Source organism: Silene latifolia, chromosome 11 (assembly GCF_048544455.1).
Source record: "Silene latifolia isolate original U9 population chromosome 11, ASM4854445v1, whole genome shotgun sequence".
In the NCBI taxonomy this organism is placed as follows: Eukaryota; Viridiplantae; Streptophyta; class Magnoliopsida; order Caryophyllales; family Caryophyllaceae; genus Silene; species Silene latifolia.
The window spans coordinates 209,531,626-209,603,714 of record NC_133536.1 but is presented as its reverse complement, the minus strand read 5'-3'; the positions used below and the strand labels follow the sequence as shown (position 1 = coordinate 209,603,714).

The window sequence follows — 72,089 nt, the reverse complement described above, 5'->3', positions numbered from 1 at the left end:
TAAGGAGATCGTTTCGGATCGTGACCCGAGGTTTTGTTCAAGATTTTGGAAAACTTTGCAAGATGCTATGGGTAGTAAGTTGTTGATGAGTACCGCTTTTCATGCCGCTACAGATGGACAATCCGAGAGGACAATTCAAACTCTAGAAGACTTGTTGCGTGCTTGTGCCCTTGATTTTCATTCTAGTTGGGAGAAGAGCTTACCTTTGGTGGAATTTTCTTACAACAATAGTTATCATGCTTCAATCAAGATGGCCCCTTATGAAGCCCTTTATGGAAGGAAATGCCGTAGTCCAATTTGTTGGGACCAAGCAAGTGATGTCCGTGATCTAGGACCCGACAAGTTAGCCGAGACGATTGATCAAGTGAAGCTCATCCGTGAAAGAATGAAAGCCGCCCAAGATCGCCAGAAATCCTATGCCGATGTTCGCCGTCGACCCTTGGAATTTGAAGTTGGAGATAAAGTGTTCTTGAAAGTGTCCCCGATGAAAGGAGTAAAGAGATTTGGAGTCAAAGGGAAGTTGAGTCCAAAGTACATTGGACCTTATGAAGTGATAAAGAGGATTGGTGCCGTGGCTTATAAGTTGGATTTGCCCCGAGTTTGGGTAAAGTTCATGATGTCTTTCATGTTTCTCAACTTAGGAAATACATTAGCGACCCTAGTCATGTGTTGCAAAATGAGATTCCCGAGCTTGAGCCTAGTCTTTCCTTCGAGGAGAGACCGATTAAGATTTTGGATAAGAAGGAGAAGAAGCTAAGGAGCAAAGTGGTGCCCTTGGTGAAGGTTTTGTGGAAGTGTGGTGATGTAGAAGAAGAGACTTGGGAGCCGGAGGCTTCCATGCGTGTCAAGTACCCTAGTTTGTTTTCTTAAGGTAATGCCTTTTCGTTTCAAGTTTCGAGGGCGAAACTTTTTAAAAAGGTGGGATGATTGTAACACCCCGCACTTTCCTTATATTTTAAATAAACTTTTAAGTAATTTTTATTAAATAATTATTATTTAAAGCTTATTTTCATAAAATATCGTAACGGTAATAATAGTGTAGATTTTTAATAATATTATTCTCCGTCTCGAGTTATAGTAGACTTGGGACGAAAATTCTAGTGGATACCGACTCATTTTGAGTTATTGGGCTTAACTTGACTCATGGGCCTTTTTCCCCCTCTTTTCTCTACACAAAACCTCAACTAAACCCTCACAACTTCATCTCCCTCACTTGTAATTTCTGAAATTTCCCAACAACCACCCCACCATTGTTGAACCTTCCCTTACTAACCCTAAAACCACCATATCTCACTCAATTCTTCACCAATCTCGTTCCTTTTCGCGCCATTCTCTTCCTTTTCTCATTTCCTTTCTTTCTAAGTAAGAAAGTTGTCATCTTTCTCTCTATTTCGAAATTATCATCTTTCAAGGATGTGAATTCTTGACTTAATATCTTTATTTTTGTGTTTAGGGGAGAACTTGGACAACCCGGAGGAGGATAGCTACATCATTGACGAGTCTTTAGAAGATTGAAGTGCAAAAAGGTAACGGTGATGGGTTACTCGACTTTTATGTTAGAATTGTGTGGTTTTATGTAGTTATAATCTCATATGAATGTTAAAAGTTGTATCCTTCATGATTGGTGCTAATTTGGATGTTGAATATCATGCTTGTTTGCAATTCTCACATGTTTGGATGAAAATCTCATGCTACATCTCTTGAATCCGAAATTACCCTTTCACATGCTCAAATATGTTGTTTTTCCGAGTTAGAATCATGCTAGGATACGTAAACAATTGATGGGAAACGATTTTTGTTGGTTTCAAATGGTTTGGAAGTGTTATGCATTGAACCCGTATGTTTGTAGTCCCAAGGGTGATCGGTTGGTCTCTTGACCGGGCTGGGAGTCTCCCTGTAAGTTTTGAGCATATTTTAGAAAGGTTGTAGTCCCAGTAGGGTGACGCGGCCGGTCTCTTGACCTAGTGGGAGTACACCGAGTATTTTAGGTGATTTAAGTTTTGGTCAGTATTCAGTAGGGTGGCCGGCGGTGGGTGACCGGTTTGGGAGTACATCAAGGCTTTTTTTGTGTTTTTGGAAAGTTGGTCTGTATTCCCACTGGGTGGACTGGCCGGGTGACCACTGGGAGTGCACTAAAGGTTTTTATGAGTTTTTGAAATTTGGTCAGTAGTCCCCGGTAGCCGGGTGACGGCGGCCGGTCATCTCTTGGCCATTTGGGAGTGCATCTGTAAGTTTTATTAAATTTCGATTTTGGCATGTTGTCCTGACCCGGTGGCCCGGCGGCCGGTACACACCACCCTATTGGGAGTCCCCTGTTTGTTCTATTTCACTTGCGACTTCTAATAATGATTGAGCTATGCATGCATCTTCTTTCCTATTGATAATTGGTTACTTTAAGACTCATTAATGTTATGATCATGCATAATGGTATTGGTTCTTGTTCGGACCCGAGTGTGACGTTTTACATTGTGAGACTACTCGACATTCCCTATTTATTTGCCCTCGGACATTGGGTCACGGTTAGGTGCCATTGTTTCCGAGTTGGACTATTTTTCCTTCCGCCTTTTTCGGACCGGGGGTCACGGTTAGGTGACAAGGTTCCGCTTGAGGTTACTCGAGTTCGGGCACGGTTAGGTGTACCATATTTCGAGTCTTGGATACGATTTGGTATCGTTTGTCGAATCGGGTGTCGTCCATCCCGAGAGTCTGGCCAGGTTTAGACTAGGACCGTATTATGATCGTCGTCCTACCAAGAGGTTGGAGTCTAGAGGGTTGTCTTGTTTGAGTCTATACTTTGTAAATTGTCTTACATGTGAGTCGGGTTGATGTGTGACAGTTTGATCTAATAATTCTTCTCTCATTTATGCGTAACTACTCTTATTGCATTTTGTATACTAATCATGATCCTCTCGTCACCGTAAGTATGTTACTCTCATGCTTGTTTATTTAATTAAATTCTTAATTATTTGTATTTTGACATATTGTGGCTGGGAGAACCCTGAGTTACTCCCCACCGATTTCGTGGCTTTCATATTTATTATGAATGACAAAGTTGGTGATGAAGCTTAAGTGGGCAAGACCGTGTGAGCTAGCGAGTTCTTACCTCGGACCTTATTAGTTATTACATAATAGACTCACCTACTCTTGAACTTATGTTAATTCGTGGGATATCTTTTCCCCAATAAATAGACTTGTGTTGTAAACTTAAACTTAACTAACTAAACTTATTTATCGTGTTGGTAATGCCCCGCGTTGGACTTCGTTAGAAGTCTTAAAAGTTTTAAAAATCTCGTGTTTCCGCCACGATTAACTAGTTACTTTTAGTTACCTCATCGAGGGGTGTCACAGAAAAACAGGGAGAAAAAGAAACAGAGTCCGGTACGACCTTCCGAACGGCTGAAATTGAAGTGTATAATACATGGTTTTTCGGGATACCGGGGTCCCGTAACAAAATTCTCCGGAATTCACATAGAAAGTTCCTTGGGTCAGTTAAAGCGGTCACGCAAAGTTTGAGCACCAACGGAAGATATTTGGGGTGCCGGTGTGCCACAAACCAGCATTCGCTGAAACTCGGATTATCGTGAAAAATGTGTTAAAGCTCGTTATTTGAGGCTGAAATCGAACAGATTGATTCCTGAAATGAGCTCGGACGCGTGATTGAAAAACAGGGAGAAAAAGAAACAGTCCGCACGACAATCCGAACTTTGAAATTGAAGTGTATAATACACGGTTTCGGGATTCCGGTCCCGAACAAAATTCTCGGAAATCACATAGAAAGTTCCTCGGGTCAGTTAAAGCGGCCACGCAAAGTTTGACCACCAACGGAAGACATTTGGGGGTGCCGGTGTGCCCAAACCAAAGATTCGCCGAAACTCGGATTATCGTGAAAATGTGTTAAAGCTCATTATTTGAGGCTGAAATCGAACAAAGTTGATTCTGAAATCGAACAGGTTGATTCTGAAATGAGCTCGGACGCGTGATTGAAAAACAGGGTGAAAAAGAAACAAGGTCCGATACGACCTTCCGAACGGCTGAAATTGAAGTGTATATACACGGTTTTTCGGGATTCCGGGGTCCCAAAACAAAATTCTCCGGAAATCACATAGAAAGTTTCTCGGGTCAGATAAAGCGGCCATGCAAAGTTTGAGCACCAATGAAAGACATTTGGGGGTGCCGGTATGCCACAAACCAGCATTCGCCGAAACTCGGATTATCGTGAAAAATGTGTTAAAGCTCGTTATTTGAGGCTGAAATCGAACAGATTGATTCCTGAAATGAGCTCGGACGCGTGATTGAAAAACAGGGAGAAAAAGAAACAGAGTCCGGTACGACCTTCCGAACGGCTGAAATTGAAGTGTATAATACACGGTTTTCGGGATTAGGGCCCGGAACAAAATTCTCCGAAATCACATAGAAAGTTCCTCGGGTCAATTAAAGCGGCCACGCAAAGTTTGAGCACCAACGGAAGATATTTGGGTGTGCCGGTGTGCCCAAACCAAAGATTCGCCGAAACTCGGATTATCGTGAAAAATGTCTTAAAGCTCATTATTTGAGGTGAAATCGAAAAAGTTAATTCCGAAATCGAACACCTAGATTCTTGAAATGAGCTCGGACGCGTGATTGAAAAACGAGGAGAAGAAGAAACATGGTCCGCACGACCTTCCGAACGGTGAAATTGAAGTGTATAATACACGGTTTTCGGGATTCCGGGGTCCGGAACAAAATTCTCCGAAAATCACATAGAAAGTTCCTCGGGTCAGATAAAGCGGCCACGCAAAGTTTGAGCACCAACGGAAGACATTTGGGGGTGCCGGTGTGCTACAAACCAGCATTCGCCGAAACTCGGATTATCGTGAAAAATGTGATAAAGCTCGTTATTTGAGGTTGAAATCGAACAGGTTGATTCCTGAAATCGAACAGGTTGATTCCTGAAATCGAACAGGTTGATTCCTGAAATGAGCTCGGACGCGTGATTGAAAAACGGGGAGAAAAAGAAACAGGTCCGATACGACCTTCCGAACTACGAAATTGAAGTGTATAATACACGGTTTTTCGGGATTCCGGGGACCCGGAACAAATTTCTCCAAAAATCACATAGAAAGTTCCTCGGGTCAGATAAAGCGGTCACGGGAAGTTTGGGCACCAACGGAAGACATTTGGGGGTGCCGGTTTGCCACAAACCAGCATTCGCTGAAATTCAGATTATCGTGAAAATGTGTTAAAGCTCGTTATTTGAGGCTGAAATCGAACAGGTTGATTCCGAAATCGAACAAAGGTTGATTCTGAAATGAACTCGACGCGTGATTGAAAAACAGGAGAAAAAGAAACAGGTTTGAGTACGACCTTCCGAACTATTTGAAATTGAAGTGTATAATACACTTTTTTTGGGATTAGGGGCCCGGAACAAAATTCTCGGAAATCACATAGAAAGTTCCTCGGGTCAGTTAAAGCGGCCACGCAAAGTTTGACCACCAACGGAAGACATTTGGGGTGCCGGTGTGCCCAAACCAAAGATTCGCCGAAACTCGGATTATCGTGAAAAATGTGTTAAAGCTCATTATATGAGGTGAAATTGAACAAAGTTGATTCTGAAATCGAACAGTTGATTCGAAATGAACTCAAACGCGTGATTGAAAAACAGGAGAAAAAGAAAAGGTTCCGCACGACCTTCCGAAAGGCCGAAATTGAAGTGTATAATTCACGGTTTTCGGGATTCGGGGTCCCGGAACAAAATTCTCCGGAAATCACATAGAAAGTTCCTCGGGTCGAATAAAGCGGCCACGCAAAGTTTGAGCACCAACGGAAGACATTTGGGGGTGCGGTGTGCCCAAACCAAAGATTCCGAAACTCGGATTATCATGAAAAATGTGTTAAACCTCATTATTTGAGGCTGAAATCGAACAGGTTGATTACTGAAATCGAACACCATGATTCTTGAAATGAGCTCGGACGCGTGATTGAAAAATGGGGAGAAAAAGAAACAGGGTCCGGTACGACCTTCCGAACGGCTGAAATTGAAGTGTATAATACACGGTTTTTCGGGATTCCGGGGTTCCGGAACAAAATTCTCCGGAAATCACATAGAAAGTTCCTCGGGTCAGATAAAGAGGCCACGCAAAGTTTGAGCACCAACGGAAGACATTTGGGGGTGCCGGTGTGCCACAAACCAGCATTCACCGAAACTCGGATTATCGTGACAAATGTGTTAAAGCTCATTATTTCAGGCTGAAATCGAACAGGTTGATTCCTGAAATGAGCTCGGACGCGTGATTGAAAAAAAGGGAGAAAAAGAAACAGAGTCCGGTACGACCTTCCGAACGGCTGAAATTGAAGTATATAATACACGGTTTTCGGGATTAGGGGTCCCGGAACAAAATTCTCTGAAATCACATAGAAAGTTCCTCGGGTCAATTAAAGCGGCCACGCAAAGTTTGAGCACCAACGGAAGACATTTGGGGTGCGGGTGTGCCCAAACCAAAGATTCGCGAAACTCGGATTATCGTGAAAAATGTGTTAAAGCTCATTATTTGAGGCTGAAATCGAACAGTTGATTCGAAATCGAACAAAGTTGATTCCGAAATGAGCTCGGACGCGTGATTGAAAAAAAGGTGAAAAAGAAACAGTGGTCCGATACGACCTTCCGAACTGAAAGTCAAGTGTATAATACACGGTTTTTCGGGATTAGGGGTCCCGAACAAAATTCTCTGGAAATCACATAGAAAGTTCCTCGGGTCAGATAAACGGCCACGCAAAGTTTGAGCACCAACGGAAGACATTTGGGGGTGCCGGTGTGCCCAAACCAAGATTCGAAACTCGGATTATCGTGAAAAATGTGATAAAGCTCGTTATTTGAGGTTGAAATCGAACAGGTTGATTCTTGAAATGAGCTCGGACGCGTGATTGAAAAACGGGTGAAAAAGAAACAGTGGTCCGATACGACTTTTCGAACTACTGAAATTGAAGTGTCTAATACACGGTTTTCGGGATTAGGGGACCCGGAACAAAATTCTCCGGAAATCACATAGAAAGTTCCTCGGGTCGATAAAGCGGTCACGCAAAGTTTGAGCACCAACGGAAGACATTTGGGGTGCCGGTGTGCCTGACAAACCAAAGATTCATGAAACTCGGATTATCGTGAAAAATGTGTTAAAGCTCGTTATTTGAGGTCAAATCGAGCAGATTGATTCCGAAATGAGCTCGGACACGTGATTGAAAAACAGGAGAAAAAGAAACGAGTCCTGCACGACATTCGAACGGTGAAATTGAAGTGTATAATACACGGTTTTTCGGGATTTAGGGGTCCCGGAACAAAATTCTCCGGAAATCACATAGAAAGTTCCTCGGGTCGAATAAAGCGGCCACGCAAAGTTTGAGCACCAACGGAAGACATTTGGGGGTGCGGTGTGCCACAAACCAAGATTCGCCGAAACTCGGATTATCGTGAAAAATGTGTTAAAGCTCGTTATTTGAGGTGAAATCGAACAGATTGATTCCTGAAATCGAACAGGTTGATTCTGAAATGAGCTCGGACGCGTGATTGAAAAACAGGGTGAAAAAGAAACAGGGTCCGATACGACCTTCCGAAAGGTCGAAATTCAAGTATATAATACACGGTTTTCGGGATTAGGGGTCCCGGAACAAAATTCTCCGGAAATCACATAGAAAGTTCCTCGTGTGAGATAAAGCGGCCACGCAAAGTTTGAGCACCAACGGAAGACATTTGGGGGTGCCGGTGTGCCACAAACCAGCATTCACCGAAACTCGGATTATCTTGAAAAATGTGTTAAAGCTCGTTATTTGAGGTGAAATCGAACAGGTTGATTCCTGAAATGAGCTCGGACGCGTGATTGAAAAACAGGAGAAAAAGAAAACAGTCCAGCACGACCTTCCGAACAGTGAAATTGAAGTATATAATACACGGTTTTTCGGGATTGGGGTCCCGGAACAAAATTCTCCGGAAATCACATAGAAAGTTCCTCGGGTCGAATAAAGCGGCCACGCAAAGTTTGAGCACCAACGGAAGACATTTGGGGGTGCGGTGTGCCCAAACCAAGTATTCACCGAAACTCGGATTATCGTGAAAAATGTGTTAAAGCTCATTATATGAGGCTGAAATCGAACAGGTTGATTCCTTAAATGAGCTCGGACGCGTGATTGAAAAACAGGGTGAAAAAGAAACAAGGTCCGATACGACCTTCCGAACGGCTGAAATTGAAGTGTATAATACACGGTTTTTCGGGATTCCGGGGTCCCAAAACAAAATTCTCCGGAAATCACATAGAAAGTTTCTCGGGTCAGATAAAGCGGCCACGCAAAGTTTGAGCACCAATGGAAGACATTTGGGGGTGCCGGTATGCCACAAACCAGAATTCGCCGAAACTCGGATTATCGTGAAAAATGTGTTAAAGCTCGTTATTTGAGGCTGAAATCGAACAGATTGATTCCTGAAATGAGCTCGGACGCGTGATTGAAAAACAGGGAGAAAAAGAAACAGAGTCCGGTACGACCTTCCGAACGGCTGAAATTGAAGTGTATAATACACGGTTTTTCGGGATATCGGGGTCCCGGAACAAAATACTCCGGAAATCACATAGAAAGTTCCTCGGGTCAGATAAAGAGGCCACGCAAAGTTTGAGCACCAACGGAAGATATTTGGGGGTGCCGGTGTGCCCAAACCAGCATTCGCCGAAACTCGGATTATCGTGAAAAATGTGTTCAAGCTCATTATTTGAGGCTGAAATCGAACAGGTTGATTCCTGAAATCGAACACCATGATTCTTGAATTGAGCTCGGACGCGTGATTGAAAAACAGGGAGTAAAAGAAACAGGGTCCGGTACGACCTTCCGAACGGCTGAAATTGAAGTGTATAATACACGGTTTTTCGGGATTCCGGGGTCCCGGAACAAAATACTCCGGAAATCACATAGAAAGTTCCTCGGGTCAGATAAAGAGGCCACGCAAAGTTTGAGCACCAACGGAAGACATTTGGGGGTGCCGGTGGGCCACAAACCAGCATTCACCGAAACTCGGATTATCGTGAAAAATGTGTTAAAGCTCGTTATTTGAGGCTGAAATAGAACAAAGTTGATTCCGAAATGAGCTCGGATGCGTGATTGAAAAACAGGAGAAAAAGAAACAGAGTCCCAGACGACCTTCCGAACTATTTGAAATTGAAGTATATAATACACGGTTTTTGGGATTAGGGGTCCGGAACAAAATTCTCCGGAAATCACCTAGAAAGTTCCTCGGGTCAGTTAAAGGGGCCACGCAAAGTTTGAGCACCAACGGAAGACATTTGGGGGTGCCGGTGTGCCCAAACCAGCATTCGCCGAAACTCGGATTATCGTGAAAAATGTGTTAAAGCTCATTATTTGAGGCTGAAATCAAACAGGTTGATTCCTGAAATCGAACAGGTTGAGTCCTGAAATGAGCTCGAACGCGTGATTGAAAAACAGGGTGAAAAAGAAACAGGGTCCGATACGACCTTCCGAACGGCTGAAATTCAAGTGTATAATACACGGTTTTTCGGGATTCCGGGGTCCTGGAACAAAATTCTCCGGAAATCACATAGAAAGTTCCTCGGGTCAGTTAAAGCGGTCACGCAAAGTTTTATCACCAACGAAAGATATTTGGGGGTGCCGGTGTGCCCAAACCAAAGATTCCGAAAACTCGGATTATCGTGAAAAATGTGTTAAAGCTCGTTATTTGAGGTCGAAATCGAACAAAGTTGATTCCGAAATCGAACAGTTGATTCTCGAAATGAGCTCGGAAGCGTGATTGAAATACAGGGTGAAAAAGAAACCGGGTCCGATACGACTTTCCGAACGGCTGAAATTGAAGTGTATAATACACGGTTTTTCGGGATTCCGGGGTCCCGGAACAAAATTCTCCGGAAATTATATAGAAATTTCCTTGGGTCAGATAGAGCGGCCACGCAAAGTTTGAGCACCAACGGAAGACATTTGGGGATGCCGGTGTGCCACAAACCAGCATTCGCCGAAACTCGGATTATCGTGAAAAATGTGTTAAAGCTCGTTATTTGAGGTTGAAATCGAACAGGTTGATTCCTGAAATGAGCTCGGACGCGTGATTAAAAAACAGGGTGAAAAAGAAACAGGGTCCGGTACGACCATCCGAACGGCTGAAATTGAAGTGTATAATACAAGGTTTTTCGGGAATCCGAGGTCCCGGAAAAAAATTCTCCGGAAATCACATAGAAAGTTCATCAGGACAAATAAAGTGGTCACGCAAAGTTTGAGCACCAACGAAAGACATTTGGGGGTGCCGGCGTGCCACAAACAAGCATTCGCCGAAACTCGGATTATCGTGAAAAATGTGTTAAAGCTCGTTATTTGAGGCTGAAATCGAACAGATTGATTCCTGAAATGAGCTCGGACGCGTGATTGAAAAACAGGGAGAAAAAGAAAATGAGTCCGGTACGACCTTCCGAACGGCTGAAATTGAAGTGTATAATACACGGTTTTTCGGGATTCCGGGGTCCCGGAACAAAATTCTCCGGAAATCACATAGAAAGTTCTTCGGGTCAGAAAAAGCGGCCACGCAAAGTTTGAGCACCAATGGAAGACATTTGAAGGTGCCGGTGTGCCACAAACCAGCATTCGCCGAAACTCGGATTATCGTGAAAAATGTGTTAAAACTCGTTATTTGAGGCTGAAATCGAACAGGTTGATTTCTGAAATCGAACAGGTTGATTCCTGAAATGAGTTCTGACACGTGATTGAAAAACAGGGAGAAAAAGAAACAGGGTCCGGTACGACCTTCCGAACGGCTGAAATTGAAGTGTAATACACGGTTTTTCGGGATTCCGGGGTCCCGGAACAAAATTCTTCGGAAATCAAATAGAAAGTTCTTCGCGTCAGATAAAGCAGCCATGCAAAGTTTGAGCACCAACGGAAGACATTTGGGGGTGCCGGTGTGCCACAAACCAGCATTCGCCGAAACTTAGATTATCGTAAAAAATGTTTTAAAGCTCGTTATTTGAGGCTGAAATCGAACATGTTGACTACTGAAATCGAACAGGTTGATTCCTGAAATGAGCTCGGACGCATGATTGAAAAAGAGGGAGAAAAAGAAACAGGTTCCGGTACGACCTTTCGAACGGCTGAAATTGAAGTGTATAATACACGGTTTTTCGGAATTCCGTGGTCCCGGAACAAAATTCTCCGGAAATTATATAGAAAGTTCCTCGGGTCAGATAGAGCGGCCACGCAAAGTTTGAGCACCAACGGAAGACATTTGGGGTGCCGGTGTGTACAAACCAAAGATTCACGAAACTCGGATTATCGTAAAAAATGTGTTAAAGCTCGTTATTTGAGGCTGAAATCGAACAAGTTGATTCTGAAATCGAACAAGGTTGATTCTGAAATGTGCTCGGATGCGTGATTGAAAACAGAGATAAAAAGCAACAGGTCCAAGACGACCTTCCGAACTACCGAACTTGAAGTGTATAATACACGGTTTTCGGGATTCCGAGGTCCCGGAACAAAATTCTCCGGAATTCACATAGAAAGTTCCTCGGGTCGATAAAGCGGCCACGCAAAGTTTGAGCACCAACGGAAGACATTTGGGGGTGCCGGTGTGCCATAAACCTGCATTCGCCGAAACTCGGATTATCGTGAAAAATGTGTTAAATTTCGTTATTTGATGCTGAAATCGAACAGGTTGATTCATAAAATGAGCTCAGACGCGTTAATGAAAAACACGAAGAAAAAGAAACAGGGTCTGGTACGACCTTCCGAACGGCTGACATTGAAGTGTATATAATACACGGTTTTTCGGGATTCCGGGGTCCCGGAACAAAATTATCCGGAAATCACATAGAAAGTTCCTCGGGTCAGTTAAAGCGGCCACGCAAAGTTTGAGCACCAACGGAAGACATTTGGGAGTGCCGGTGTGCCCAAACCAGCATTCGCCGAAACTCGGATTATCGTGAAAAATGTGTTAAAGCTCATTATTTGAGGCTGAAATCGAACAGGCTGATTCCTGAAATCGAACAGCTTGATTCTTGAAATTATCTCGGACGCGTGATTGAAATACAGGGAGAAAAGAAAGAGGGTCCGGTACGACTTTTCGAACGGCTGAAATTGAAGTGTATAATACACGGTTTTTGGGGATTCCGGGGTCCCGGAACAAAATACTCCGGAAATCACATAGAAAGTTCCTCGGGTCAGATAAAGCGGCCACGCAAAGTTTGAGCACCAACGGAAGAAATTTGGGGGTGCCGGTGTGCCACAAACCAGCATTTCCCGAAACTCGGATTATCGTGAAAAATGTGATAAAGCTCGTTATTTGAGGCTGAAATCGAACAGGTTGATTCCTGAAATCGAACAGGTTGATTTCTGAAATGATCTCGGACGCGTGATTGAAAAACAGGGTGAGAAAGAAACAGGGTCCGGTACGACCTTCCGAACGGCTGAAATTGAAGTGTATAATACACGGTTTTTCGGGATTCCGGGTCCCGGAACAAAATTCTCCGGAAATCACATAGAAAGTTCCTCGGGTCAGATAAAGCGGCCACGCAAAGTTTGAGCACCAACGGAAGACATTTGGGGGGTGCCGGTGTGCTACAAACCTGCATTCGCCGAAACTCGGATTATCGTGAAAAATGTGTTAAAGTTCGTTATTTAAGGCTAAATAGAACAGGTTGATTCCTGAAATGAGCTCGGATGCGTGATTGAAAAATAGGGAGAAAAAGAAACAGAGTCCGGTACGACCTTCCGAACGGCTGAAATTGAAGTGTATAATTCACGGTTTTTCGGGATTCCGGGGTCCCGGAACAAAATTCTTCGGAAATCACATAGAAAGTTCCTCGGGTCAGTTAAAGCGGCCACGCAAAGTTTGAGCACCAACGGAAGACATTTGGGGGTGCCGGTGTGCCACAAACCAGCATTATCCGAAACTCGGATTATCGTGAAAAATGTGTTAAAGCTCATTATTTGAGGCTGAAATCGAACAGGTTGATTCCTGAAATCGAACAGGTTGAGTCCTGAAATGAGCTCGGTCGCGTGATTGAAAAACAGGGTGAAAAAGAAACAGGGTCCGATACGACCTTCCGAACGGCTGAAATTCAAGTGTATAATACACGGTTTTTCGGGATTCCGGGGTCCCGGAACAAAATTCTCCGGAAATCACATAGAAAGTTCCTCGGGTCAGTTAAAGCGGCCACGCAAAGTTTTAGCACCAATGGAAGACATTTGGGGGTGCTGGTGTGCCCAAACCAGGATTCGCCGAAACTCGGATTATCGTGAAAAATGTGTTAATGCAAGTTATTTGAGGCTGAAATCGAACAGGTTGATTCCTGAAATGAGCTCGGACGCGTGATTGAAAAACAGGGAGAAAACTAAACAGGGTCCGGTACGACCTTCTGAGCGGCTGAAATTGAAATGTATATAATACACGATTTTTCGGGATTCCGGAATCCCGGAACAAAATTCTCCGGAAATCACATAGAAAGTTTCTAGGTTCAGATAAAGCGGCCACGTAAAGTTTGAGCACCAACGGAAGAAATTTGGGGGTGCCGGTGTGCCACAAACCAGCATTCGCCGAAACTCGGATTATCGTGAAAAATGTGTTAAAGCTTATAATTTGAGGCTGAAATCGAACAGGTTGATTCCTGAAATCGAACAGCTTTATTCCTGAAATGAGCTCGGACGCGTGATTGAAAAACAGGGAGAAAAAGAAACAGGGTCCGGTACGACCTTCCGAACATTTAAATCGAAGTGTATAATACACGGTTTTCAGATTAAGAGTCACGGAACAAAATCTACGGAAATCACATAGAAAGTTTCTCGTGTCAGATAAATTGGCCACACAAAGTTTGAACACTAACGGAAGACATTTGGGGATGACGGTATGCCACAAACCAGCATTAGCCGAAACTCGGATTATCGTGAAAAATGTTTTAAAGCTCGTTTTTTGAGGCTGAAATCAAACAGGTTGATTCCTGGAATCAAAACAGGTTGATTCCTAAATTAAGCCCGCACGCGCGATTGAAAAACAGGGAGAAAAAGAAACAGGGTCCGGTACGACCTTCCGAACGGTTGAAATTGAAGTGTTTATATATATAATACACGGTTTTTCGGGATTTCTGAGTCCCGGAACAAAATTCTCCGGAAAACACATAGATAGTTCCTCGGGTCAGATAAAGCGGCCACACAAAGTTTGAGCACCAACGGAAGACATTTCGGGGTGCCGGTGTGCCACAAACCAGCATTCGCCGAAACTCGGATTATCGTTAAAAATGTGTTAAAGCTCGTTATTTGAGGCTGAAATCGAACAGGTTGATTCCTGGAATCAAAAGAGGTTTATTCCTAAAATGAGCTCGGACGCGTGATTGAAAAACAGGGAGAAAAAGAAACAGGGTCCGGTACGACCTTCCCAACGGCTCAAATTGAAGTGTATAATACATGGTTTTTCGGGTTTCCGGGGTCCCGGAACAAAATTCTCCGGAAATCACATAGAAAGTTCCTCAGGTCAGATAAAGCGGTCACGCAAAGTTTGAGCACCAACGGCAGACATTTGGGGGTGCCGGCGTGCCACAAACCAGCATTCGCCGAAACTCGGATTATCGTGAAAAATGTGTTAAAGCTCGTTATTTGAGGCTGAAATCGAACAGGTTGATTCCTGAAATCGAACAGGTTGATTTCTGAAATGAGCTCGGACGCGTGATTGAAAAACAGGCTGAAAATTAAACAGGGTCCGAAACGACCTTCCGAACGGCTGAAATTGAAGTGTATAATACTTGGTTATTCGGGATTCCAGGGCCCTGGAACAAAATTCTCCGGAAATCACATAGAAAGTTCCTCGGGTCAGGTAAAGCGGCCACGCAAAGTTTGAGCACCAATGGAAGACATTTGGGGGTGCCGGTGTGCCACAAACCAGCATTCGCCGAAACTCGAATTATCGTGAAAAATGTGTTAAAGCTCGTTATTTGAGGCTGAAATCGAACAGATTGATTCCTGAAATGAGCTCGGACGCGTGATTGAAAAACAGGGAGAAAAAGAAACAGAGTCCGGTACGACCTTCCGAACGGCTGAAATTGAAGTGTATAATACACGGTTTTTCGGGGTCCCGGAACAAAATTCTACGGAAATCACATAGAAAGTTCTTCGGGTCAGATAAAGCGGCCATGCAAAGTTTGAGCACCAACGGAAGACATTTGGGGGTGCCGGTGTGCCACAAACCAGCATTCGCCGAAACTTGGATTATCGTGAAAAATGTGTTAAAGCTCGTTATTTGAGGCTGAAATCGAACAGATTGATTCCTGAAATGAGCTCGGACGCGTGATTGAAAAACGGGGAGAAAAAAAAGAGTCGAGTCACGACCTTCCTGGGACGATTTGAAATTGAAGTGTATAATACACGGTTTTTCGGGGTCTCGGAACAAAATTCTACGGAAATCACGTAGAAAGTTCCTCGGGTCAGGTAAAGCGGCCACGCAAAGTTTGAGCACCAATGGAAGACATTTGGGGGTGCCGGTGTGCCACAAACCAGCATTCGCCGAAACTCGGATTATCGTGAAAAATGTGTTAAAGCTCATTATATGAGGCTGAAATCGAACAGGTTGATTCCTGAAATCGAACAGCTTGATTCCTGAAATGAGCTCGGACGCGTGATTGAAAAACAGGGAGAAAAAGAAACAAGGTCCAGTACGACCTTCCGGACTGCTGAAATTGAAGTGTATAATACACGGTTTTTCGGGATTCCGGGGTCCCGGAACAAAATTCTACGGAAATCACATAGAAAGTTTCTCGGGTCAGATAAAGCGGCCACGCAAAGTTTGAGCACTAACGGAAGACATTTGGGAGTGCCGGTGTGCCACAAACCAGCATTCGCCGAAACTCGAATTATTGTGAAAAATATGTTAAAGCTCGTTATTTGAGGCTGAAATCGAACAGGTTGATTCCTGAAATCGAACAGGTTGATTGCTAAAATGAGCTCGGACGCGTGATTGAAAAACAGGGAGAAAAAGAAACAGGGTCCGGTCCGACCTTCCGAACGGTTGAAATTGAAGTGTATATATATAATACACGGTTTTTCGAGATTTCGGGGTCCCGGAACAAAATTCTCCGGAAATCACATAGAAAGTTCCACGGGTCAAATAAAACGGCCACGCAATGTTTGAGCACCAACGGAAGACATTTGGGGGTGCCGGTGTGCCACAAACCAACATTTGCCGAAACTCGGAATATCGTGAAAAATGTGTTAAAGCTCGTTATTTGAGGCTGAAATCAAACAAAGTGATTCCTGAAATCGAACAGGTTGATTCCTGAAATGAGCTCGGACGCGTGATTGAAAAACAGGGCGAAAAAGAAACAGGGTCCGGTACGACCTTTCGAACTGCTGAAATTGAAGTGTAATACACGGTTTTTCGGGATTCCGGGGTCCCAGAACAAAATTCTCCGGAAATCACATAGAAAGTTCCTCGGGTCAGATAAAGCGGCCATGCAAAGTTTGAGCACCAACGGAAGACATTTGGGGGTGCCGGTGTGCCACAAACCATCATTCGCCGAAACTCGGATTATCGTGAAAAATGTGTTAATGCAAGTTATTTGAGGCTGAAATCGAACAGGTAGATTCCTGAAATGAGCTCGGACGCGTGATTGAAAAACAGGGAGAAAAATAAACAGGGTCCGGTACGACCTTCCGAGCGGCTGAAATTGAAGTGTATAATACACGATTTTTCGGGATTCCGGAATCCCGGACAAAATTCTCCGAAAATCACATAGAAAGTTTCTCGGGTCAGATAAAGCGGCCACGCAAAGTTTGAGCACTAACGGAAGACATTTGGGAGTGCCGGTGTTCCACAAACCAGCATTCGCCGAAACTCGAATTAACGTGAAAAATATGTTAAAGCTCGTTATTTGAGGTTGAAATCGAAAAAGTTGATTCTGAAATCGAACAAAGGTTGATTCTTTGAAATGAGCTCGGACGCGTGATTGAAAAACAGGGAGAAAAAGAAACATGGTCCGGTACGACCTTCCGAACGGTTGAAATTGAAGTGTATATATATAATACACGGTTTTTCGGAATTCCGGGGTCACGGAACAAAATTTTCCGGAAATCACATAGAAAGTTCCTCGGGTCAGATAAAGCAGCCACGCAAATTTTGAGCACCAACGGAAGACATTTGGGGGTGCCGGTGTGTCACAAACCAGCATTCGCCGAAACTCAGATTATCGTGAAAAATGTGTTAAAACTCGTTATTTTAGGCTGAAATGGAACAGGTTGATTTCTGAAATCGAACAGGTTGATTTCTGAAATCGAACAGGTTGATTGCTGAAATGAGGTCGGACGCGTTATTGAAAAACAGGGAGAAAAAGAAACAAGGTCCGGTACGACCTTCCGAACGGTTGAAATTGAAGTGTATATATATAATACACGGTTTTTCGGGATTCCGGGGTCCCGGAACAAAATTCTCCGGAAATCACATAGAAAGTTCTTCGGGTCAGATAAAGCGGGCACGCAAAGTTTGAGCACCAACGGAAGACATTTGGGGGTGCCGGTGTGCCATAAACCAGCATTCGCCGAAACTCGGAATATCGTGAAAAATGTGTTAAAGCTCGTTATTTGAGGATGAAATCAAACAAGTTGATTCCTGAAATCGAACAGGTTGATTCCTGAAATGAGCTCGGACGCGTGATTTAAAAACAGGGAGAAAAAAAAACAGGGTCCGGTACGACCTTCCGAACGGCTGAAATTGAAGTGTAATACACGGTTTTTCGAGATTCCGAGGTCCCGAAACAAAATTCTCCGGAAATCACATAGAAAGTTACTCGGGTCAGATAAAGCGGTCACGCAAAGTTTGAGCACCAACGGAAGACATTTGGGGGTGCCGGCGTGCCACAAATCAGCATTCGCCGAAACTCGGACTATCGTGAAAAATGTGTTAAAACTCGTTATTTGAGGCTGAAATCGAACAGGTTGATTCCTGAAATCGAACAGCTTGATTCCTGAAATGAGTTCGGACGCGTGATTGAAAAACAGGGAGAAAAAGAAACAGGCTCCGGTACGACCTTCCGAACGGCTGAAATTGAAGTGTAATACACGGTTTTTCGGAATTCCGGGGTCCTGGAAAAAAATTCTCCGGAAATCACATAGAAAGTTCCTCGGGTCAGATAAAGCGGCCACGCAAAGTTTGAGCACCAACGGAAGACATTTGGGGGTGTCGGTGTGTCACAAACCAGCATTCGCCGAAACTTATATTATCGTGAAAAATGTGTTAAAGCTCGTTATTTGAGGCTGAAATCGAACAAGTTGATTCCTGAAATCGAACAGGTTGATTGCTGAAATGAGCTCGGACGTGTGATTGAAAAACAGGGAGAAAAAGAAACAGGGTCCGGTACGACCTTCCGAACGGTTGAAATTGAAGTGTATATATATAATACACGGTTTTTCGGGATTCCGGGGTCCCGTAACAAAATTCTCCGGAAATCACATAGAAAGTTCCTCGGGTCGATAAAGCGCCACGCAAAGTTTGAGCACCAACGGAAGACATTTGGGGGTGCCGATGTGCCACAAACCAGCATTCGCCGAAACTCGGAATATCGTGAAAAATGTGTTAAAACTCGTTATTTGAGACTGAAATCAAACAGGTTGATTCCTGAAATCGAACAGGTTGATTCCTGAAATGAGCTCGGACGCGTGATTGAAAAACAGGGAGAAAAAAAAACAGGGTCCGGTACGACCTTCCGAACGGCTGAAATTGAAGTATAATACACGGTTTTTCGGGATTCCGAGGTCCCGGAACAAAATTCTCCGGAAATCACATAGAAAGTTCCTCGGGTCTGATAAAGCGGCCACGCAAAGTTTGAGCACCAACGGAAGACATTTGGGGGGTGCCGGTGTGCCACAAACCTGCATTCGCCGAAACTTTGATTATCGTGAAAAATGTATTAAAGTTCGATATTTGAGGCTGAAATCGAAAAGGTTGATTCATAAAATGAGCTCAGACGCGTGATTGAAAAACAGGGAGAAAAAGAAACAGGGTCCGGTACGACCTTCCGAACGGCTGAATTTGAAGTGTATAATACACGGTTTTTCGGAATTTCGGGGTCCTGGAAAAAAATTCTCCGGAAATCACATAGAAAGTTCCTCGGGTCAGATAAAGCGGTCACGCAAAGTTTGAGCACCAACGGAAGACATTTGGGGGTGTCGGTGTGTCACAAACCAGCATTCGCCGAAACTTATATTATCGTGAAAAATGTGTTAAAGCTCGTTATTTGAGGCTGAAATCGAACAGGTTGATTCCTGAAATCGAACAGGTTGATTCCTGAAATGAGCTCGGACGCGTGATTGAAAAACAGGAAGAAAAAGAAACAGGCTCCGGTACGACCTTCCGAACGGCTGAAATTGAAGTGTATAATACACGGTTTTTCGGGATTCCGGAACAAAATTCTCCGGAAATCACATAGAAAGTTCCTCGGGTCAGATAAATAGGCCACGCAAAGTTTGAGCACCAACGAAGGACATTTGAGGATGTCGGTGTGCCACAAACCAGCATTCGCCGAAAATCGGATTATCGTGAAAAATGTGTTAAACCTCGTTATTTGAGGCTGAAATCGAACAGGTTGATTCCTGAAATCGAACAGGTTGATTGCTGAAATGAACTCGGACGCGTGATTGAAAAACAGGGATAAAAAGAAACAGGTCAGCACGACCTTCCGAACGGTTGAAATTGAAGTGTATATATATAATACACGGTTTTTCGGGATTCCGGGGTCCCGTAACAAAATTTTCCGGAAATCACATAGAAAGTTCCTCGGGTCAGATAAAGCGGCCACGCAAAGTTTGAGCACCAACGGAAGACATTTGGGGGTGCCGGTGTGCCACAAACGAGCATTCGCCGAAACTCGGATTATCGTGAAAAATGTGTTAAAGCTCGTTATTTGAGGCTGAAATCAAACAGGTTGATTCTTGAAATCGAACCAGTTGATTTCTGAAATGAGCTCGGACACGTGATTGAAAAACAGGAGAAAAAAAAGTGTCCGGCACGACCTTTCGAACGGTTTGAAATTGAAGTGTAATACACGGTTTTCGGGATTCGGGGTCTGGAACAAAATTCTCCGGAAATCAAATAGAAAGTTCCTCGGGTCAGATATAGCAGCCACGCAAAGTTTGAGAACCAACGGAAGACATTTGGGGGTGCGAAGTGTGCCACAAACCAAAGATTCGCCGAAACTCGGATTATCGTGAAAAATGTGTTAAACCTCGTTATTTGAGGTGAAATCGAACAAAGTTGATTCTTGAAATCGAACAGGTTGATTCTTTGAAATGAGCTCGGACGCGTGATTGAAAAACGGGGATAAAAAGAAACATGGTCCGGTACGACCTTCCGAACGGTTGAAATTGAAGTGTATATATATAATACACGGTTTTTCGGGATTCCGGGGTCCCGTAACAAAATTCTCCGGAAATCACATAGAAAGTTCCTCGGGTCAGATAAAGCGGCCACGCAAAGTTTGAGCACCAACGGAAGACATTTGGGGGTGCCGGTGTGCCACAAACCAGCATTCGCCGACTCGGAATATCGTGAAAAATGTGTTAAAGCTCGTTATTTGAGGCTGAAATCAAACAGGTTGATTCCTGAAATGAGTTCGGACGCGTAATTGAAAAACAGGAGAAAAAACAGGGTCCAGACGACCTTTCGAACGGCTGAAATTGAAGTGTAATACACGGTTTTTCGGGATTACGGGGTCCCGGAACAAAATTCTCGGAAATCAAATAGAAAGTTCCTCGGGTCGATATAGCGACCACGCAAAGTTTGAGCACCAACGGAAGACATTTGGGGGTACCGGTGTGCCACAAACCAGAATTCGCCGAAACTCGAATTATCGTGAAAAATGTGTTAAAGCTCGTTATTTGAGGCTGAAATCGAACATGATGATTCCTGAAATCGAACAGGTTGATTCCTGAAATGAGCTCGGACGACGCGTGATTTAAACTTAGGGAGAAAAAGAAACAGGGTCCGGTACGACCTTTCGAACGGCTGAAATTGAAGTGTATATAATACACGGTTTTCGGGATTCCGAGGTCCCGGAACAAAATTTCTCCGAAAATCACATAGAAAGTTCCTCGAGTCAGATAAAGCGGCCACGCAAAGTTTGAGCACCAACGGAAGACATTTGGGGGTGCCGGTGTGCCACAAACCAGCATTCGCCGAAACTCGGATTATCGTGAAAAATGTGTTAAAGCTCGTTATTTGAGGCTGAAATTGAACAGGTTGATTCCTGAAATCGAACAGGTTGATTCCTGAAATGAGCTCGGACGCGTGATTGAAAATCAGGGAGAAAAAGAAACAGGCTCCGGTACGACCTTCCGAGCGGCTGAAATTGAAATGTATAATACACGGTTTTCGGGATTCCGGAACAAAATTCTCCGGAAATCACATAGAAAGTTCCTCGGGTCAGATAAATCGGCCACGCAAAGTTTGAGCACCAACGAATGACATTTGGAGGTGTCGGTGTGCCACAAACCTGCATTCGCCGAAAATCGGATTATCGTGAAAAATGTGTTAAACCTCGTTATTTGAGGCTAAAATCGAACAGGTTGATTCCTGAAATGAGCTCGGACGCGTGATTTAAAAACAGGGAGAAAAAGATACGGGTTCAGACGACCTTCCGAACGGCTGAAATTGAAGTGTATATACACGGTTTTTCGGGATTCCGGGGTCCCGGAACAAAATTCTCCGGAAATCACATAGAAAGTTCCTCGGGTCAGATAAAGTGGCCACGCAAAGTTTGAGCACCAACGGAAGACATTTGGGGGTGCCAGTGTGCCACAAACCAGTATTCGCCGAAACTCGGATTATCGTGAAAAATGTGTTAATGCTCGGTATTTGAGGCTGAAATCGAACAGGTTGATTCCAGAAATGAGCTCGGACGCGTGATTGAAAAACAGGGAGAAAAATAAACAGGGTCCGGTACGACCTTCCGAGCGGCTGAAATTGAAGTGTATAATACACGATTTTTCGGGATTCCGGGGTCCCGGAACAAAATTTTCCGGAAATCACATAGAAAGTTCCTCGGGTCAGATAAAGCGGCCACGCAAAGTTTGAGCAGCAACGGAAGCATTAGGGGGTGCCGGTGTGCCACAAACCAGCATTCGCCGAAATTCGGATTATCGTGAAAAATGTGTTAAAGCTCGTTATTTGAGGCTGAAATCGAACAGGTTAATTCCTGGAAAGAGCTCGGACGCGTGATTGAAAAACAGGGAGAAAAAGTAACAGGGTCCGGTACGACCTTCCGAACTGAAGTGTATAATACACGGTTTTTCGGGATTTCGAGGTCCCGTAACAAAATTCTCCGGAAATCACATAGAAAGTTCCTCGGGTCAGATAAAGCGGCCATGCAAAGTTTGAGCACCAATGGAAGACATTTGGTGGTGCCGGTGTGCCACAAAACAGCATTCGCTGAAACTCAGATTATCGTGAAAAATGTGTTAAAGCTCGTTATTTGAGGCTGAAATCGAACGGGTTAATTCCTGAAATCGAACAGGTTGATTACTGAAATGAGCTCGGACGCGTGATTGAAAAACAGGGAGAAAAATAAACAGGGTCCGGTACGACCTTCCGAGCGGCTGAAATTGAAGTGTATAATACACGATTTTTCAGGATTCCGGGGTCCCGGAACAAAATTCTCCGGAAATCACATGGAAAGTTCCTCGGGTCAGATAAAGCGGCCACGCAAAGTTTGAGCACCAACGAAAGACATTTGGGGGTGCGGTGTGCTACAAACCAAAGATTCGCCGAAATTCGATTGTCGTGAAAAATGTGTTAAAGCTCGTTATTTGAGGTTGAAATCGAACAAAGTTGATTCCGAAATCGAAACAGGTTGATTATGAAATGAGCTCGGACGCGTGATTGAAAAACAGGGAGAAAAATAAACAGGTCCGATGCATCACGACCTTCCGAGCTATTTGAAATTGAAGTGTATAATACACGATTTTTCAGGATTCCGGGGTCCCGGAATAAAATTCTCCGGAAATCACATAGAAAGTTCCTCGGGTCAGATAAAGCAGCCACGCAAAGTTTGAGCACCAACGGAAGACATTTGGGGGTGCCGGTGTGTCACAAACCAGCATTCGCCGAAACTTAGATTATCGTGAAAAAATTTGTTAAAACTCGTTATTTGAGGCTGAAATCGAAAAGGTTGATTCCTGAAATCGAGCAGGTTGATTGCTGAAATGAGCTCGGACGCGTGATTGAAAAACAGGGAGAAAAAGAAACAGGGTCCGGTACGACCTTTCGAACGGCTGAAATTGAAGTGTAATACACGGTTTTCGGGATTCGGGGTCCGGAACAAAATTCTCGGAAATCACATAGAAAGTTCCTCGGGTCAGATAAAGCGGCCATGCAAAGTTTGAGCACCAACGGAAGACATTTGGGGGTGCCGGTGTGCCACAAACCAGCATTCGCCGAAACTCGGATTATCGTGAAAAATGTGTTAATGCAAGTTATTTGAGGCTGAAATCGAACAGGTTGATTCCTGAAATCGAACAGGTTGATTCCTAAAATGAGCTCGGACGCGTGATTGAAAAACAGGGAGAAAAATAAACAGGGTCCGGTACGACCTTCCGTGCGGCTGAAATTGAAGTGTATATAATACACGATTTTTCGGGATTCCGGAATCCCGGAACAAAATTATCCGGAAATCACATAGAAAGCTTCTAGGTTCAGATAAAGCGGCCACGCAAATTTTGAGCCCCAACGGAAGACATTTGGGGGTGCCGGTGTGCCACAAACCAGCATTCGCCGAAACTCGGATTATCGTGAAAAATGTGTTAAAGCTCATTATATGAGGCTGAAATCGAACAGGTTGATTCCTGAAATCGAACAGCTTGATTCCTGAAATGAGCTCGGATGCGTGATTGAAAAACAGGGAGAAAAAGAAACAAGGTCCGGTACGACCTTCCGGACTGCTGAAATTGAAGTGTATAATACACGGCTTTTCGAGATTCCGGGGTCCCGGAACAAAATTCTACGGAAATCACATAGAAATTTTCTCAGGTCAGATAAAGCGGTCACGCAAAGTTTGAGCACTAACGGAAGACATTTGGGACTGCCGGTGTGCCACAAACCAGCATTCGCCGAAACTCGAATTATCGTGAAAAATATGTTAAAGCTCGTTATTTGAGGTTGAAATCGAACAGGTTGATTCCTGAAATCGAACAGGTTGATTGCTGAAATGAGCTCGGACGCGTGATTGAAAAACAGGGAGAAAAAGAAACATGGTCCGGTACGACCTTCCGAACGGTTGAAACTGAAGTGTATATATATAATACACGGTTTTTCGGAATTCCGGGGTCACGGAACAAAATTTTCCGGAAATCACATAGAAAGTTCCTCGGGTCAGATAAAGAAGCCACGCAAATTTTGAGCACCAACGGAAGACATTTGGGGGTGCCGGTGTGTCACAAACCAGCATTCGCCGAAACTCAGATTATCGTGAAAAATGTGTTAAAACTCGTTATTTTAGGCTGAAATTGAACAGGTTGATTTCTGAAATCGAACAGGTTGATTGCTGAAATGAGGTCAGACGCGTTATTGAAAAACAGGGAGAAAAAGAAACAAGGTCCGGTACGACCTTCCGAACGGTTGAAATTGAAGTGTATATATATAATACACGGTTTTTCGGGATTCCGGGATCCCGGAACAAAATTCTCCGGAAATCACATAGAACGTTCTTCGGGTCAGATAAAGCGGGCACGCAAAGTTTGAGCACCAACGGAAGACATTTGGGGGTGCCGGTGTGCCACAAACCAGCATTCGCCGAAACTCGGAATATCGTGAAAAATGTGTTAAAGCTCGTTATTTGAGGATGAAATCAAACAAGTTGATTCCTGAAATCGAACAGGTTGATTCCTGAAATGAGCTCGGACGCGTGATTGAAAAACAGGGAGAAAAAAAAACAGGGTCCGGTACGACCTTCCGAACGGCTGAAATTGAAGTGTAATACACGGTTTTTCGAGATTCCGAGGTCCCGGAACAAAATTCTCCGGAAATCACATAGAAAGTTCCTCGGGTCAGATAAAGCGGTCACGCAAAGTTTGAGCACCAACGGAAGACATTTGGGGGTGCCGGCGTGCCACAAATCAGCATTCGCCGAAACTCGGACTATCGTGAAAAATGTGTTAAAACTCGTTATTTGAGGCTGAAATCGAACAGGTTGATTCCTGAAATCGAACAGGTTGATTCCTGAAATGAGTTCGGACGCGTGATTGAAAAACAGGGAGAAAAAGAAACAGGCTCCGGTACGACCTTCCGAACGGCTGAAATTGAAGTGTATAATACACGGTTTTTCGGAATTCCGGGGTCCTGGAAAAAAATTCTCCGGAAATCACATAGAAAGTTCCTCGGGTCAGATAAAGCGGCCACGCAAAGTTTGAGCACCAACGGAAAACATTTGGGGGTGTCGGTGTGTCACAAACCAGCATTCGCCGAAACTTATATTATCGTGAAAAATGTGTTAAAACTCGTTATTTGAGGCTGAAATCGAACAGGTTGATTCCTTAAATCGAACAGGTCGATTGCTGAAATGAGCTCGGACGTGTGATTGAAAAACAGGGAGAAAAAGAAACAGGATCCGGTACGACCTTTCGAACGGTTGAAATTGAAGTGTATATATATAATACACGGTTTTTCGGGATTTCGGGGTCCCGTAACAAAATTCTCCAGAAATCACATAGAAAGTTCCTCGGGTCTGATAAAGCGGCCACGCAAAGTTTGAGCACCAACGGAAGACATTTGGGGGTGCCGGTGTGCCACAAACCAGCATTCGCCGAAACTCGGAATATCGTGAAAAATGTGTTAAAGCTCGTTATTTGAGACTGAAATCAAACAGGTTGATTCCTGAAATCGAACAGGTTGATTCCTGAAATGAGCTCGGACGCGTGATTGAAAAACAGGGAGAAAAAAAACAGGGTCCGGTACGACCTTCCGAACGGCAGAAATTGAAGTGTAATACACGGTTTTTCGGGATTCCGAGGTCCCGGAACAAAATTCTCCGGAAATCACATAGAAAGTTCCTCGGGTCTAATAAAGCGGCCACGCAAAGTTTGAGCACCAACGGAAGACATTTGGGGGGTGCCGGTGTGCCACAAACCTGCATTCGCCGAAACTTTGATTATCGTGAAAAATGTGTTAAAGTTCGATATTTGAGGCTGAAATCGAAAAGGTTGATTCATAAAATGAGCTCAGACGCGTGATTGAAAAACAGGGAGAAAAAGAAACAGGGTCCGGTACGACCTTCCGAACGGCTGAATTTGAAGTGTATAATACACGGTTTTTCGGAATTTCGGGGTCCTGGAAAAAAATTCTCCGGAAATCACATAGAAAGTTCCTCGGGTCAGATAAAGCGGCCACGCAAAGTTTGAGCACCAACAGAAGACATTTGGGGGTGTCGGTGTGTCACAAACCAGCATTCGCCGAAACTTATATTATCGTGAAAAATGTGTTAAAGCTCGTTATTTGAGGCTGAAATCGAACAGGTTGATTCCTGAAATGAGCTCGGACGCGTGATTGAAAAACAGGAAGAAAAAGAAACAGGCTCCGGTACGACCTTCCGAAAGGCTGAAATTGAAGTGTATAATACACGGTTTTTCGGGATTCCGGAACAAAATTCTCCGGAAATCACATAGAAAGTTCCTCGGGTCAGATAAATAGGCCACGCAAAGTTTGAGCACCAACGAAGGACATTTGAGGATGTCGGTGTGCCACAAACCAGCATTCGCCGAAAATCGGATTATCGTGAAAAATGTGTTAAACCTCGTTATTTGAGGCTGAAATCGAACAGGTTGATTCCTGAAATCGAACAGGTTGATTGCTGAAATGAGCTCGGACGCGTGATTGAAAAACAGGGATAAAAAGAAACAGGGTCCGGTACGACCTTCCGAACGGTTGAAATTGAAGTGTATATATATAATACACGGTTTTTCGGGATTCCGGGGTCCCGTAACAAAATTCTCCGGAAATCATATAGAAAGTTCCTCGGGTCAGATAAAGCGGCCACGCAAAGTTTGAGCACCAACGGAAGACATTTGGGGGTGCCGGTGTGCCACAAACGAGCATTCGCCGAAACTCGGAATATCGTGAAAAATGTGTTAAAGCTCGTTATTTGAGGCTGAAATCAAACAGGTTGATTCTTGAAATCGAACAGATTGATTCCTGAAATGAGCTCGGACACGTGATTGAAAAACAGGGAGAAAAAAAAACAGTGTCCGGTACGACCTTTCGAACGGCTGAAATTGAAGTGTAATACACGGTTTTTCGGGATTCCGGGGTCCTGGAACAAAATTCTCCGGAAATCAAATAGAAAGTTCCTCGGGTCAGATATAGCAGCCACGCAAATTTTGAGAACCAACGGAAGACATTTGGGGGTGCCAGTGTGCCACAAACTAGCATTCGCCGAAACTCGGATTATCGTGAAAAATGTGTTAAAGCTCGTTATTTGAGGCTGAAATCGAACATGTTGATTCCTAAAATCGAACAGATTGATTCCTGAAATGAGCTCGGACGCGTGATTGAAAAATAGGGAGAAAAAGAAACAGGGTCCGGTACGACCTTTCGAACGGCTGAAATTGAAGTGTATAATACACGGTTTTTCGGGATTCCGAGGTCCCTGAACAAAATTGTCCGAAAATCACATAGAAAGTTCCTCGAGTCAGATAAAGCGGCCACGCAAAGTTTGAGCACCAACGGAAGAAATTTGGGTGTGCCGGTGTGCCACAAACCAGCATTCGCCGAAACTCGGATTATCGTGAAAAATGTGTTAAACCTCGTTATTTGAGGCTGAAATCGAACAGGTTGATTTCTGAAATCGAACAGGTTGATTGCTGAAATGAGCTCGGACGCGTGATTGAAAAACAGGGATAAAAAGAAACATGGTCCGGTACGACCTTCCGAACGGTTGAAATTGAAGTGTATATATATAATACACGGTTTTTCGGGATTCCGGGGTCCCGTAACAAAATTCTCCGGAAATCACATAGAAAGTTCCTCGGGTCAGATAAAGCGGCCACGCAAAGTTTGAGCAGCAACGGAAGACATTTGGGGGTGCCGGTGTGCCACAAACCAGCATTCGCCGACTCGGAATATCGTGAAAAATGTGTTAAAGCTCGTTATTTGAGGCTGAAATCAAACAGGTTGATTCCTGAAATGAGCTCGGACGCGTAATTGAAAAACAGGGAGAAAAAAAACAGGGTCCGGTACGACCTTTCGAACGGCTGAAATTGAAGTGTAATACACGGTTTTTCGGGATTCCGGGGTCCCGGAACAAAATTCTCCGGAAATCAAATAGAAAGTTCCTCGGGTCAGATATAGCAGCCACGCAAAGTTTGAGCACCAACGGAAGACATTTGGGGGTACCGGTGTGCCAGAAACAGAATTCGCCGAAACTCGGATTATCGTGAAAAATGTGTTAAAGCTCGTTATTTGAGGCTGAAATCGAACATGATGATTCCTGAAATCGAACAGGTTGATTCCTGAAATGAGCTCGGACGACGCGTGATTTAAACATAGGGAGAAAAAGAAACAGGGTCCGGTACGACCTTTCGAACGGCTGAAATTGAAGTGTATATAATACACGGTTTTCGGGATTCCGAGGTCCCGGAACAAAATTTCTCCGAAAATCACATAGAAAGTTCCTCGAGTCAGATAAAGCGGCCACGCAAAGTTTGAGCACCAACGGAAGACATTTGGGGGTGCCGATGTGCCACAAACCAGCATTCGCCGAAACTCGGATTATCGTGAAAAATGTGTTAAAGCTCGTTATTTGAGGCTGAAATTGAACAGGTTGATTCCTGAAATCGAACAGGTTGATTCCTGAAATGAGCTCGGACGCGTGATTGAAAAACAGGGAGAAAAAGAAACAGGCTCCGGTACGACCTTCCGAGCGGCTGAAATTGAAATGTATAATACACGGTTTTCGGGATTCCGGAACAAAATTCTCCGGAAATCACATAGAAAGTTCCTCGGGTCAGATAAATCGGCCACGCAAAGTTTGAGCACCAACGAATGACATTTGGGGGTGTCGGTGTGCCACAAACCTGCATTCGCCGAAAATCGGATTATCGTGAAAAATGTGTTAAACCTCGTTATTTGAGGCTAAAATCGAACAGGTTGATTCCTGAAATGAGCTCGGACGCGTGATTTAAAAACAGGGAGAAAAAGATACAGGTTCCGGTACGACCTTCCGAACGGCTGAAATTGAAGTGTATATACACGGTTTTTCGGGATTCCGGAGTCCCGGAACAAAATTCTCCGGAAATCACATAGAAAGTTCCTCGGGTCAGATAAAGCGGCCACGCAAAGTTTGAGCACCAACGGAAGACATTTGGGGGTGCCAGTGTGCCACAAACCAGTATTCGCCGAAACTCGGATTATCGTGAAAAATGTGTTAATGCTCGGTATTTGAGGCTGAAATCGAACAGGTTGATTCCAGAAATGAGCTCGGACGCGTGATTGAAAAACAGGGAGAAAAATAAACAGGGTCCGGTACGACCTTCCGAGCGGCTGAAATTGAAGTGTATAATACACGATTTTTCGGGATTCCGGGGTCCCGGAACAAAATTCTCCGGAAATCACATAGAAAGTTCCTCGGGTCGAATAAAGCGGCCACGCAAAGTTTGAGCAAAGAACGGAAGCATTAGGGGGTGCCGGTGTGCCACAAACCAGCATTCGCCGAAATTCGGATTATCGTGAAAAATGTGTTAAAGCTCGTTATTTGAGGCTGAAATCGAACAGGTTAATTCCTGGAATGAGCTCGGACGCGTGATTGAAAAACAGGGAGAAAAAGTAACAGGGTCCGGTACGACCTTCCGAACTGAAGTGTATATAATACACGGTTTTTCGGGATTTCGGGGTCCCGTAACAAAATTCTCCGGAAATCACATAGAAAGTTCCTCGGGTCAGATAAAGCGGCCATGCAAAGTTTGAGCACCAACGGAAGACATTTGGTGGTGCGGTGTGCCTACAAAAAAAGATTCATTTGAAACTCAGATTATCGTGAAAAATGTGTTAAAGCTCGTTATTTGAGGTGAAATCGAACGGGTTAATTCCTGAAATCGAACAGGTTGATTACTGAAATGAGCTCGGACGCGTGATTGAAAAACAGGGAGAAAAATAAACAGGGTCCGGTACGACCTTCCGAGCGGCTGAAATTGAAGTGTATAATACACGATTTTTCAGGATTCCGGGGTCCCGGAACAAAATTCTCCGGAAATCACATGGAAAGTTCATCGGGTCAGATAAAGCGGCCACGCAAAGTTTGAGCACCAACGAAAGACATTTGGTGGTGCCGGTGTGCCACAAACCAGCATTCGCCGAAATTCTGATTGTCGTGAAAAATGTGTTAAAGCTCGTTATTTGAGGCTGAAATCGAACAGGTTGATTCCTGAAATCGAACAGGTTGATTACTGAAATGAGCTCGGACGCGTGATTGAAAAACAGGGAGAAAAAGAAACAGGGTTCGGTACGACCTTCCGAACGGCTGAAATTGAAGTGTATAATACGCGGTTTTTCGGGATTCCGGATCAAAATTCTCCGGAAATCACATAGAAAGTTCCTCGAGTCAGATAAAGCGGCCACGCAAAGTTTGAGCATCAACGGAAGACATTTGGGGGTGCCGGTGTCCCACAAATTAGCATTCGCCGAAAATCGGATTATCGTGAAAAATGTGTTAAACCTCGTTATTTGAGGCTGAAATCGAACAGGTTGATTCCTTAAATCGAACAGGTTGATTCCTGAAATGAGCTCGGACGCGTGATTAAAAAACAGAGAGAAAAAGATACAGGTTCCGTTACGACCTTCCGAACGGCTGAAATTGAAGTGTTTAATACACGGTTTTTCGAGATTCCAGGGTCTCGAAACAAAATTCTCCGAAAATCACATAGAAAGTTCCTCGGGTCAGATAAAGCGGCCACGCAAAGTTTGAGCAGCAACGGAAGACATTTGGTGGAGCCGGTGTGCCACAAACCAACATTCGCCAAAACTCGGATTATCGTGAAAAATGTGTTAAAGCACGTTATTTGAGGCTGAAATCGAACAGGTTGATTTCTGAAATCGAACAGGTTGATTCCTGAAATGAGCTCGGACGCGTGATTAAAAAACAGGGAGAAAAACAAACAGGGTCCGGTACGACCTTCCGAACGGCTGAAATTGAAGTGCATAATACACGAATTTTCGGGATTCCAGGGTCCCGGAACAAAATTCAACAAAAATCACATAGATAGTTCCTCGGGTCAGATAAAGCGGCCACGCAAAGTTTGAGCACCAATGGAAGACATTTGGGGGTGCCGGTGTGCCACAAACCAGCATTCGCCGAAATTCGGATTATCGTGAAAAATGTGTTAAATCTCGTTATTTGAGGCTGAAATCGAACAGGTTAATTCCTGAAATGAGCTCGGACGCGTGATTGAAAAACAGGGAGAAAAAGAAACAGGGTCCGGTACGACCTTCCGAACTGAAGTGTATAATACACGGTTTTTCGGGATTTCGGGGTCCCGTAACAAAATTCTCCGGAAATCACATAGAAAGTTCCTCGGGTCAGATAAAGCGGCCATGCAAAGTTTGAGCACCAACGGAAGACATTTGGTGGTGCCGGTGTGCCACAAAACATCGTTCGCTGAAACTCAGATTATCGTGAAAAATGTGTTAAAGCTCGTTATTTGAGGCTGAAATCGAACGGGTTAATTCCTGAAATGAGCTTGGACGCGTGATTGAAAAACAGGGAGAAAAAGAAACAGGTCCGGTACGACCTTCCGAACGGCTGAAATTGAAGTGTATAATACACGGTTTTCGGGATTCCGGGATCCCCGAACAAAATTCTCCGGAAATCACATAGAAAGTTCTTCGGGTCAGATAAAGCGGCCACGCAAAGTTTGAGCACCAACGGAAGATATTTGGGGGTGCCGGTATGCCACAAACCTGCAGTCATCGAATCTGGGATAATCCTGAAAAATGTATTAATACTCGTTATCCGAGGCTGAAATCGAATTGGTTATTTCCTGAAATGACCTCGGACGTGTGATAGAAAAACCGGGAGAAAAAGAAAAAGGGTCCAGTACGACCCCCCGAACGGCCGAAATTGAAGTGTATAATAGACGGTTTTTCGGGATTCAAGGGCCCCGAAACAAAATTCTCCAGAAATCACACAGAAAATTCATCGGGTCAGATAAAGCGGCCACGAAAAATTTGAGTAGCAACGGAAGACATTTGGGGGTGCCGGTATGCCACAAACCATCAGTCGTCGAATCTCGGATAATCCTGAAAAATGTATTAATACTCGTTATCCGAGGCTGAAATCGAATAGGTTAACTCCTGAAATGAGCACGGCCGCGTGATAGAAAAACCGGGAGAAAAAGAAACAGGGTCCGGTACGACCTCACGAACGGCTGAAATTGAAGTATATAATACACGGTTTTTCGGGATTTCAGGGTCCCGAAACAAAATTATCCGGAAATCACACAGAAAGTTCCTCGGGTCAAATAAAGCGGCCACGCAAAATTTAAGTAGCAACGGAAGACATTTAGGGGTGTAGGTATATCATAAACCAGCATTCGTCGAACCTCGGTTAATCGTGAAAAATGTATTAATACTCGTTATCCGAGGCTGAAATCGAATAGGTTAACTCCTGAAATGACCTAGGACGCGTGATAGAAAAACCAGGAGAAAACGAAACAAGGTCCGGTACGACCTCCCGAGCGGCTGAAATTGAAGTGTATAAATACACGGTTTTTCGAAATTCCGGGGTCCCGGAACAAAATTTTCCGGAAATCACATAGAAAGTTCCTCGGGCCAGATAAAGCGGCGACGCAAAGTTTGAGCACCAACGGAAGACATTTGGGGGTGCCGGTGTGCCACAAACCAGCATTCGCCAAAATTCGAATTATCGTGAAAAATGTGTTAAAGCTCGTTATTTGAGGCTGAAATCGAACAGGTTGATTCCTGAAATAAGCTCGGACGCGTGATTGAAAAACAGGGAGAAAAAGAAACTGGGTCCGATACGACCTTCCGAACGGCTGAAATTGAAGTGATACACGGTTTTTCGGGATTCCGGGGTCCCGGAACAAAATTCTCCGGAAATCACATAGAAAGGTCCTCGGGTCAGATAAAGTGGCCACGCAACGTTTGAGCATCAACGAAAGACATTTGGGGGTGCCGGTGTGCCACAAACCAGCATTCGCCGAAACTCGGATTATCGTGAAAAATGTGTTAACGCTCGTTTTTTGAGGCTGAAATCGAACAGGTTGATTCCTGAAATGAGCTCGGACGCGTGATTATAAAATAGGGAGAAAAAGAAACAGGGTCCGGTACGACCTTCCGAACGGCTGAAATTGAAGTGTATATAAATACACGGTTTTTCGGGATTCCGGGGTCCCGAAAAAAAATTCTCCGGAAATCACATAGAAAGTTCCTCGGGTCAGATAAATCGGCCACGCAAAGTTTGAGCACCAACGGAAGACATTTGGGTGTGCCGGTGTGCCACAAACCAGCATTCGCCGAAACTCGGATTATCGTGAAAAATGTGTTAAAGCTCGTTATTTGAGGCTGAAATCGAACAGGTTGATTTATGAAATGAGCTCGGACGCGTGATTGAAAAACAGGGAGAAAAAAAAACAGGGTCCGATACGACCTTCCGTACGGCTGAAATTGAAGTGTATAATACACGGTTTTTCGGGATTCCGGGGTCCCGGAACAAAATTCTCCGGAAATCACATAGAAAGTTTCTCGGGTCAGATAAAGCGGCCATGCAAAGTTTGAGTACCAACGGAAGACATTTGGAGGTGCCGGTGTGCCAAAACCAGCATTCGCTGAAACTCGGATTATCGTGAAAATGTTTTAAAGCTCGTTAGTTGAGGCTGAAATCGAACAGGTTGAATCCTGAAATGAGCTCGGACGCGTGAATGAAAAACAAGGAGAAAAAGAAACAGGGTCCGGTACGACCTTCCGAACGGCTGAAATTGAAGTGTATAATATACGGTTTTTCGGGATTCCGGATCCGGTCAGACGGGTATTATTTCCGCGATTTGATTTAGAGATGATTAGAGTTATATAAGACACGTTAATCAGTTTCTAATCACTTTTACAAAATCTAAACATTTCAACGTAACTCTAATCCTCTCCAAATCTCTCTCAAGTGTGTAGATCGTTAGCGAGTCTTCTTCATCATTCATTGCATTGTTGGTGTCGGTAAGCTTTTGATTTCATTGATTCTAGTGTTTTACCTTTTAAGGTCTGGCCCTAATTTGTGATTTGGGGAAAAAGGATTGTTGCATATGGTAATTGGAATTATATGATTGTTGTTAGGTGAGGACTTCGTAGAGGAGCCGTACTAGATTGGTTTGCTTGTGTATCTCATTACAGTTGTGCTAAGGTAGGGTTTCCCTACTCGGTTTACTGTTTAATTGTTATAATATTATATGGTAATTGTTGTACGATTTGATATTGTGATTATCTGCTGATCGTTGTTTGGAGTTGGTGTTGGTGTTGTGATGGTTGATAATGATGTTCGCGAGGTGCGTCCTCAGCTGAGTGGAGTCACTTGCGGGAGTGGCTTCACGCCATAGTTTCACCCTCTGTGGAACCCGCCACAGAAGGGGGTGTACACAATAATGAACAAGGTTATCGCTTGTTGATGAGCGGGGGCTTAGGTGGGGATTGGTTGGGGTCCCCCCACTGGCGATGAGGATTATTTGTTGCGATGGGTAATCTGGCAGGGCTACACACTTTAGTGTGTAGTCAGTTATGATATGTGATTGGGAGTTGGAGGTGGATGATGATCAGCAGTTTGTCTTGTGTACTTGTCTTATTTTGATTATACTGTAACTGACCCCGTCGTTGTTTTACAAAATCTGTGGTGATCCATTCGGGGATGGTGAACAGATCACTTTTATAGGTGATGATGTTCATTAGCTATGGGGCTGTCATGGGGAGTCATTACTCGAGTTTAGCTTCCGCTGTCAAAAGTTTTATCATTCAGATTTAGTTATTGAACATTAGTAATATATACTTTGGTTTTGGATTTTGGAATAGGCAACCATTAAATTATTTATACTTTAATAATTATGTTTTGGATTGGTAACTTTGATATATTAACCTCAGGCAATTGAGATGGTGACGGTCTCTCATTCTAGGGTGATCTGATAAGGCACCTTGGTGGTATGTGGGAGTGTCACAAAGTGGTATCAGAGTTCGGGCCGGGTCGGGTCGGGTCAGATTTGCTGACTCTAGTCCTCTAGCTGTACATCCTCTACCGGTTTTATACGAGTAGTGTGCAACTTAAATAGAAGCGCGTTGGGTTGAAATTGGATGTGTTGGCAGCAAAATAATGTGAGCAAACAAAGAAAATCCAGCAACTCCATCTCCGAGTCAAACCTTGTTCTACAAAAGCTACAGGTAATCCTCCTTTTTGTTCTCCTTTTAATGGATTTTGTGGATTTCAGCTGATAAATGATTCTATTCTATATCCTATCTTCACAGTGCTTAATCATTGGATCTCTGTTTCTGTTTACCCAATTCACTAGTTTATAGGAACTGATGATTTAAAACATGTATGCTTAATTAATTTGGTTATATACATACTCCAGTTCAATTAAGATGCTCCCTTGGAAGACGGTGGAGGCATAATGCGTTCAACTGAATTGGCTGTCATATGTACTTCTGGTGGACTTGTTTTAGGCATTATTATTTCCTTAGCAGTCTCCTTGTGCTATAGATGCTGCTGCAAAAGACGCTCCATTTTCCGCCACCGTGCACCGGCTTTCCACATACACTCTACTGCCTCTTTTACAGACTCACTTCATATTACTGTCAACACCTCACATAATAATAATACTCATCCAACAACTACATTTTCTGGCATACCCAATTACTCTTACAAGTATGTATGTATGTTTTCTGCTCTCAAATTACTTAACTTTTACTTAATTCACAATATCCAATCCAAATAGAATAAGGGTTAGTATCAAATAGTTGTTATTTGTAGGTGATCTGCAACAACTGTATTAGCTTATTGATCACAATGAATAATGTGCTACGGCAGGGACATTCAGAAGGCTACTCAAAACTTCACAACCTTACTGGGGGAAGGGTCTTTTGGTCCAGTATACAAGGCTTCCATGCCAGTTGGTGGAGTGGTGGCGGTTAAAGTCTTAGCTTCCAGTTCTAGGCAGGGTGAGAAAGAGTTCCAAACTGAGGTTTGTTTTACTCTCTCAATCTCCTACTTATATATATATCTTTGCATAAACTACCTGTTTACTACTCATGTTCTTTAAATCCCTGCTGTCTTCATAGATACCTATGTGTTTTCTGCTCACTTCATATACGTCAAATGGTAATACAATGCTTATGCCATTATTTATTTATTTATTTATTTATTTATTTATTTATTATTTTGCAGGTATCGTTGCTAGGTAGACTGCACCACCGTAATCTAGTGAACTTGGTCGGATACTGTGTGGAAAAGGGGCAATATATGTTGATTTACGAGTACATGAGTAACGGCAGTTTGGATAGATTTATATACAGTTAGTACTTGACCTCCTCATCTCTCTCTTTAATACTCTATATGAAACAAAACTAACTCTTGAACCACCTTCACATGTCATATGAAGGTCAAAATTCCACCTTGGCTTATTAAGTTATCTATCAAGCTGTGAAATGATCCACAGGAAAATAAAAATATCCACGTCAAAATCAACAAAGTCGTTATCCTGAATGCTTTTGTTCCAGAATATTGTAAAACAGGCTCTTAATATCTCTGTTACTTTGAACTTTTGATTGCCATCTTGCCTCTTGAGCTCATGTTGTACACTTGTACTTGCCTGACTTCAAACAGATTTAGGCACCTGATTTGAACCTTAAACAGGAAGATACACCCATGTCATTTGTTGGCAGATGACACTCTTTAATTGTCTGTTTAGTTGATTTGTTTTGTATAGGGAAGACGGCAAATTCCCTTGTTTGGTTAGTAGTTTGAGTCTTAGGGATTTGGAGGGGAGGAAATATAGGGACTCATTTTCCCTTCCTCAAACTTGATTATAATCTCTTTAGCATAAGAAATATTAGATGGGAAAAGTCTTACTCTTCCCCCCTTCTTTTCCCTCCCTTGCCAGACCCTTCTATTATTGTATTCGAATATATTTTGGGGGAAATGTGTTTTTGTTTTCTTTTGTACGGAGTATTATCAATTGCAACAGAGTTATTTCCAATTCCAAATTGCATGGGCCGAGGTAGCGTAACACATTATTTAGATTAGTGGATTAGAGGGAAAGTGCTAAAAAAGATGGTGGATTTACTTTGATGAGGCTCGTTTGGAAGTAGCTACCCTCTTTGTTCCAAAGTTCGTTAGATATAGAGGGAATACACGATCTGTTTCTTAGCCATGCTTCTCTTCACATATTGGCACTCCACTAAAACTAAGCTGTCTTTATGCTTTTGCATGATTTAGGTGAAGAAGATAATTTAAATTGGGATGAGCGACTTCAAATAGCTCTTGACATATCACATGGGATTGAGTATCTTCACGAGGGGGTATGTTGTATGACATTCACATTTTATTGTGCAGTGTAGTACTCCGTAGTTTTTAGTTTCCCAATTATGATAATGGAACATGGAACAGGCAGTTCCACCAGTAGTACATCGAGACTTGAAAAGCGCTAACATATTACTGGACCAGACTATGAGAGCAAAGGTAGGCCTACGAAAACACTCCACTGTGTCAGTTCATGTGATACCCCTTTTTTCTACTATCTACTTGTATGAAGCATCTTTCTTAGCAAGTTGGTTTATACTTGAATGTGAGTAGGTAGCTGATTTTGGCCTTTCAAAGGAAGATGTATTCGATGGGCGTAAGTCAAGCCTGAAAGGTACATATGGGTACATGGATCCCGCATATATAACTACAAGTAAGTCCAGTTTAAAAAGTGACGTCTACAGCTTAGGCGTCATCTTTTTTGAGCTCATCACAGCCATTCATCCCCAACAAAACTTAATGGATTATGTTAACCTTGCTGCTATGGACCCCGATGGAGGAGTTGATGAGATTCTTGATAAACGACTTTCCGGAAAATGTGACCCCGAGGAAGTCAAGAGCTTAGCCAAGATTGCTTTTAGATGCTTACACAAGACACCTAGGAAACGCCCTGCTAGTGGAGAAATCTCTCAAGCTATTCTCAAGATTAAACAGAGACGTCTCGGTAAAGGGGTAATAATGTCTTGTGCTTCTGATGATCTTAGCCGCCTTATGAGTAGGATTGAATCTCAACAAGTTGAGTTATGTCAAATTGTGAGTCGGAATGACAATCATTAGTTTATGGTATGTTTGATATGTGTATAGAAAGTTGTACGCAAATTATAAAAACGCGACCTTTGAGAATTCGATTGAACTGGGCAAATGCTCACAAGTTTTGTTGGGCTATTAAATCGTATGCTCTTGAAATTTGATATTTTACGTTTATTTCTTTGGGTAATTGGATTTGTCTCAAAACTGGATCTTCTAAACCGCAAATGTTTGTATTGAAAAACGAGCTTATCTTCTTTTTTTTTCATTGAGTATTTGATACGAGTAATGTATTCTTGTTGCCTAAGCTTATTATCAGATTTGACTGCGGATGATGATTTAGAGGGCAGTGTCGATTGTGCAACACAACGATAGTTGGCTCTCCATTATCTTCTTTCTGGTCTCCTGGAAAAAAAGAGCCTCAACTTTTTTCGAGAATTAGAGTTCAACTACTGCAGCTCCTCTCCTTTTGGGGACAATCTAGTTCCTTGCCATTTCTAGTTTTGATGGTTATATAAATTCTTAAGAGCAGTGACTAACAAGCATTATTACTAATTTGTCAGCTTGGTTTTCAAAAGTTTTGCTTACTTGTATGATGAGGATAGATTTGTCATTTGTGGTACCCTACCTAAGAACGTTCAAGACGCCAGAAGGAAAAACGCAGTTCCTTTATATAAGGTACCTAGCTTAGCATCTTCATGTTTCTATCTGCATCAAGTTTTGCCGATGTTGAGGAAACACGTGATTGCTGAGTTGATCGTGTCTTGATGGTGGGTTCTTGCGGGTAATGACTGTTTGGGATATGGTTCTATTTTTTCAAGCCCTGATCCACTGCATTTTAATTTTATGAACTTAGGCTACTTAGCTGCATTGGAGTTTATTATTTACAGTCCTTTCTCAAATAATTTTCAAGTCAAATTATTGTAGTTTGTGTACTCCGTGATGCAGACAAATCTTTCTCTTTGATCTTGAAGAATATAGCAGGCTGAGCTGCAGGATCCTTTCATTTATCACGCTCTTGATTTTCGCCAGGAGATCCAAGAGCTTGCCAAAATGATTCTAAATAGATTTGACTGACTGACTCATCTGAATATTGTCTACCAATCTTTTTTTTTTTTTTTTTTTTGCCTAAGAAGTATCTTCATACTCGGCTTATTAAAGTCAGCTAGGAGACCATTTATTGCATACGAGCCGGGAATGACTAGGTATGCATTGACATTTATGGAGTATGTAGCAATTGTATTCGTTTTAATGATTAATGGTTCATGCCATTTTCATGTAGGAAGAGGTTAGAGGTCAACATTAGCCCGTAACTTGTTTTTAGAACATCTTTTCTTAATCGCACTGTTTTCTTTACATGCATTGTCTGATAAGATGGGAGCTTGCTGAAATTTATGGTCAGAAAACCGAAGTTATGAAAAGTCCACAAGAGCACCTCCGGCTGGTTATATAAAAAAAGAAGAAGCTCGAGACATGGAAAGATGCAGTGCGACATCCTCGTCCACTCCCACTCCTACTCCCACTCCCTCATGCACAGCAAAAGTACCCGTACAATATAGAAGATTGGTGGGGTTAGGTTGCTTTGGGAAGCTATTGGTTTATGTGGTGTCTGCAGATGTTTTTTATATCTAGATATGTTTTTATTATGAATAGTCTATAACGTGTGTTTCATGCGGTATCTCATTCTGCAATATTCCACACCCAATTCTTTGTTAGGGTTGCAAAATTATGGTCTGACAAGAGTCCTCAGGCAAAGGCACTTTTTTTTTTTTTTTTTTTTGTCAAGGCGGAATCAAAGCTTAATCCCTAAGGAATTAGCCAGATTATGAGCTAATGCATTACCAGATCTAGAAATAAAAGAAAAGGAAATACAATGAAAACCCTTACAGCCTGTTTGGGAACGGGCTTTTCATTTACAAATTTGGACTTGGCCCAAATCCGTTGTTTGGGAATTCCTAAATTTCAGAATTTTGATTTGGGCCAAATGCTGAGTATTTGGATGAAAGTCCTATAGGTATAATCCAAATACCATCTAAACACATGTCATTCTCAAATTAAAACCGCGTCTCTCTATTCTCTCAATACCCCGACATTTTCATTTTCTACCTTCAACATTCCATTATAAACTAGGGTTTCAAAGATTGGGGGCTTCTAAATTGTTGGTTCATTGCAACGAAATTGAGGATTTCCAAATTGTTAGGGTTTTGTTCTTCAATCTCCCTGCAAACTAATCGAGGTAATTTTCTATATCTCAATATTTTTAGCAAGAACAAAATCGAGATTGTTAAACACTATGATGATATTGATATTCAATAGTTCAATTAATGATTTAGTAAGAAGTAACAATCGTTTGTTGTTGTTGTTGTTGTTGTATGTTGCTTTGTTTCAATAGTTTAATCAAAATTGTTCCTTTTATGGTTTATGTAATGCACACTAAGTGTTCGATGGTTTGCCTCAGTGAATATGGTTGAGTTTTAATTGTATTTGAACGAAGCATTAAATTTGATTGTCATGAATTGCTCTGCTTTTGGGTAGTTTAATGTAATTTGGACAGATTTTGCTCTGCTTGCTTCATTATTCGAGAACTTTGGGCAACATACTGTTGAACATCCCCTGCAAAATACTGTTTTAGTCTGTTTCTTCCGTTTTTATTTGCACATTTTTTTATCTGAATGCTAGCATATTTTCATGCAAATTTCGTAGATATGATTGAATCAAGGAAACATCTCAGGATAGAAGAGGAAGATGACGACTTTGAATTTCTGCTCCTAGTTGTGAATTTTATTATCGTTGTAGTTGCGAAATCATATCAAAGGCATAAAGTGAGGGAATTAGCTTGGAATGAATATGAACGTACACAAAAAAAGACTATGTGGTTAGATACATTAAGAAATAACACGAAGTGTCAAGAGCAATTACGTTTTGATAGACGTTGTTTTGAAAAGTTATGTAGAGTTCTTAGATCAAAGGGTGGGCTAGTGACGTCTAGAAATGTGACAGATGAAGAAGTCGTTGCATTTTTTCTTCATATTCTTGCTCATAATTTGAAAAATAGAACCATCCAAGCGCTCTTTGCTCGATCTGGTGAAACTAGTCGTCAATTTCATGTCGTTCTTCGAGCAGTGTTAAGGATGGGGAAGCACTACATTAAAGAAACTGATTCTACTAGTGTTATTCATGACCCAAAATGGAAATGGTTCGAGGGTGTGGTTGGGGCACTAGATGGTACTCATATAGATATGACGGTCCCTCTTGAGGATCGGTCTAGGTATCGCAATAGAAGAGGATTCATCAGTACAAATGTGTTAGCTACATGTGATCCATAACTTTGCTTTACCTATGTTCTACCCGGTTGGGAAGGTTCCGCTTCTGATCCTCGCATTCTTAGAGATGCCCTTCAAAGACATCAATATCGTCTAGAAGTACCAAAGAATAAATATTTCCTTGTTGATCTTGGGTATACCAATGGTGAGGATTTTTTGGCTCCGTACAGAGGTACTAGGTACCACTTGAATTTATGGAGAGGGAACAAACCCACAAATTCTAAAGAGCTTTTTAACTTGGTACACTCATCAGCTCGGAACACAATTGAAAGAGCTTTTGGGTGTTTAAAGAAACGTTGGGCTATCTTGAGGACTAGTAGTTTTTTTGATAAAAAAACTCAAGTTCGAATCATAAATGCTTGTTTTATTCTTCACAACTTTTTACATTTTGAAAAAATGGATGAGACGGTTCTTATGGCTGAGGTAGAACAAGATCTACAAAATGCGCCTGTAGAAGAAGGGGAAGAAGATAATTATATTGTTAGTGCTCTACAAACAGAGGAGTGGACTAAATTTAGGGACGACCTTGCAAAAAAAAATGTGGAATAGCTATCAAGCTAGGAGAGCAAGGTAATGTAGAGGACGGTTCTTATGGCTGAACTTGCTCAGATCAAGCTGTAGGTTACTTTGGTAAATTTACATGTATTTATGAGTGTCAATTTAAGTGTAAATTTTGCAACTCACCTTATTTTGGTGGAATTTCAAATTTACATGTATTTGTGCTGAAGAGTACAAACTCACCTGATGGTTTGGTTTGCCTTTTGACATCGATAGTGCTTCAGTTTTGATTTGGTGTGATTTGGACGAAACATAATTTTGTTGTTTTTATTGCACTGGTGCCTTTTTTCCTGAGTTTGTGGCAGGAATAATTTGGTGCTGACTTGTTTGCTAATCCATATTTTTTATAGGAGATGAGTGAAAAACGAAAGCAAGTTTCAGCCTCTACGCAACCCAAGAAAAGAGGCTATATTATTTGGAATACCCAAATGGATACTATTCTAATCTCAGTGTTGTATAATCAACTAGCTCAAGGGAACAAAAGAGAGATGGTGAGTGGAAGCCTCAAGCCTACCAAGTTGTGGTAGATGAACTAAGAAGCAAGTTGGACATGTCTCTTACAACTGAAAATGTGAGGAATCGTGTCAAGATTTGGAAAAAACACTATGGAGTAATAATGGAGATAAGAATGCAAACAAAATTCAAGTGGGATGAGGAGAGGAAAATGGTGGTAATAGCAATTGAAGACATGCCCGAGTGGATGAAGTATACACAGGTACCTCCCTCTTGCTATGCTGCCTTCTAGTATTGAGTCTATCCTTGACTTTTTTTGATCTTATAATATGCATTCAGACAGAACATGGGTTTGAATGTAAAGAGTGCCTTTTTTGGCTAGTTTAGATCCTTAGTTGTTTCCCTGTGATGGTATCAGTTGTACACTTGAACTTATATTTATGCAGTTGTTGGTTATTGGTGAGTCCTATGACAAACATTTGGTTGCCTGGGATGTTTCAAGATATTGGTCCTTTTTTTTACGGACTGCTTTTCTAGCCTCATTCACATGCTATGTTTACTTGTACTTGCTATATCACCCTGTGTAGTGTAAAACCCATAAACTGCTAACTGTTCTGCTTTTCTAGCCTCATTCACATGCTATGTTTACACGTATTCTGTGCTGCAACCTCAACTGTTTTTATTGCAGGCTAACCCAAGTGCTGCCGTTTATTCAAATAAGTCTATTGAGCATTGGGATGACATATGTGCTTTGGTTGGACCGGATCGGGCTGTTGGTGATGGGGTAGAGCATCATGAAGAGGGTGCTACTATGATGGACGAAGAGGCATGCGATGGTGCGAGTTCAAGCATGGATACTACTTCAACTAGCTCCAACAAGAAGAGAAAACGGGATAATTTAGCTGAAGCCATGACTAGTGTTGCACACACACTCAAAAGTTACGTTGAAGCTAGACTCAAAGCCACTCCTCTGACTTTGGGAGGAAAAGAAGTCTATGATGAAGTTTCTAATGTGATTGGCATCCTCCGTCCTGAAGTGTTGAAAGCCGTGAGCATGTTTATAGAGTCTCCGGTAAAGTTTCAAGTGCTCAAGGATCTTCCCGGCGATCAAAAGTTGGATTGGATAATCCCCAATCCATCCTTTGCCTTGATGAGCGTAGTCGAGGTTTGTAGTTGAAATCTAGAAGTAATAGTTGTTAAAACTTGACCATTAGTAGTTTTATATTCAGATTTACTGGTTGTATTTGAAAACTTATGTTCAAGCATTCTTTTTTTATGTTGAAAATGGAAACTTTTTGCCTAAGCCTTAGAATTTAATTTGAGCCTTTAAAAATAAATCTAAGTACAAATTTGGATTTCCAAATTCTGTGTTTCCCAAACAGAAAATTTGGATTTCAAAATCCATAATTTCAAATTCTTCGTTTCCCAAACAAAGAATTTGGATTTATGATTCCTAATTTCACATTCCTAAATTGAAATGAGTGATTCTAAATCAAATTTTGGTTCCCAAACGCTACCTTAGCGGAATCTAAAATTATGGTCTAATACAAACCGAATGCAATCAGAAGCAATCGAAACATGTAGGAGATTCATATGAGAAGCCTTCGAGCAGAGGTTATCCCTTCCATATGAGAAGCCTCCAAAATGGCTTTACCTTCTGCTTGTTCCGGGCTTTGCGCAGAAGAAGTTTCGGAACGCGAGACATAGCTACCACCCTGCCAAAAGCAAACCCAACCCATCCCAATTTTCAGTGATGAAGTCCAAGACGCATCGACAGAAATAGAAGCCTTCGAGCAGAGGATATCCCTTCCATAAAAGGCCACTTTGTTAAGCTAGCCTTTTTTTTATTTTTTATTTTTTATTTTTATGTAAATGGATTGCTAGCAATTTTGATATTGATAGGGTTCGTACCTAGGTCATTCATCAGGCGTTGTGTGGACTCAATGAGTAAGGTCGAGCCAGGCCAACTTGTACAATTGGCCACCTCTTACCATTACTTTACCAACTAAGCTAATAGTTAATATATATGTACTGCTGAATTAGCTAGTTTTGTCAATTTAATTTGGTCCTGTTGTTTTTATGCAGAAAAGTAGTAGTCAGACTCATTAATCATAGATGAAGTGCGAGAGAGCATGCACCCAACTAATCGTACATGGCTGAGGCCTGAGGACTCAACTCTCCCGGACTCGTATATGAGGCAATATTAGACAATGCCAATGTATTGAGCTCATGTAGACATCTCAATCCCGCGAGATTCAGAGTAAAAATAGCTAATATAGGATGTAGGATGCAAAAACCTTTTGTTGTCCCTTGGTTTGGTGGCCTTTATTAAAAAAAAAAACGATTATTTACAGACATACAGTTGGTTAGTGGGTCAATATAACATGTGTGCTATTGATTAGGGTTAATAATGGGTGGTTACCACATTTTTAGTAGTTAGTTTTCAGTATTAGTAAGTTGTAAGTCTATATAAGGGCAACGAGTTTATGTTAGTAACTAGTTTTGAAACCCGTGCACTGCACGGGCGGTAACGGAATGTACAACACGTGTGGTAAAGGAAAATATTATTAAAAGTAAAAAATTTATGTATTTTTTGTTTAGCAATTAACTAAATTTTAGAAAATTTTACTTTCCCTACCCATACACTTTTGATAAGTTTATGTGGTACTTCTTTTTTTCTTTTCCTCAACTTTTTAACTTATGAGAGATGAAATGTGAAAAGTGGATATAAAATTATTGTAGATTAACCTGTTTATTTACGGAATATAAATTTAATCTTACTCATTGTTGTACGCTTTTTTTTAATAATTTTATCCCTCTTATTTGTTATCCTCTTAATTCTCTATCTTTTGTCCCATTTTCTCTCCCACCACCATTGTGTGGACATCTAGTACCCTACCCCATACTGCCTTCATCATCCTCTACGTCTCGTATCTCGAGCATAACCACCATCACGGCCCTCCCATACGTGACTCCTAACCCTTCTCAAAACCCTCATTATTACCCACCCATTGCGACCCCTCCTCTATCACGACCTCCCATTATCAACCCCGCTCATTCATTCGCCTTCCAACGCCAAATCCTACACTTTTTTTTTTATTGTTTATTGTCATGTTAACACTTGCCTTTCAACAGTGTAAATAATTTTGTCATACAACATAGTTAATTTGAGATGATTTTAAATGAGAGATTGAACAATATAATTAAAATGGACATTTTTTGCTATTACCTTATTTATTCATTGCACCTTTCAATGTCATAATGTTTACATTAGTTGTTATATACTTCGTAATATTTTAAAGTCATTCCAACTTATATAAATTGCAAATAATACTTAGTATCTATATTGATTTTTTTTGATATCTATTGCTCATAATCTAATATATATTATGCAATTACTTGAGCAATTTTAGCTAATTTATATTTATTTCAATTCTTTTTCTCTAAAACTCAATATTTGAATAAAGTAATAATGTTTCAAGGTAATAAAATATTGTCTTCCGCTTATTTCGTTAAATGACGCACTTTAATTTAGAGAGAATTAAAATTTATGATTAGTAGCAAACTTACTCGCTATAATAGTTTATGAAATACGATTTTGACAAAGGCTCATTAGCTTGTAATTAAAGATTGATTGTTTTTTTTTAAAAAAAAGAATCTTGATTTAAAACTTAAGTATGTTAATATTACAATTAATAACATGATTATGATTAGTATTAAATGAAATTTTAACTATGTCAATTTCTCATGCTTATGAGACTTGACACTCATATGAATTATCGATTTTAGCTTTAATATAATATATATGATATATGTTAAATAAAATGTTGTAAACAAATTTTACATCATAAATGTTCTTAAAATGTCAATGTTCATATATTAGGTGTGAAATAATGATATGCTTAAATATACAGAATATGAATCTAAATTAACCAAACTCAAATGTAATTGGCCTAAACTCTTTACATGCTAAATATTTCCACTCTTAGGTTTTAATAACTATTTTTTTAGTCGATTAATATCCCTTTTTTAGTTTAGTATTTCCTTTACCAATCATAAACCTTTTTTTCATGTCATTTATTATCATTTCACAACTTTAATTAGCTATTTTTCCATTCTTTTACATAATAATCTCATGCTTGATTACCCTGTAAGTGACTGAATAATATTCTCTTAAGCGAGCATCAAGCTCCTAAGTTGTGAAAATGACTAATTTTTTGTTATACGTTTGTCTCAGTAATACTTTTGAGTTATTACACCTCTATTTAATTTTCTTCTTTTCTCTATAATTTATTTCAAATGGATGAACAATCAATTTTATTCATAAAATTTTAACTACTACCCGTCCACTCGTTTGATCAAATGAGATTGTTTCAAATCATTGTTTTAACACAAAGGGGTAGAACCGTTATTTTACTCAAGTTTTTTAACTCTTTATGAAAATACAAAGTAATAAGACAATAAAAATGGGATGAAAAAGTATCTATCATTATAGTGATATATTGTTTTTTGTAAATACCATAAACGGTTATTTTTAATGTGTGCGCTAAGGATCTGCAATAGTTAGCTAAATAAATTTTGTTTTAGATTGCAGTATAGGTTCCGGATTTGGCGAATTTTTGACAATTGTGTTTTGAACTCTTAATTCTAAATTTTATAGGCATGCTTAATGTATGATATAGACATATAGTTAGTACACTTATTAGTTACCATGGACGTCCTTCAAAAATACCATTTACCCAATTTTCCTTTTATACAAATTATTGTGAGTAAAAAAATCTTTGTTAGTGAGTTACTATTGTCTTTAACAAAATGAGTTGACTTTTTATTCTAATCATTTAACTGGGCAAGCTAAATTAGAATAACACCTTTAGTATGATTTATTTGATTTGTTTCCTAAATTTGTTCCTTAATTATAGCAACTTTAATTAGTTACCACAATTTACTCCTATTATCTCCATATATTTATGGCATATTGTGCATAAGCATAATAGTATGCACCTAAATTCTATCGTGTATTACTGGCTATTGAACTCCACGTCAAAAGTGTAAATGAGGTGCATTCGACACATGGCAGAAGCCATCTGCCGATGACACGTGGCAGATGGTTTCTGCTTTAATATAATATATGATTGAGCAAGTTTACGATTAACTTCTCCCTTTTCTCTCTAAATAATGTTCCCCTTAGAAATTCTACATGGTATCAGAGCTTCTTGAGTCGAGAAGGTAAACACAATTGTTACCTCCACTCAAGTAGCCAGGTTTGATTCGAAAATGGGGCGTTACAAAAAAAAAAAAAAAAAAAATTAAAACAAAAATGGTGAGAAAAGTTTTAATGAGAAATAGAAAATGGTGAAAATTGCACCATTGTGAGATAGAGAGAAGTGCTCTATCGGGTTTGGTAGAGAAAAAAAAAATGGCTCTACCTTGATTTTGGTGAAGAGAAGTGCTTCACTTGTTAATGGTGAGAAGTGCACCATAAATGAAATGATGGAGAGAAGAGCTCCATCGATAATCGGATGTTGGAGAGAAGTGCTCCAAATGAAAGTTGGTGATAATGTGCATCAACAAGAGGGTGACGAGAAGTGCGTCACAAAGTGAAGACAAGGGTTCACAAAGTGAGATGGAGAAAATACTCTATCAAATGAAAGTTGGTGACAGTGTGCATTAACAAAGAGAGTGACGAGAAGTGCGTTACAAAGTGAAGTCAAGGGCTTCACAAAGTGAGATGAAAAAAAAAAAATTATTACTCAATCAATTGAGTAATTGACGTTGGTGATAATAGGCATCAACGGGGTCAGTGACGAAAAAAAAGCGTCACAATGTGAAAGATAAACAAATCAAAAAAGTTGCAGTGTAGTTAAGCAAAGCAGCCTATTGCACATATTGGTGCATTAGCAATGCAGAGGAGCACGAGAACATGGAACATCTTCTATATTTCAAGTATGCAAGTCTAAGAAGGCATGCATTCTTTGGACATAAGCAGCAGTCAAGAGTTGTACAAGTCAATACGCACAAGTCTATCAAAAGGAAATTAATTCCAGCAAGTGTCTTGGGAAAGTTAGAGCAATCGAGAGTTGAGACCGAAAGACAAAAGTCTCAAATGAAATATTACGAGGACAAAGAGGACTCACAAATTTGTTGCAGTAAGGCCGTCACTACAAGATAGCTCAAGCTACGACATCGAAGTTTTAAATGGCTTTTTACAAATTTTGGATCAAAGGGGTGTGTTGGAGTTAGTGCTCCAAAATTTATGTTATTAGTTCCTAGTAAGTTGGAAGTAGTTGGTTAGTGGGTCAATATAACATGTGTGCTATTGATTAGGGTTAATAATGGGTGGTTACCACATTTTTAGTAGTTAGTTTTCAGTATTAGTAAGTTGTAAGCCTATATAAGGGTAACGAGTTTATGTTAGTAATTGAGCAAATTTACGATTAACTTTTCCCTTAGAATTTCTAAGGGGAACATTATAGAAAAGGGAGAAGTTAATCGTAAACTGACTCAATTACTAACATAAACTCGTTGCCCTTATATAGGTTTATAACTTACTAATACTGAAAACTAACTACTAAAAATGTGGTAACCATCCATTATTAACCCTAATCAATAGCACACATGTTATATTGACCCACTAACCAACTACTTCCAACTTACTAGGAACTAATAACATAAATTTTGGAGCACTAACTCCAACACATACATTAGGTATGTAGTGATAATAGAGGTAACTAAGTCAGACTGCTGCTTACAATTTACAAAGAAGCGCTCTTTATCATTGTAGCAGAGAACATGAATTGTATACAGTTGATACTTACTTATAAGCAGCATTTATCAAAGAAGTAGTCATTTTCAAAGGAGTAGTAAACCCCATATTGTTAATCAGAAAAATGGGTGAACATCCATGCTGGCATCCCACTGTTCAAGTCCGGCCTACTTTGTGATCGCCGGTTTGCTTCCATTGCACTGAATTGTCCATCTCTGTCGTCATAGTTGAACAAACTCAACTGTCATTTACAATTACTTGATATATGGTTCATGGGTTGGAAACAAATGACAAGGTGATCTTAGCCAGCCTTACCCAATGGATAGTGATGGATATGGACATGGGTTGGATGGGAATTGCACCAATGCTTCACCAGGGTTCTGCTCTTCTACAACTTCCATTGCATCTCTACTCTCCTTTTCTTTCATCTGTATTATTTAACGACAAGTAAACCTAAGATGTTCAACGGCAGGCTGTGTAGACCAACAATCTTAATTGATGTAATCCGTACCATTTTGGCGAGCATTTTATTCTGTTCCTGAATAGCTTTTTCCTGTCACCAACCAGCAGGTCTAATTTAGTACGTATTCCGTACATGCATGGCTAATGGCTTAGAGAAATGATGCAAAAATGACAGGAAAGGGCCTACTTTTTTCTGGAGCTGAGATATGGATTCAAGCATGAGTTGGTTCTGAAAATGAAATATCAGAAAAAATGATGGGGTTTATTAATAACAGGATTCGCTTAAGTGCATTTATATATATATATATATATATATATATATATATATATATATATCAGTCAGTTTCAAAAACTTATTGACCTTCCTGCTTCGGATTCGCTTAAGTGCAATCTCAAGCTGTTGCTCCAGATGATGGAGTTCCTTCATGCTTAAACAGTTGATCTCTTCCCCACTATAGTTCCTGCACGTTCAAATGTCCCTTCATGCTTAAATATTACGGAGTAGTATACTCTATCAATATTTATTATTGTAACTAATCATTATTATGAATATTTTAATCTGGGTGGTACTCAACTCTGTACCACTCGGTGGCGCCCTATATTGTCCTTAATAATACATTATACTTCTGGCTATCCACGTTAATAGAACTATAGAAGATGTAACTAATACCTCATGTTCCTTTGCAAGATTTCGAGTCTCGCAACGAGCTTTGGATACTCCATATCCCAGCTTTCCTACATACAGATTACAGTGCAACCACCAAAAACTTGTATTCATAATTAATAAATGTTGAATCAAGCATGCAACCAGGTACAAAAGCATCAATTTGTTGTACGCATTATAAGTTGCGTTGTTGAAAGGATGCATATCTCAGAAAGCTAACCATATCTTATTAGTTAGGTCATATACTTATGAATGTTGAAATTTTGAGACAAATATTACACGCATATACCCTTGCCATGGTTTTGTCAGAAAATCACATCGACCAGCTAAAGAATAGTTGGTCTTCGACTTTAAAAAAACTAATCAAATTTACACTGATAATTGCATCAAAAGGATTGTTACTTCATTTTGATTTTTTAACAAAATATCAAAATCAAATAAGAGGATTCCTCGACAGTCGACTCTAACATAGAGACCAACTCCAAGTAAAGCTATATATGTGAGAAAACTAGTTTAGTAGTCCGAACAATAATATACCTGATGAGACTCAGAATCAAGCTGCCTCTCAGCATAACTGTACCTCTCATATCTTTCCATGATTTTATCCATGCTGTTTTCATAAATATATATACCAACTCGATGTTAGTTCAACAAATTTTTGAGCAACACTAATCATGCAACAGTGCGTACGTATCAAATAAATATAAAAATATTATGGCTAGCTATGGAAGAAACTATATTGATAGATGAATGAACCAACTCGATCAAAACCTTAAGGTGATGGTTGAGGTTCAATCAATATTAATATTCTAATACATCCCTTCACTCGAATGCCCATTAGGCTTAAGAGTGGTTAGTGCACAAACTCCCTAAACCATGAGCTAAAATTCCACTTCGTGAGTTATTGAAGGCTGCCATGATTTGAACCCGTGACCGAGGTCACGTGGCTCTGATACCATGTTGAGAAACCATCTCAACCAAAACCAAAACTAGGGACGAAGCTAGGACAAAATTGTCAGATTGCTTAATCCCTTGATCAGGGTTTTGCCTTTCCATTCATTATATAGTAAAGATACAAAACTAATGTAGAGATATACATGCCTATATTTACGAGATACATATCACTAATACTAGGCAAGAACAAAGGAGATAAGGTAACTAAATATTTACAATATTTACGTTGACTAACATGCCCCCGCAGTTGGAGCGGTAGGGGACTGAATGCTCAAACTGGTGCGAAAACGGTTAAACAAATGCCGGGGAAGTCCTTTGGTGAATATATCTGCATATTGAAACTCGGATGGGACATGTCAAAAACGGACTTCACCGAGTCGTACTTTCTCGCGAACAAAGTGAATATCAAGTTCGACGTGTTTGGTTCGCTGATGTTGGACCGGATTTCCGGACAAGTAGACTGCGGAAATGTTGTCGCAAAATACAATAGTGGAGCGTCTAATGGGCACATGAAGCTCAAGCAATAGGTTACGCAACCAGCTAGTTTCGGCGACGGCATTTGCAACACCTCTATATTCGGCCTCAGCACTAGAACGGGACACAGTAGGCTACCGTTTGGAGGACCAAGACACAAGATTGTCACCAAGAAAAACGCAATACCCGAAAGTCGATCGACGAGAATCAGGACAACCACCCCAATCCGCGTCGGAGTAGGCAGTCAATGCATGTGACCGAGTAGGACGTAAGGTTAGGCCGTGAGTGACAGTACCTTGAATGTAGCGTATGATCCGTTTCAAAAATTGCAAATGCGGAGCTTGAGGATCATGCATAAATAAACATACCTGCTGTACGGCATAGGATATATCAGGACGAGTTATAGTCAGGTATTGTAAAGCACCAGCTAGGCTTCGATATAGGGAGGGATCATCGACGGGGGGACCGGAACCAGCACTGAGTTTGGAACCAGGGTCCACTGGCGTGGTGCTGGGCTTGCAGGAACCCATGTTGGCACGGTTAATGATGTCCCTTGCATATTGGCTTTGTGATAGAAACAGACCGTGAGATGTGCGTGTTACAGCGATTCCCAAAAAATGGTGAAGGGAACCAAGGTCTGACATTGCGAACTCCGATGACAGTCGAACAATAATGGACTGAAGTAATTTAGGATCCGAGGCCGTGAGAACGATATCGTCAACGTAAAGCAACAAGTAGGCCGTTTCAGTAGGTGTTTTATAAACGAATAGCGAAGAGTCACAAACACTACTGCGGAATCCTTGAGAAAGAATAAACGTTGCAAAACGGTGGTACCATGCTCGAGGGACTTGCTTAAGGCCATAAAGAGATTTCCGGAGTTTGCACACATAATGGGGAGTAGCCTTATCAACAAATCCCGGTGGTTGGTGCATATAGACGGTTTTTTCCAAATCACCATGTAAAAAAGCGTTTTTGACGTCTAATTGGTGAATGGGCCAGGATTTAGAAACAGCGAGGCTAAGCACTGTTCGAATAGTGGTAGGCTTAACCACGGGACTGAACGTTTCGTCACAATCGACCCCAACCTGTTGAGTCTTACCATTTACGACAAGACGTGCCTTGTAACGCTGGAGGGAGCCATCTGCATGAAACTTATGACGAAAGAGCCACATACAACGAATAATAGAGGCATTAGTAGGTCGAGGAACCAAGTCCCAAGTATGATTTTTCCGTAATGCGCAAAATTCGTCCTTCATAGCATTGTTCCAATTCGGGTCTTCTAAGGCGAGGTGTGGTGATTTCGGGATAGGGGAAATGGCGGAGGTGGCTGTAAGGGCTTTCGGTTTAAAAATTCCATTCATAGCTCGAGTAGTCATGCTATGAGTGGGTGGAGGTGGTGGGGGTGGTGGCGGTGGAGGAGGTGGTGGGGGGAGAGGAGGGAGAGGGTACGGAAGCAGGAGTGGTGGGTGGGTTGTCGTGGGCAGGGCTTGTGTGCTGGACAGGGGTATTGGGTGGGTTGTCGTGGACAGGGGTATTGGGTGGGGTGGGAGTTCGTGACTGGTTAGGGGAGGGTGGGTCAGTGTGTTGTTGCTGGTCGTGGGGTAGGATAGTGTCAGGTGGCGTGGTGAACAGGAGCGGGTTGGGAGTGTCGGGTGTGGGGTCAAGGAAGTTGTATGAGTTAAGGGTGGGTGTTGGCATGTCTGCGAAGGGAAAATGATGCTCATCGAACGTGACATGGCGAGACACTGGAACTTTACCGGTGACGGGGTTGAGGCAGCGGTAGCCACGGTGATTGGGAGGGTAGCCTAAGAAGATGCATTTGATGGAACGGGGAGCTAGCTTGTGGGGTCGGGTAGCTGATAAGTTTGGGTAGCAAGCACAACTGAAGACACGAAGGTTATCATATGAAGGGTGTTTGAGGTAGAGGACGGAAGTGGGAGTTTTGAAACGAAGGGTGGATGTAGGGAGTATATTGTGGAGATGGGTGGCGGCGTGTAAAGCTTCGACCCAATAAGAGGGAGGAACGGACCCGTGATGAAGGAGAACAATGGTGATTTCATTGAGGCGCTTAATCATACGTTCGAATTTGCCGTTTTGTGGGGAGGTATGGGGGCACGAGAATCGAAAAACAAGACCGTTTTTAGTGGCAAATTGAGTGAATAAATTGTTGTCAAATTCTCTACCCATGTCGCATTGGAAGGCTTTGATGTTGGTATTAAATTGCGTTTGAACAAATTTATGGAATTGTAAGAATTTATCGAAAACTTGTGACTTGAATTTAAGTGGGTATATCCAAACAAATTGGGAGTAGTTGTCGATTAATACCATATAGTATTTATAGCCATGTTGACTAACTACCGGGGAGGTCCACAAGTCACTATGCACAATATCAAACGGGGCGAGGGTTTGGGAAGTCGAGTCATAAAAGGGTAAACGTTTATTTTTGCTAATTTGGCAAGAGGAACAAAAAGAAATGTCATGAGTTTTAATACAACTGATAGTTTTTGAGGACCTTAATAAATTCAAAATAGATGATCCGGGATGCCCGAGTCGGGAGTGCCAAACGTCGGTACCGTGAATGAGGAGGGCTTGAGGCGTGGAACTTGACGGGTTGATGGACGGGTTACCGGACACAGGATAGAGCTCGCCATTACTGTCACTCCGTAAAATCATTTTTCCAGTCGGAATATCCTTCACAGAAAAGCCAAACGGGTCAAATTCGACGCTAACATTGTTATCTTTAGTGAATTGTCGAACGGAGATTAGGTTTTTAACAATGTTTGGGGCATGTAGTACATGGCGAAGGTGTAAGGTGCGGTCAGTGGTATTTAAATGGGTTGTGCCGGATCCTAAAACTGGAATACTATGGTCGTTTCCGACATAAATGGAACGAATTTTACTGTATTAAACGGGGCAGAAATCATACCTGGATCCGAATTTAAATGAGACGATGCCCCTGTATCCATGTACCATGGGTCGAAATTTTGTTGCACCGAGAGGGCCTGGAACGCTTGCGCTAAATCAGTAGGCTGAGGTGCTTCATTTTCCATCATATATGCGTGACCCTGAGACCGACTAAACTGTCCTCGCTGGAACCGTGGAGGACGAGATGGGATTGAGGCATGTGGAGCCCACGGTTGAGCCCAGCCTGGGTAAGTGGGATAGGGGCAGGGTGGTGGGGTCCACGGAGGTGGCCAAGGCATAGTAGGCCACGGTGAAGCAGCTTGTTGCATATTAGGAACATTCTGAGTCGGAAAATTAAAAGCATCATTATTATTGTGAGAACCAGATTTAGAATTAGAATTGTTACCATTGTTATTTTGGCGGCGCTGATTTCGTTGATTGGATTGACGAGGAGGACCCAAGGGTGCCTTAGGAGCAAGTTCAGACCATTGCTCGGGGGCTGCCGCAGCAGGAGCAGCAAGGGCAGCAGCAGGTCCTTCTCGACCCGACTTGCGATGAACCTTTATTTCCAACATACTTCGAGCAGTTTCGAAGTTGGGAAGTGTCTGATTAATGTAGGATGCGACGGTGTCGTATTCATTTGGGAGACCTCGGACCAATTGAATAATAAGACGACGGGCGGAGACGGGTGCATCTACATCTTTTAACATACCGGCCAACTCACGAAGGCGTTGACAATAGGCTTCGAGAGAGGGCATGTGTTCGAGACGCAGAGCGTTGAATTCTTGCTCGAGAGCGGCAGCTCGAGCACCCTTATTGTTATTGAAGATGTTTTCAACCCGAACTCAAGCCGCACGGGCCGTGGATTCGTCTTCAAGAACCCGGGGAAGAAGTTCCACACTGAGCGTGCCGTAAATCCATTGTAGCACATGAGCATCGACTTCACACCAAGAGTCGTATGAAGCATCGGTGTCGGCGGGACAGGCGTGCCATCGATGTGAGACAAGACCTTGTATCCGCGAGCGTGAAGCTTAAAGCGACGGACCCATGATGCATAAGTCACTTTCGTGCCGTCGAGAACACGAATTTTGTGCTGAATGTTGGATACGGTGAACACGGGATGGAGGCCGATGGCTTTAGATGATGGTGAGGGAATGTCGTTCACCATTGTGGAGGAGATTTAGCGTGAGGCAGGAGGTCTATGGCGGCTTCGAAAAGCGGCGGGAGCACAGGGCAGGAGGTCGGGATAGATCGAAATACTATCCTAACACTGATACCATGTCAGATTGCTTAATCCCTTGATTAGGGTTTTGCCTTTCCATTCATTATATAGTAGATACAAAACTAATGTAGAGATATACATGCCTATATTTACGAGATACATATCACTAATACTAGGCAAGAATAAAGAAGATAAGGTAACTAAATATTTACAATATTTACGTTGACTAACAAAAATAATGACCGGGGCCGATTTAATTTGTCAATGTTTATCCTTATTTTTTAATAGGTCATGACACCATTATTTAACACGACTGATAAACATTTCTATTTATTGTTTACTTTGTAGAGTATTGAATTAAACAACCACTAAATTATTATAATCATACATTTTTTCTTCTGCCATATTTTATAAAACATTGTAACATAGTTTTATTAATTGATTGAAAATAATTAAAAAAAATAAGTCTTGTATAAGATAATTCTATACAGAGTAATAGTTTAATTAAGGTGAGGCGTCTAATGTCGTGAAATTATTTACTTCGTACTAAACAAGGGGTACTCAGAATGATAAACGGTTCCCTACTCTATAAGAATAATCTTTGACGAAAATGATATTTAAACAAAAAATATAATACTTTAGTAGTTAAGGGACGGAGTATAAATGTATAGTAATTCGGAGTATATGTCAAAGAATAAAAAAAAATCCCAAGTATAATACATTAACATATGAACTATGGGGTATAATAATGAAGGGAAATAAATTAAAATTGAAAAAAAAAGCCTAAGATGGATGCTATCAAGGATAGAACACGTGACCTACTAGGTATCTTCACTAACTATGGACATTTAACCGCTAGGCTAGTTATAGTAGACTAACTATTATTGTTGGGTAGCCTTATCAAATCATATACTATATGTTCCTACAATGATCACCGGGCTATGGCCCATTTAGCCAAGGCCTAACTTTGTCTCTAAACAAAACCTTAAGGTGATGATTGAGGACTTGAGGTCCTATTAATATTAATATCCTAATATATATAACCTCCCAATGTATTGAGTTTTATTAATCGTAGTTGCTCATTCATGGACGCAATTTACTCTTTCATAAACTTTTTGTCATTTGTTTTCCATTACTTACCCTTCCCCCAAAAACAACATAGACAAACCCTCTCTAATTTTCTCCCTCGCAAAATTAATCAAACCCGGCAAATTAATCAATTATGAATGCTAATTCTTAGATTAATCAAGTAATAATTCTAATTTATTAACTTTGTATCAAGTTAGGGAGATTAATTGACAATGAAGATATGGCAGAAAGTAGCCGTATATTTACATGAAGCCAGCTTAGATGTTGTGCAATTGAAAGCAGCAAGTTGGTTAATGCTAATTGAATGCAAATCCAGCAAGTTGATTAATGCTAATTGAAAGCAAATCCACCGTACAATCGAATGATAATTGAGAAGTGACTCAATTGAATAGTCGAGTTGGCTGTTAATTGAAAAACAAACTCACCGTACGCAAACCAACAAACCCGTTAGGGACGGTGGTGTATGGGGGCTATACGTGGTGGTTGGTGGCCAATGGTGGGTGGTTGTTTGAGTGCGTTTTAGAAGATTTATTTATTAATATTGAGATAAATTGGAAATGGGCGTGTAAAAATGACAAGGGTATAAATGGTCATTTATGTTCATGATTAAGTAAATCATGTACATGAATGAGCATCACCCTTATTAATAAAGTTAGAGTTTTCATCATAAGATGTTGGAATAATGTTCATTAATACAATTTTCATGAGAACGATTTATTCTCACATTTATCTCTATATATTCTTTAATACTCTCTCCCATTCAAACCAAAGGTAACCGTTAATTTATCACATTTGCCGAGGCACGTTTTGCAACGTGAATATCTTTAGTTACACATTATTAAAAATTATAAAAATTTGATATTTTTATAGCATTCATGACGATAAATCAAACAAGATCTCACATGACTATATTTTGTGTTATAGATTAAGAATAATATCAAAGATTCCCTACGACCATAAATAGTGCCAAAAAACAAGTGTTATCTTTGATTTGGATGAGAGAGAGTATAAGAGTATATATATGTTAAGTATGGATACGATTTGTACGCAGGGTTTGCACCAAAACCAATGAAGCAAACTAACAACCGCCAAAGTCACACACTAATTACGCAGTTACGAATAATATCAACTCCGATAGGGGGGCGTAGAATTTTCCTTAAACACATGATAAACACATTTATCACAACCTTATCCATGTAACACATGAATTCGACAATTCTGATTATATGAGCATACACTCCGTATTCCTCGGACTGACATAAAAATCCGAATATACTTAAATGACTTTGTAATCAAAATCACTAACTTTAGCTACATCAATGCACGTCTTGTTTTGCTCATATCTTTAGCTACACATTATTAAAAATTATAAAAATTTGATATTCATAATGCACTCGATAAGATAATTTTAAAAAGATCTCATATGACTATCTTTTATGTTATATATTAGAAGTTACAATGAAGATTCTCCTCACTTATGAATAGTGCCCAAAAAGCAAACGTATACAACTCATTGGAACGGACGAGGAAGTATTTAATTATGAATTACTACTGTTCTGTTTTGTAAACTGTTTTAGGACTCCGTCTCATTAAGGCCTAAATAATATATCTTTACTAAAGTATTTCAAGACATTTGTTGGTTTTAAGTTTTAAGTACAGTGACTTATTTAATCTATATCCTTGAATTAATTTTGTACTCTTGGATGTGAAGTTTAAGCTTTCTGCTTGAAGAAATAAAAAGTTTAGTTCATTTACAAACCTTTGAAACAATATACTTTGAATAAGATACAATTTTTGGGATTATTTTTAAGTTTGGAATAATTAAAGGAAGGGTAAAAGAATAAGAGGCTAAGGCATACGGATTCTTATACAGCTATATGATTGGGTATTCTTATGGGAGGCACAGATTGTCGTAGAGTCATGTACATGTACTTAGACTAGGACTTCGCACTGCGTGGTAAGTCGTGTCCTGTTATAGTTTGTTGTTTAGTGAACGAACTTGGAGTTGGTCACCTTTGCGTGACAGTGGGTTCCGAAACTAGTATAGATGCTATGGTATCGAGGAGTATAGCTAAAGTGAAAATCTAGCCCGAACTATATTATTTCCATTATGTTATTGAGCTTTTGTAATGTGTGTTACACGTTTGAAACATATGTTGTTGATATTGACATATATATATATATATATTGTTACATATTGGTTAAATGTTGAAGTTATTTTGACATATTATCTGCTTCTATAATATTTATATATATCATGTGATATGCAAGGGCGTCTTAAAGTAGATGGAGGCCCGGTGCACCACAAAAAAATGAGGCCCTAAATATAAATGTATAAGTGTACTATATGTGGAAGTTTGTATTGAATTTTATTAGTAAAGCTTATAAATTCGGCGGCCAAAACTGGAGGCCCGGTTCCGTCGCCCGTGGTCGCCCGGGGTATTAGACGCCCCTGGTGATATGGCTAGGAGAACGTCGAGTTACTCCCCACTGATTGTGGCTGTTATGTTTATAACATGATAGGTATTAGTTTTGTTGGGGATTTCTGTGTGAGTTAACGAGTAATCGTTATGGATCTTACTCTTTATGCTTTTTTTTTGTTTTTGGAATTTAGACATACCTTTTGAGGATTTTTATTTTAGCCCTTTTTAGAAAAGTGACATTTGTATTTGACTAAGTGGTTTGGAAATTTAACCTTTAGAATTTTATACATTCTCAATTTATCAGAGTTAGAACTTCTTGTCTTTTTGTTATTTGTAACACCCCGGCCCAACCATAGGGTCGGGAGCGGTCACTCACAGTGACTTTCCAGGCTGTATGCATGGCCCACAGATCAACACGGATAGTTTTCAGCGCATTTTGTCTTCACTCATGTGCATCTCGAGAACCTTCCCAGGAGGGGATTCATCTTAAGACTACTTTCAATCCAGAAAAGAAAAAAAAGTGTACTTTGTTGATATTTTTCTTGCATCCAACGAAAACTTCAAAAAATGAAAATGAAGTATCGTGTATGCATATGGCCCAATGATCAGTCTATACATATGACGTGTTGAAATCATTCTAATCAAAAGTGTAAGTCAATGACTATCGCCAATCAATAATTTATCATGTTAGAAAATCCGTTTATACTTGATAGCATAATAAATTTATTAAATCATTTTGTTTTATTAGATCATACTCCATTACTCCGTATTATAAAGTATTACATCATACTCTATATTATAAAGTCAAAGAAGCAAGAAAATAGAAAATCTGATAAGCTGATAAGCTGAGAATTAGAAAAAAGACTAAAGAACTATTAACCTAGCTAACTCATGGTGTCTATCAGTATTAACCTAGCGCTATTAAATTTTTGGCAGAAAAATATGAGTTAAATACTGTAGTTGTAGAATTAAATAATTTAATACTCGTACATAATAATACGTAAAGAATTGCACAGGCTCTTGATTCAAGCAACATAGATTTGTGGAATCTAATCCCGGCCCCTAGGTATATTATAGATATGTATATAGTTTTCTCTCTTATAACTATGGAAATCGGCAGCCATTTTCATAGATTAATTATGATCATGTAATGACCTTAACCCTAAGTTTCACCAAAATGTTACTTCAGGAATAAGCAATATTTATATTATATATATTGTACTAGGTTTCAATTACTGAAAGTGCTCCCCATTGCACCACACGTAGCTCAAGAACTTGGAAACCATTGTCAAAGTGTGCTAATTAAATTATTTAAAATGGTTACCTTATTAGTTTGATCTACAAGACTTAATTAACTAGTGACATAACACTACATAAATACATTTTAAAAAAGTGGTTCTATCATCATTTAAGTTATGTAATTTGCACCATGCTGTTAGAGTTTTAAAATTACCGAGGTGTCTTAAAAGAATTGGAGGCTTTGTGCTCCGAAAAAAATGAGGTCTCAAATATAAATGTATAAGTGTACTCTATTTTAAGGTTTGGATTGAATTCCTTCAATAAAACTTGTAATTTTAAAGACCAAAATCGGAGGGTCGGTTTTCACGCTCATGACTAAACATGGCCTTAGACCGTACATTCTATCAAGTCCCATTATTGGGATTAATTACTGTTGTACTAATTTTAATCAACTATTATGGATTTAATACTGGTAGTATTTGCAGTAATCAAAGGCGTAATTTGGTAGATGAAAACTTGGTTGTTGACTCGTGAATGCTGCTGAGTCAACATTAAACTTTAGTGAAAATTTGAGCTACAACTTTAGGGTGGCCAACCAGGGATGTGTTCTGTCTTCAAATATCAGACAAGAAGATAAATACAGATTAAATAAAGAAAATCATCATATCCATTGGATCAATGTAACAAACAATGATATCACTCAAATGACAATTGAAATAAATAAATATGTATAAATATAAAATCAGAAATTGATAATTGAAATTAGCTAGCTAGCTTTAATTTGTACGGAGTACTACTCAAATGACAATAAAATCATAAATACATACTTTGAAGTGTATGTTAATGGCTATTGTTATTCTTTTTCTTGCTATTACTACTCGTATTATTAATAATAAAATTGATGTCTTGTTTTGAAGAATACCGAATGAATAGAACAAAAATAATAAATGAAATGTAAGCACCTAATATATGAAAGGAAGCTATTGAGTCGGAACAATAAGTTTGAAAAGATTGTAGGAAATCAAGTTAATAATTCAGCTCCCTTAAAACATAAACCCAGTATGAAACCCTATAAATAAATATATAAAATTATAAATATAAAAAAAAAAATAGAGAATAAAAAAGGGGAGGTGTTATTATTTGCCATATTATTAGTACAACATACATGGGATTTTGGGTTTTCATAGCCATCCACCAATGCCACCACCTTGCCCAGCCGTGGTTCTTTACATAATAGCGATGTTTATATTCTTGTAAAATCCGTATGTGTCATGTTATTATTGTTCCTAATATATATATATATATATATCCTTTTTATTATTGTTAAGGAGGGAGAAGACATTGAGAGGATCCATCCCCAAATTGACAAGTATCATGAAAGAGCAATAATCCACAAAAGCAGGAACCAAGATTGATTGAGCTAGTTTGCATAGACAAATTAACTTTATTTATATTATTTATTAAAAGCAAATTAACCCTAAAAATATAAAAATTGAATTAGTAACACAAATTCAAGTAAAATAATAAGAGTAATTAAGATGTATTAGTTGAGAGTTGAGTATATATATATATTAGAGTATATATGTAATTTGGGTAGGTAGGTTGGTTTAGATCGAATGGGTGATACCTGGAATGATGAGAGGCATACTCAAAGAGCTTGCCTTTAGTAGAGAAAACAATCAAAGCAAGGTGAGCATCACAAAGCACAGAGATCTCATGCGCCTTCTTTAATAACCCGCTTCGTCTTTTCGAGAATGTTACTTGCCTGCTTATCTTGTTCTCAATCCTCTTCAGCTCCACTTTCCCCCTCCCCATTCTTTCTTTCTTTCTTTCTACTTTTAATTTCTGCCTTTATTTTCAACTACTCTAGTACTTCTATTATGTAGTAGTAGTAGTAATATATATATAATTAAAAAGGAAAGGAGAGGCACGCAATGCCAATGATGGAATATGGGCGAGTTTCTATTTCTGATGAGAGGGGAATAATGAAGAATGAGCCCAGTCTAGGGAACATTTTCATTTGTGGATATAAATTAAATTATTATTCTTTCCCTTTCTTTCTTTATAATCCTACTAATGAACTCTTCTTCTTATTAACCAAAAAAAGAAAATGAGTTGGCGACACCGGGTGCTACTCAATTTGAGTAACACCCGGGGTATAATGGTAAATTGCTCAAGTATTTGCAAATTTAAAAAGTGAAATGATAAAGGGTAATTAAGTCAAAATTCAAATATTACAATTAATTTAACTAAATTAAAAATTGTTTTAAAAAGGATAACTAAAAAATTTTTACGGTTGTTATCAAGCCACTTTTATAGGCATTTAGTTAGTACATACTCCATGGATATTTATCAGATCACTTCGTACTATAAAAGTAAAACATTGATGTAAATTAAGTTTTTCAATGATGTAAAACATTGCCGCCCCTGTGTATCAATAGTTCCTACTATAAAAATCAAGTTTTACAATGATGTAAATTAGCTCACCAAAATCAAAGTAAAACATTCAATAATTCTAAATTGTGCTACATATTTTTTTTTTTTCTGTTAATTAATAAAAACGTAGCTTTTTTTTGTTAATTATTGTAGTATAATTGTATAAACATATGATTTGAGGAAGATGAAGATGTGTGTTGTGCATGATATGTATTTTTGTATAGTAGTGTATTAAATATAGTTTAGTTTTAATTAATACGGAGTATCTTTTATTAATTTATTAATGTAATAGATTGAATAACAGTTTTATCTCTATGATATTGGCGCAAAAACGAAACTGTTTTTTAATTTTTAATTTTTTTCCTATTTTTTTATTAGGGTGTTACCGAAACTCGGTAACACCCGGTGTCGCCCTAGCACCTCCCACCAAAAAATACTATAATCAACATACGGAGTACGTCTTGTTTTTATTACCTATATTTTCAACTTAAATCCAACATGATCCATCCATAATTTAGGGCAACATTCATAATATCTATTTGATTAATTCTGAGTTTTAATTTTAAAAGGATCATTATTCATTAACAAATGCGATTAGATTATTTCAGTAAACAGGCTGGCCGGTTTTGAAAAAACTCGAGCTGGTTTTCTGCTCATGTGTTGTCGGCTAGTAATTCGCTATAAGGGCTGCACCATACCATGCCTCAAAAACCTTTGATTTTTGCTGTAAAAAAAAAAAAAAAAAAAAAAAAAAAAAAAAAAAAAAACCTTTGATTTGTGGACATTTACCTAAGCTTCAAATTTAGCCCTACCAGGCTACCATGCATTCACTAAGACCATCCCCAAGCAAGGTCACGAGGGAGATCGCGACCTTGTTGGGTGCCTTAACACTACTACAAATTTAGGCAACTACAACGCCCCTTTAACAACGATTATTCACGAAAATCACAATAGACGTTGTAGAATGTATGGCGCGAATTTTACTAAAATAAATTACAACGGGTATGGTTATAAAAACCGTTGTTATTAGTTTTAACAACGGGTCACACATGCAAAACCGTTGTTAATAATTTGGCGCAAAATTGGCGCAAAGTTAGTGAAAAGTAATCACAACGGTTACTTTTGAAACCCGTTGTTAAAACATATTTGACAACGGGTATTTTTTACAACCGTTGTTAAAACATATTTCACAACGGTTGTTGTTTAATAACCGTTGTCAATACCTTCCATAATATAAACCACACAAAACAAGTCTCTGCAGCCACAAAACACAACCCTTAATACACAAACACAAACACACCAGACAAACAAACACAAAACACACACTCTCTTTCTCTCTTTCTCACTTTCTCATCGTCGCTTCTTCTCGCCGTCCTTTGTTGATTTCATCGTCTATTACGTTCGTATTTATCGAGGTAAATCTCGCAAATCCTTTGTTTTCATCGTCATTATTTTCTTTTTCTATTTATTTCTTTTGCATATATGTGTTTTTATCGACCATTATGTTATTTGTTTAAGTATTGTTCGCATAATTAGTTACTAAAACAATGAAGAAGCAAGATGAAGAAGTAAGATAAACATAATTAATATATATATATATATTTATAAATACATAAATTAAAAAAAAAAAATTACATATGTAAAAATGCAATTCTTATATTTTCATGGAGGATCTTATTGTGCTCTATCGTATCCATCCTCTCCTCCTTGGCTATTTGAGGTTCCGTTCGTGATTGCTATATCGTCATATAGCCGCAATCGCTGTCGCTCCGTCAAGCCATCTTCTTTGGCGTGCTTGATGCGGTTCGAGCTTCCACAAGGTAGCTCTGAAACTTTCCTCAATATGGAGGGCAGGCGGATGAAGTTGTTGTTGTTCTCGATCATGGTAAGAGTCTTTAGGATGAAATCATTCATTTTGTTAGAGTTTTTTGAGTTTGATTTGAAAGATTAAGTAGAGTTTGTTTTAACAGTTAGAGTTTGGAGATGAATATATGAGATAATAATGGAAATGTTAGTTGAGATATGCAATGTATTTATACTAAGCAATGTGTGTGGGTTGAGTTAATTGCTTTTTAATTAATAAATATGTTAGGAAGTTGTGCCATAATCATCATCATATATCTCTCAATAATGCTCCTTCAAATCCGTTTACTAACCCTTCTAATTCCATATTATCCGTTCATATGTACAGTGATGTCAGTAATAATGCATGCATCGGAATTCTAACAGGCCGTAATTATGCATGCATCTAGTAATATTTAATTTAATTTTTTTTATTTTTAAGAACAAACAACAACGGTTATTTTATAACACCCCGTTGTCTTTAGTTATAACAACGGTTTTGTATATTAAAACCCGTTGTTATAACTTTCCCCCCAAAATTGTGTCACACTTTCCACAACGGGTTTTTATACATAAAACCGTTGTTAATAGTTTTAACAACGGTTTCCTTAAGTAAGCCAACCGTTGTTAAAACCTTCTACAACGGACGCATTAACAACGTCCGCTTTTTTATATAACAACGGTTTTTGACCGTTGTTATAGCCTGTATCTGTAGTAGTGTAACCAACAATTAAGCATGAGATTAGCGTGACATTTTGGTTGCTCTTGACCTTATAAGGTCAATTTGTGACCTCTTTGGTTGCTCTTGACCTTATTAGGTCAATTGGTGACCCAATAGGTGTCAAATTACCATTGGTCGTAAACAAAACAAAAAGGGTTGGAAGGTGAAAAATGATTGGGTTGATGACCTAGGTCGCGACCTTCTGCTTGGGATGTGAAAATAGGTCAAGGTTAATAAGGTGGGATTAAGAGTAAAATCGGGTCGCGATCTAATTAGAGCGACCACTGCTTGGGGATGGTCTAAGGATACTATTTTCTGCCTCCCATCCCGACCAAAAGTAACCAGGATTTATTTTATCTCTCACAAAAAATGGGTCCATATTACCTTTGATCTGGATGGGAGTGACTATATTAAAAAGAAATGGATGTTTATTACGAGTTAGGATCATCTCCATTACCTCGAAAATAATGGATCTGAATTATTTTTATAAAATATTTTTCCTTCACATTATCTTTCATTATTATTAAAAGTTAGGATGTTATATCGTTTCAGAATAATATATAGATCGTTGAAAGTTAATGGAGTGAAGAAGTAATGGAGAGAATGCAAATTGGTTTATTACTTGTCGGGTAAATAACTGTATGGCTCACGTTTTAGCTCATGTTATGCCTTGAGTCCTTGGTAAGTCTGAGTGGTCGAAGATTCTTCCACCGATTGTGAACGATATTGTAATGTTTTATTTATCTCTAATGAAGTGAAGCGTTCGGTTTTTCCCTAAAGAAAAAAATGGTTTATTACTTTTTTAGTGGACCTACCCGATTTAATTCTAAGCTGATCAAAGATCGTAAATACACTCGAGAAGGAAAAGTCTTCCATTAAATTTTATTTTTTTTGTATGAAAAAGTCACGTATAAAACTATAAATAAAGAAAAATACAATTAAACCACCGCCTCATAAGTCATAACCATTCAAAAGTAAGTGCTAGCTTTGGTTTGAATAAGATGAGAGTATAATATAATATTACTTTAAAGAGAAAATGGATAAAAATAAAATAGAGAGGATGCTCTTATAATTCATGGACTATACAACCAGTTGTAAATGTTATACGGTGTAGAATCTGAGCTTTGTGATAAAGTGTCTGAGGTTTATGTTAAAGAATATGAGTTTTATTAGAAAGTATTGAGCTCCTCCATTTACAATTAAAAACACGAACTTTGAATTAGCTCGGTAAGAATACATATAAGCTCGGATTCTTATAAATTGGTTGTACAATGCTTATGATACAACTAGACGCATAATCCTATTTGTGATGCTCTTACAATCTTACTGCATTAAAAAATGGGTACAAATACAAAATGAATAAATTCTTCAATTGACGTGTATATGATGTTTCTCATAATTTGAAGTTAGATACTTCCTTCGTTCCAATGAGTTATATATGTTTGCTTTATTCACGGATATTAATGCACATTTTCTTTATTCATATCTTTAGCTAAATATTACTAAAAATTATAAAAATTTGATATTAATAATGTATTCGATAAGACAATTTCAAAAAAATCTCAGATGACTATCTTTTATGTTATATATTAGAAGTTATAATGAAGATTCTTTTCACTTATAAATAGTGCTCAAAAAGTAAACGTATACAACTCATTGGAACGGATGAAGTATATATTATGCATAGAGGGAAAAAAAAAAGAACAATTGACTTCAATAACTTCACCCTTGGAATGCACTTTCCGAACCTAACTACAAGAATATGGTGGAAATTATTTTTGAAATTATCATTTATGTTAGCATTATACTTATTTATACTCCTAGAAGAATACCCAAATATGGAGTAATTTACTCCTTTCTAGTCGTTTATTTCTTCCCTCTTTTCATTTGTATGGTAGTTGGATTTTCTTCCTTCTTTCCTGTTTTGGAATGGTTTGTGTGGTCCAAATTCATTTGTATGTGGGGTAGAGTGTTTTGCATGACCCAAAATCGTTTCCTTATTTCTTGTGCAAAATAGAAATGGAAGAAATGAACGACTAGGAGAGAGTATTTCTTTTTCTATCCCAAGTTGAAAGTGAATATAAAAATTAAATCAAAAGATCATATTTAGTTTCATAATTTCATAATTTTAAATTTTATTTCATATTTTTTTTGTGCGAAAAAGAACAAGGAAGTTTTACCGGAGCGAAATAGAGTATAATTTTAATACCCCTTGTTCTTCAATAAAAAAATGGCTGTATTTAAGAAGTTAAAAGAGGAAATTAATCTTTAATATTGTAATTAATTGCATCATTTTTTGTGCAATTTTGCCATAAATTCCTTTTTTAATACCTAAATTGGAAGGTTTTAACTCCTTAAATACAGCTCTAAATGTTGTATTTAATATTACCCATTTATTTATAGATTGTAAATTGACATTCATTACGTTTGTAACGTTTTTGAGAAAATAAATTGAAACAACAAAATTAATCAAGAGATTTATGTAGTGATATAAATGTGTATTTAAATGAAAATTTTTTTTACGCGAAATTAGTGATATTATTTTATACTCCAATTTTTTTATATCTTCCCATTTATCAAAATCTTTTTCTTTCACAAAATATCATTTTCAAACAAAAAAGAAGTTATATATGTGTGTCTAAGAGAGCGGTCAAAATATTGTATAGGAGATCGAAGACTAAAAATGGAGGGGATATTCTTTTTATAACACACTCCGTATATTTTAGAATATGACTTATCTTACAAAGTCAACAAATTTTTTTATCATAAAAGCCTACAAACAAATCCTCTATACGACAAAGCTTTGTAGATGAGAAATTATATTAAAATTGGAAAGTAAATAAGAGTTAATAATTATATCAAAATAGGAAATGTGTTTTTAGGCGGGAAAATGTGAAGCATATATGCAAAGTGGAGTTGAATGGAGGGAATACTTTTATTACTATAATACTATAATTCCACTATTAAGGCTCCCAAATTACATAAAATCGTAACACTTTCTATCAATTTGTTGTACTTTTAATACTATAATATAGTTTTCTTAATATTTGTGCATAAAACATACTCCCTCCACAAACCTATTTTCACCCCATTTGCTTTATTGCGGTCTCCAAGACGACACTTTGACCGTGTTTTTCGAAGTCTATATGTTAATTTTTTTTCTTGATTTTTTTTTCGTGAAAGATGTCATTAAAATAAGGGTAAATGTTTTTGTTTTATAGTCTAATAATTTTTATTGTCCAACTTATTTACGGTCAAAGTTCGGAAACTTTGACCTCCCAAAAGCAAATGGGGTGAAAATAGGTTTGTGGAGGGAGTATATGCAAAGTGGAGTTGAGTAAAGAGAGTATTAATCTATGGATGATATATTCTTCAGCCTCTAGGGAGAGAGTATAGTTGTAAAGGTTATAGGAGTTCTCATTTTATTTAGCACGTAAGTAAAGAACGATTTATGACTGTGAAGGGAGCCTTCGTGAAATATGAGACCGATTAGCATCAAAATGAATAAGGTCATGTCTATAGAGATTTAATTTGAATACAATCACACAAAAAGGTCTTTTAGCTTTGTAGTTAAAACGAAAATATCATGAGTCATGATAATAGGTCACCGGTTTGAATCTCCCTCCCCCATTTATGGTACTAGCCTTGTGCATCCTTTAATAACAAAAAAAGGGTTCAGATTATTAATAAGTTCAATTAGTATATAATTCAGTTTAAATAGTTGTAGTCTACAAGAAAATTTACTCCGTATTAAGTAAACATATATTCTCATTTAAGATGTCTTAAGCTTAAAACGGGATAATGTCCGTCTTAAGTCTTAACTCTTAAAGCAAGACTTTAAGCTAGACTTATTGTTAATTAAATGTGTAAATTAGTAGTCCGTAAACGAAATTAAATAGGGTATGTAGCCTAAAAGGAAAAATAACATAAATTCTTATTTTAGACCGTTATATTCGTCTGAAATGGTTAGACGGATACCATTTCTTGTAACAAAAAACCCATTTAGGGTGTGAGTGAGAAAGCACATGGGGTGTCCCACCATCCATGTGTTTCTCACTTGTGACAAAAAACCCATTTAGGGTGTGAGTGAGAAAGCACATGGGGTGTCCCACCATCCATGTGCTTCTCACTTGTGAGAGGTCTTATTACGATCTAAAATAAGACGGTTTGAAGCAAGACGGACCGGAAAAATAAAGACAAGGTGGGTTTAGAAAGCGGGAGTTGTCCATTTCTGGTTAGCTGTTGTAGCAAAGTCATAATCAAACCAAGTCACATTAGAGTAGAGGAACGAACTGAAGAAGTCTTGTTTTCCGTACATATTTTCTACTGTCAGCTGATAACGACAAGGTGGCTCTCTCTTGTTATTATGACACCATATCTCTGCCTCTCCTTTCACATCCTTCTTCGTTTCACTACTTCATTGGTTCACTACTTCATTTTGTTCTTACCCAAATTCTTCTTCCTGATCTACTATTTTCGTCTAAAATAATAAGATAAAATTTTAAAACCATTTTATAATTAAATGTGATTATAATAATTGAATTAGTATTACAAATTATGGTGGCATTTTTTTTTCCAAAAGTGGTCACATTAGATTGTAAAGTGTTTCAAAACTCCGTCTTATTATTTCAGACAAATTAAAATGTGTAATACCCGCTTCTTTAGGGGACCTTGCGGAGGACCTCTTACGGCTAAGGGACCTTCTGGGAGACGATACTATAGGCTTAGTTGCGAGTCAGACCTAGTTACTCGACCTAATGAGGGTTACTCGGCCGAGTATGGCAAATACTCGACCGAGTAGGGCCTACTCAGTCGAGTTGGGTAGACACTCGGCCGAGTAGCGTCGTTTCAGCGGTTATTTTTATAGTCACGAGTCGGGATTTATATTATTTCGTTTCTAATTCCTTCATTTCTCTAAACCTAAAATTAGACCTCATTCCCATTTCCCCCCTCTTCTCTTCCTCATTTCACCACACTTGAATTCTCTATCTAGAAGACGAACGTGGGAGCGGGATTAGCGAGTCGAGACGTAGCTTCTGTTGTCAGCCAATCTAGCATGGTAAGTCATTGTCATCATCTTTGATATTAGTAATAATAATAGCTAGCCGTGATAGAGTTGTACCATTGGTTGTAGGTGACGATGGTGATGTCTCATATGCATATGTGTGACTATCTACGCTTGTAAGAAGATTCTTTAAAGGTAGGGTTCCCCTACTCAGTACAGTTTGTGATTGATTTAATTGTTGTGATTGTTTGTCATTGTGAGTATATTATTGTGGTTGTTGCGATTGTTGGATGTTGGAGGAATAGAGATGGATATTGTGGAGCCATGTCGGGAGATGGTTTCACCCCCATGTTTCACCCCTCTCGTCACACCGGGGATGTGCACATTAATGAGCTGGGTTCGCTCGTTGCGATGAGCGGGGATAGTGATGTATAGTGCTGCGGACTGGCATTGGTTGGGGTGGGTTACCTGTCGCGATGGAAACCCGACTACTCGCTGCGATGAGTGTAACACCCCCATACTCCAAGTGCCTTACCAGGACCACTCAGGTATAAAGATATTACCATCTCGGTTCCCCGAGGCAATGATAATCAAATTAACAATAAAGAAACAACATTTAAATAGAAATACTTAGTAAAAGGTTACAATCTCGAAACCAAAACCAAAAGTGTAATACATGTTCTCAAACTGACTGTTTACTGTTCTAACTGAAATGCAAAGAAACTACTAAGCTACAGCGGAAGACTTCTATCATCATATCGTGGCAATCCCAACTATCCCAGTACTCATCTCATACCTGCTCAATATCTGCTCACCATCCCCGAATGGATCACCGCAGGTTTACAAAACAACAACCGGGGTCAGTACTAATCACACAACTCAATATATATCAACAATGAGATAAACAGACAGCTTAACTATCACACACACAACCACACCAATTCCGATAATCTCAATCAATGACTGTCCACTGGACCAGCCCTGCCAGTGGGGGACCGCAGCCGTACCCACCAAATCCCCGCTCCTCATAATGAGCGATAACTCTGTCCATTAATGTGCACATCCTTTCTGTGGCGGGTTCCACAGAAGGCGAAACTAGGGCGTGAAGCCACTCCCGCAAGTGACCCCACTCAGCCGAGGTCACACCTCGAGAACCATAGACAACAATCACAATCACAATCACAACCGTCACAATATAATTACTTTATCAAACAATCAACCTCAACACATCATCAATCATCCCATTATGGGACTAATACTGAG

General features: G+C 39.9%; 3 protein-coding genes across 4 annotated transcripts; 2 read left to right on the top strand and 1 right to left on the bottom strand.

The window, feature by feature from the left end:
- The first annotated feature begins 35,286 nt into the window (after positions 1-35,286).
- Positions 35,287-38,471, top strand: LOC141612531 (calcium/calmodulin-regulated receptor-like kinase 2). The gene is made up of 7 exons (XM_074431348.1): positions 35,287-35,410; positions 35,602-35,894; positions 36,057-36,210; positions 36,414-36,540; positions 37,464-37,546; positions 37,635-37,706; positions 37,821-38,471. Exons 2-7 carry the CDS (start codon positions 35,641-35,643, stop codon positions 38,322-38,324), a joined length of 1,194 nt encoding a protein of 397 aa, XP_074287449.1. The 5' UTR covers positions 35,287-35,410; positions 35,602-35,640; the 3' UTR covers positions 38,325-38,471.
- Positions 38,472-40,282: 1,811 nt separating this feature from the next.
- Positions 40,283-43,891, top strand: LOC141615427 (uncharacterized). Of its 2 annotated transcripts, none has more exons than XM_074433791.1 (3): positions 40,283-40,530; positions 42,526-42,890; positions 43,317-43,891. In XM_074433791.1, the coding sequence occupies exons 2-3, from the start codon at positions 42,726-42,728 to the stop codon at positions 43,803-43,805; spliced, it is 654 nt and encodes a 217-aa protein (XP_074289892.1). In that variant the 5' UTR covers positions 40,283-40,530; positions 42,526-42,725; the 3' UTR covers positions 43,806-43,891. The 2 variants fall into 2 exon arrangements, with proteins under 2 accessions (XP_074289892.1, XP_074289893.1); XM_074433792.1 differs by lacking the exon at positions 40,283-40,530 and adding an exon at positions 42,074-42,187.
- Positions 43,892-49,379: 5,488 nt separating this feature from the next.
- On the bottom strand, positions 49,380-62,850 carry LOC141612530 (agamous-like MADS-box protein FUL-L). The gene is made up of 8 exons (XM_074431347.1): positions 62,450-62,850; positions 51,055-51,127; positions 50,524-50,588; positions 50,215-50,314; positions 50,041-50,082; positions 49,903-49,944; positions 49,707-49,819; positions 49,380-49,606 (listed from the first exon to the last, which is right to left on the bottom strand). Exons 1-8 carry the CDS (start codon positions 62,635-62,637, stop codon positions 49,504-49,506), a joined length of 726 nt encoding a protein of 241 aa, XP_074287448.1. The 5' UTR covers positions 62,638-62,850; the 3' UTR covers positions 49,380-49,503.
- Positions 62,851-72,089: the final 9,239 nt, after the last annotated feature.

Coding starts and splice junctions, on each gene's coding strand:
- LOC141612531 (XM_074431348.1), top strand. CDS start 35,641: ATGCGTTCAACTGAATTGGCTGTCATATGTACTTCTGGTGGACTTGTT. Junction 36,541..37,463: donor TTTGGATAGATTTATATACA/GTTAGTACTTGA, acceptor TGCATGATTTAG/GTGAAGAAGATAATTTAAAT. Junction 37,547..37,634: donor TTGAGTATCTTCACGAGGGG/GTATGTTGTATG, acceptor AACATGGAACAG/GCAGTTCCACCAGTAGTACA.
- LOC141615427 (XM_074433791.1), top strand. CDS start 42,726: ATGTCTCTTACAACTGAAAATGTGAGGAATCGTGTCAAGATTTGGAAA. Junction 42,891..43,316: donor AGTGGATGAAGTATACACAG/GTACCTCCCTCT, acceptor TTTTTATTGCAG/GCTAACCCAAGTGCTGCCGT.
- LOC141612530 (XM_074431347.1), bottom strand. CDS start 62,637: ATGGGGAGGGGGAAAGTGGAGCTGAAGAGGATTGAGAACAAGATAAGC. Junction 51,128..62,449: donor TATGCCTCTCATCATTCCAG/GTATCACCCATT, acceptor TTATGAAAACAG/CATGGATAAAATCATGGAAA. Junction 49,820..49,902: donor ATAAAATGCTCGCCAAAATG/GTACGGATTACA, acceptor TAAATAATACAG/ATGAAAGAAAAGGAGAGTAG.